Source organism: Panicum virgatum, chromosome 8K, assembly GCF_016808335.1.
Source record: "Panicum virgatum strain AP13 chromosome 8K, P.virgatum_v5, whole genome shotgun sequence".
Taxonomy (NCBI): Eukaryota; Viridiplantae; Streptophyta; class Magnoliopsida; order Poales; family Poaceae; genus Panicum; species Panicum virgatum.
In genome coordinates this window covers 41,882,852-41,947,710 of record NC_053143.1, presented here as the reverse complement: position 1 = coordinate 41,947,710, position 64,859 = coordinate 41,882,852, and the positions used below count along the sequence as shown (strand labels likewise).

At 46.9% G+C, this 64,859-nt stretch overlaps 2 protein-coding genes and 1 pseudogene across 3 annotated transcripts; all 3 read left to right on the top strand.

Annotated features, from left to right (window-relative positions):
• The first annotated feature begins 15,126 nt into the window (after positions 1–15,126).
• LOC120645761 lies at positions 15,127–18,969 on the top strand (annotated as a pseudogene).
• A 647-nt stretch (positions 18,970–19,616) lies between these two features.
• On the top strand, positions 19,617–21,903 carry LOC120645760 (calvin cycle protein CP12-3, chloroplastic-like). Its single transcript, XM_039922505.1, has 2 exons — positions 19,617–19,724; positions 21,526–21,903. Exons 1-2 carry the CDS (start codon positions 19,617–19,619, stop codon positions 21,901–21,903), a joined length of 486 nt encoding a protein of 161 aa, XP_039778439.1.
• A 36,870-nt stretch (positions 21,904–58,773) lies between these two features.
• On the top strand, positions 58,774–62,536 carry LOC120644726 (putative disease resistance protein At1g50180). Of its 2 annotated transcripts, XM_039921415.1 has the most exons (3): positions 58,775–60,559; positions 60,671–61,674; positions 62,134–62,536. In XM_039921415.1, the coding sequence occupies exons 1-3, from the start codon at positions 58,996–58,998 to the stop codon at positions 62,149–62,151; spliced, it is 2,586 nt and encodes an 861-aa protein (XP_039777349.1). In that variant the 5' UTR covers positions 58,775–58,995; the 3' UTR covers positions 62,152–62,536. The 2 variants fall into 2 exon arrangements, with proteins under 2 accessions (XP_039777348.1, XP_039777349.1); XM_039921414.1 differs by lacking the exon at positions 62,134–62,536 and having other exon boundaries at positions 58,774–60,559; positions 60,671–62,122.
• The last annotated feature ends 2,323 nt before the right edge of the window (positions 62,537–64,859 follow it).

Genomic DNA, 64,859 nt, shown 5'->3' with positions numbered 1-64,859 from the left:
CTTCGCGCTTTTGCTGTATACGATTATGTTTGTTTGAACCAACTCATTCAGTTGTTTTCTTGCTTGAGATCAACTTATATTCACTCCGTGTGCGAAGTAATTTAAACATGCAAAAGAACAAGGATCTCTATCTTCTGTCACTGTAGGGCGAGCGACGGCAAGACACTATAACGGCCGGCCCACTGCAAGGCTGCAATGTCATGTTTCACGCTGCGTGTTCGCCTTCCGTGCCATGATTTTTGCCGCCATTTTTTTAGTGTTTTCTTTTCTTTTCTTTTTTCCCTTCCAATCTTTATGATTAAATAAATGTATTCGTAGTCTTGTGCATCTCAACATTTTAGAATACTAGGTTCAACGTTTTACGCGTAAACCCATAACAGCTTAACATTTGTAAGCACTTGCTCAATAAATGGCTAAACTCAATTCAACTTTTTACATATGCTAGCTCAATAGTTTTATATATTGTCGAGATAGTATATTATAAATGTTGCTCAAGTACATATGAAATATTTTTTCTAATAATAAAAATATTTGAATTAGATCTTATTTGACCGTATTAATTATAAGAAGCACAATGGTTCAAACAAATTCGAAGACGAAGTTACGACTCTAGAGAAAATTGCAGGTGTGAAACTCTTAAGGATTTCAGATGTATATGTGACTTATCAAAAATCTCAAATCTCCTAGGTTTGTAGGGTTTTTTTTGCGATTTTTTGTCTTTTTATGTTAAAAAATAAAAAATGGTTTTGGCAAGATGTTAACGATCTAGGCGTGAGCTTGCCCAGCCTGGTTATTACGACCTGATTTCTTGGTTAGAAGCAGCAATAGCCTTAAACCCTTCAGCAATTTGATACATGAGGAAAAAGCCTAACACTTATCCAACCAAATCCTAACATAAGAACCATCAAATTTTGGGCAGCCAATTGCGACGGGACTGATTATTGTGGGATCAGGATGAGCGACTAGAGGGGGGTGAATGAGAGCCGATAAAAATCTCTTTGAAAAGCTAACTCCAATTCATTGCCCAAAACACCTCTCTTCTAATCGCCAAGATGACACAAGTCAACTGGTGACATGCTCATTCTAGGAACGATTAGAAAAAGCTCGATGCAAAGCAGAAACAAAGATTAAGCAACACCGAGAGGTCGACTCAAAGCGGAATCCAAAGTACAACAATCTATTTGTGCAAAGCTACCAACAAATCCACTTAACAAAGCATGCGATGATTTAACAATGATTAGCAAAGCTCAAAATCAAGCGGAACCAATGTCCAAAAGTCGATCAAGAGTCTCGCCAAAAAGATTAGAACTACTCACCATAAAAGAGTCCTCTTAGCTAAGCATGTAAAAAGTAACAATTAAAACTAATTAACACAAAGTAACTAAGCAACCAACTGACCCTGATTAGCAAAAGCAAATGCTAATTAACTAAATTAACTAAGACTATCAAGCACAAGTATTAACTAGTGTAAACAGTGAAGCAATGATTTTAAATCTTAAGAGCAGGAAATAAACAAGTAAAAAACTCAGCTTGGTTGGGCCACGTGCAAGCTCCTCACACGCTGCTGCCTCAAGGGCCACGAGCACCAAAGGCCTGGTGGCCTGCAGGCGCTGGGCCCTGGTCGTGCCCCTGCTGGGCTACGGTGGCTGTCCTGCTAGCAGCCGCTGGCTTTGCCTTGCGTGCTGGACCAGCTGCGTCCACGCGTTCGCTCTTGGGCCACGTGCCCTGTGCTGGCCTGCAGTCCCGAGCCGGGTCTTGGGCTTCGGAACCAGCCTGCAGGCCGTGCGTGCCGCACGCGCACGTGGGCCGCTGCCGACGTGATCCGCTCCCCCGGCTGCGAGCCGTGGATCCTATATATCTTTCAGAAGATTTTTTCTTCGTCACCTTCCACTGTTTGAGATTCGGACAAACAACCACTGCCCTTGGATCCATGTCAAACTCTAAATTCCTCTCTCTCTTTCCTAACCTTCTCTGTTCCCCACCCGCCGCCGTCTGCCCGCGCGCTGCCCTCTCCTCGCGCTGTGCCGCCGCCGCCGCGCCCCGTGCTCGGTGCTCGGTCCACCGCGAAGTCGTCGCACGCACCCCTGCGCCATGCCTCGCGGCCGCACGCGCCCCAGCTCCCGCTCCGCCGCGGAGCCACCGCACGCGGCCGCACGTGCCCCCGCGCAGTGCCTCGCGGCCTCTGTGTGGTGCGTCGTTGCCGTGCCATGCCTCGCTGCCGTGCGCCGCTGCTTGCACGTTGCTGCGCGCTGGCCTGCTCTGCGCCGCCCGCGCCGGCGCCGGAGAAGAAGGCGCCCAAATCGCCGGAGAAGAAGACGCTCTATTCAACTTTCAATTTTAATATTTTCAACATTCCGTAACTCCAATTTCAACATTCCGTATTTACAGTTTCAACAATTCGAAGTTAAATGTTGAACATGTTTATAAAAATGTTGAAGTGATTCTGTTGAAATGTTGAACTTGTTTGCAGCAAGTAATTGGGACAAATGGGCTTTAAAGATGAAAGATTTATCTAACTTACACATAATGTATAGGAGTCCCCCGCTGCGAGATGCTGCTCCTCCATGCGCTACCAGCAGTGCTGGCTGCTGCTGGCTGCCGCCCCGACGGCCGTTCGTGCGCCGTCGCTCGCTGTCGGCGCAGTGCACGCGTGCCGCGCGCCGCGTAGTTCGCAGGCTCGCGCGCGCACCATCCTTTTCACTGCCCATTCCCAGATTGAAAATTCCTGCAAGCAAACCGAAGCTAGAAAGGGAGAAGCCAGAACAAAACCGAGATTTCAAACGCAAATTACCCTCTCAAAACTTCTGGATCTGCACAAAATTTGAACCGTAGATTAATGGCTACGAAGTCTAACAGATCCAAAAAGAAGTTTGCGAAAAGATCGAGTAAATCTAGTGAATCGAAAATCACTCGAAGATCCACCCGAAAAATGCAGAAAAAGAAATACATACGGGATTGATAAAATAATACGAATTTGATCGATCGATTACTCCACGAGGTCCAGTTACAAGTCACGAAAAGATCAAATTAAAGATCCACTCTCTCTCAAACCCTAGCTTTCACAGACAAATGAGAGGACCTCCAAATAAGAGATGCAAAAGAGGTGGGCTGCCCACACAGCCCCTCCACATATATATAGGCACTTATCGAATGACCAAAATGCCCTTAAATGAAGCACACAACCCAAATACCCTCTAGGGGTAAAATCGTCCAACTTTTTATCGGACCACCGGACAGACACGCCGTCTTCACGACTCTGCTTCGCATCGACACAAGCTTCGCGATGCTGCCACGTGCCCTCCACAAACGCCATCCGGCCGCACCGGACCCTCAGGTTTTGAGGCCCAAACCGACAAACCTGCCTTTTCCGATGTCAACGCGTGTTCGACCTCCCACCAAGTGCCACGATGCCTTCAAGATCTTTCGCGCTCCCGCCACATGGGCAGCCTACTTGAACTCGCCATCGCCTTCCTCTCTGACTTGGCCGCCGCCGTCTTCATCACCATATCACTCTTCATGTACTCTTGCTCTGATCGCGCACCATGTGGACCGCCCATGACTCCACCCGGACTCCTCGGGTCCCTCGGCGCCAAACCTCCACTTGTTCTTCACCACCGCATGATGCATCGGCGCCAAGCCTCTTGCTTGCCCGTCATCACCGCATGGTACATCGCACCCAAGCTGGAGCTCGCCCTTCACCGCAATGCTGTCGACCCGCGAGACTCAAAATCTCGTGCTAAAGAGCATGGAGGGCCGTCACGTCACGTCCTACACCTGCACATCACGAGCCAAGAGATACATCAAATCCACACGATGTTATCAATCACTCATCATTCAAGGGTGACCACCATTGGTCCTCAATTATCCTTAACAGGAATAGCAGGCCAAGCAGATGAACTGTCACCAAAATTTTGGGGGTGGGAACGTCACCTAAGCTAAGGCACCTGCGGCACAGGGCCCGTATGAAGCATCACTGAGGTAGTCAAAGGTCGAGATCCCATCACCCACGGCTGGAATCGTCAACGATGGCGTCGACGTGCTTTTCAGAGCCTTCACAACGTGCAACTGCTCTTGCTGAACCGTACTTAGTGAGGTCATGGATAGATCGACCTTCATCTGCACTTGATCCAGCCTCTTCACCTAATCTACAAACTTGTGGTCCAATTGGTCCAGTCGCTCGTTCACATCATCAACCCCACCGCCCTTGAGCTCAATCCGCTCCAAGCGCTGGATCGATGTCTTCTTGAACTCCTCCATCGCTCCTATCGCTTGCCGAACTTGGTGTCCTACCTTTCTCAAAGATGTACTGACTGCCGCTCCAAATTAAATCCACCGAACCCTAGGTAACAGATTTACAGCTTGTCGCCGAAGTAACTCGCAACCTTCCCTCATGGGATTTACATGAGGAAAATTGAGATTATGCTGCAAAATCAGGACCGACGGGCAAGGCTCTAATACCATTTGTCATGTCCTGACGCCGATGAGCGGTCGTCAGAACCGACGGTAAAGGTAGGTGATGAAATTCGGTGAGAGAAATTGGGAGGAGACAGACGAGGAAGAAGACTTGGGGGGAGAGTTCATTCCATTTCATCGATGGTCTGCGAGTACACGGCACTTGCCTTCTATAATGAACGCCCTCCGGACCACACACGGGTCCCACCAGTCATAAAGTAAGCTAGGGGCCCACACGACGACTGAGACACACATCTATTTATTTCCCGCCTTTGGCGGCATGCTCCTCATATGCTTCTTCCTTTGAAGAAGACGTTTCCGGCATGTCCGCCAACGCTGTTGGTGTGGCATCAACCCACTGGACCCCACACGGAGCAGTGACCATACGATCTCTCACGCGATAATACCCTAGCCTTCCACACCGCCTGCGCCGCCTACCTCCAGCTCGCCGCACCCCAGTCTCACCGTCGCCGAGCAAGGAGTTGGAGAGGCAAAGCAAAGCGAGGTAAGCGAGCTGCTTGTTCCTCCCTTGCCCTACTCGGCCCCTGCTTCCCCAAATTTCCCGCTACTCGATTCAGCTCTGACTTGCACGGGGACCTACTCGGTTCATCCTCGATTTGATGTTCGATTCGAGGAAGGGGTTGGTTTGATTTGGAGGCGAAGAGGGAGGATGACTAGAGCTCGATAGATTTGGTGGCTAGGCACTCGATTTGGAGGCGATGTGCTCGATTTAGCGAGTGAGGCAGGATCGGAGAGGGACTAGGGGAAATGGGAAGTCCACGGATTGGCCTCGAGCGGACGGGCCCGCGCCCACTCGGAGGAAACACCGGTCACTCACCAGCTACCTGCTACCGAGTCCGTTTTTTAGGTGAGGTGGTTCAAGCACTGAAGCGGAGCTGTTGGATTCACCCAATTGTCAGCCCCACTTGCCACTTGCCTATCTCGTAGCAGAGCTTGATGGCCGGCCTGTTGAGCCAAGAGAGAGAAAGAGGGAGGGAACAGCCACGCTGGACAGGCACACACCACATGTCGTGCCGATTTCCACTACTACAAAAATGATTTGTAGCAACGCCTTGATTTTTTTAGGGACGGACCAATTTTGCACCCGTGGCTAGAAATGGAGCTGGTGCACTGTAGCAACTGAGCCGCCCCAAAAATCCATTTGTAGGGGCGGCTCAACCCCCCCGCCACCCGCCCCTACAAATGTTCTTCCAATTTATTTTGGAAAATGGTTTAATTCAAAATAAATAGCAAGCAATCTTGAAAAATTGTGAAATTTATACAATAAGACTATTCTGACCTACGAAACTAGAAAAAATGACAAATGTATTTTATTGTATCTAATAATTAAATGTTTGAAAAACATAGAGTTAGCCTTAACTTGTATGAGATAAGTTATTGTGGGAGCTATTCATTGTGGTTTCCACACCTTGAACTAATATGAATACTCAAATTAGATTTTGATATTTTTTTTCTAAATTATACATATCATAATAAGCTTCTGATAAAAATTTTACATTTTTAAAGTGTTTTGCTATTTTTTAATAAATTAAATGATTTTTCAAGATTTTTAGCGGACCGTCCGGTCACCTAAGGCAGACCGTCGACCGTTCAAAAAGTTCGGACATCCGAACGCCTGCACGTCTAAACTTTTTGAAATGCGGACGGTCCGCCCGCGTATGGCGGATGGTTCGCCCGTGTTTAATTCAAAAAAATAGCAAATAATCTTGAAAAATTGTGAAATTTTTACAATAAGTGTTGACGCAAAAATCAACACACTGGAATCTGAGGGCAAGTATTCGCCAAGCTTCGGAAAGTAGGGCAAGTGTTGATTGACAAGGAGACAGAGTAAACATTAAATTCGAGGGTGTATCGGCTGGAGTTTCCGAATATCCCTCACAGGCCGTATCGGCGGGCGATTGCCGATACAGAAAATGACAAAATCGGCTCGGTCAGCCGATTTGAAATAGACAATCGGCTAGGTCAGCCGATGTGTGCAGGGAGCAGTATAAAGGTTACGAATGTGTAACCTAAACAACGCTATCAGACAATCACTTGGAATAGATCTAATCGGCTATATGATGTTTTGAATAAGATAACATAATAAGCGACCGATCAAACGTTTTCCAAGCTGGATAGATATCGATAAAAGCTAAAACAACAGGTAAAACCTATAGAACTAGCAAATATCGATAAATTGTGAAATAATCTAGACGAGACGACAGCGATACGCCCGGAAGTCAAAGCCTAAATTTAATTCGATAACTTTTGAATAGATCTGAACAAAGCCACAGCGATGTGCCCGGAAGCTAAAGCTCAGATTTACTCGGTAAACGAAAACTTACCAGCAGATGGAGTCGCTCGAATGTGAGACTTTCTTGATCAACTCGAAAGAACTCGTCGAAAAGAAAAGAAAAGTGGCGAAGTCGCTGAAAAGTAAATTATAGGTAAAAAGTAAGATTTGTTGATTGATCGTGTGATAATCCTTCCATAATGGATAGGAGTATATATTTATAGCTTAGACAACCTAGCCGGTCACGGCACACCAGACTTGCTAACAAAGAAATATCTTAACACACTAATATTAATATACATGGACTCTATTTTTCTTTATGCGGAGTCCTCCTCAATTAAACTTCTCCCTGTCCATCCGTGCCAATGCCAATCCGCATGCATAATCATTCCTAATTGTTTCATCGTGACGCACGCAAGAATGATACCCATGCCGTATTTCCTTTCTTTATTAAATCACCTTTTGTTTGCACGTGGATGCCTTTCCTTTGATCTTGCCTCTTTCCTCTTTCATGTACGTCCTCTGCTTTGATTTGCATGCTAATCACCGTGATTATTCGGCCAGATTAAGCCGAATAATTCCTATGTTGCTATCTGCATGCAAGTTCTTGTTAGCCCTTTGTTTCAATTGTCTTTACGTGTGAAGTCCCTACTAGCTGTTTTCCTACTTCTTCGGCAACAGCGGTTGAAGAGTCGATTGCTTCATAATTCAGACTATATCAAATTTACCAAAATTCGGTGTCAACACAGGCCCCCCAGTTTCGGAGTATGAAGGTTTCATGCTTCGAAACTTTGTAAACCCATTGTCTGAATCTGCTTAATTAATCGCTTTGTGGATTCGACACTTCGGCTTTCCTGATACTGTTTTTTTATAGCCGATGCCTTTTTCCACATTCCTTACCAGAATCCAGCTGATGCCTCCAGTATTGTTGAGACTTCAATAACTGACAAATGAATCTAGACGAAATGACAGCGATGCGCCCGGAAGTTAAAGTCTAGAACACCTGACAAATGAAGATCATAGCGAACTGGAGATTGTGATGAACTTTTTTTTTGGTAATCCTTTTTCGTAGCCGATGACTCTCCCAAGCTTTTTATCACAATTTTTCAAAGCCAACGCGAAGAATCAATTCAACCATACTCTTCCTGCTAAATAACTTGGGTCCTTAAAAGACTTTTAAAATCAAAATAAAACTTTGATCCTCAAATGACTCTCTCATATCACTCAATTTGTATGATTCCTCACCAAGACGTTGGATTGTCTCTTTCCCCTCTATTTCTAATAAGGCCTTTTGTGGAGCTCAGGGTAGGGAGCGAAAAGAAACATACATGTTTCACATATATTGCAAAGTCAAAAACCGGACCTAATAGATAAAACAGGTCATACAATCAGATCAAGATGTGCATGTGTGTGGAATTTTTCTGGATAGAACTCGCACCCCTTTCTGCATGACTCTTATCTTTTATTTTAAGATACGGGCTATCTTTCTCTTTCTTTTTTCTTTTTTTTATGCTTCTGGGCACGGATATTTTTTCCCTCTGCTTTTCTTTCGCATAGCCCATATTCTTCTTGCAATATGAAGAGTCATGTCAAAGTGATGGAGTATTTTTGCGTGGATGGAAGGCATATTTTTGCATAACTTCCAGTGTAAAAGTCAGCATATGAGTGGCTAGGTAGGTGAATCTAGAATACCCAGCAATGGAAATATATGTGGAGTGTACGTGATCTTGATCTTGACAACGCTCAATGCAAGAACAAGTAGCATATGTATGAGGTTTTCAAAGATATATCAACATATGGCTCTGGTAGGAATTTCACGTCATTGAGGAGCTAAGCTATTTCTATTTTTTCACAAAATAAAAAACCCAAGTATTTTTGCAGTAAGAAGTAAGGTTTCTTTGATCACACCAGCATTGGCGGTGGGCGGCAGCATCACAGTCTTGTGATCATCAATTATTGCCCAACAATTCGGCTGACCATGTGATCCTGGTATCCCCATGATCTCACACACGTGCTCTAGCAGCTTGATATACATGATGCATATTTCATCCCTTGCGGCACTGTCTAGATGTTCCTCACATATGTGTCTTCATGGCTTCATCACGTTGGAGAGGGAGTCACTGTTAGACAATTCTTTGTATGATCGGCCCCTCAAAAAATCTGAACTGGCTAATTCCTGTCACCGGCTCCAGAACAATTAAATTGGATTTTTGTCTGTTACTCTGCTGTTGATTCCATCGATCATCTTCGACGAAATACTCTGAATCCATCGATGATCCGCCGTTGTCGAGACTGTGCTGATGTAGTTACAATATAGAACATTTATTGGCTTTCGATTCTTCATAGTAATAAAGATTCCATATAGCCAATATCTCTTGCTAGCCTCCTGTCATCTCCAGGTAGCCAACATGTACATATATGATACGTGCATGGCCTTGTGCGCTTCCTTGTTTGCATGCTGGATTATTAGCTGCGTACGAGCGCCTATAGCCTCACATGCGTAGGATGTAGATGCCGGCACCAACGCAACTACATCGTGACGCCTCAGGCCAATGGCTTCATCATCTCTGTGACTATGCTAGCCGTGTCCGCGCCGTCGTCGAAAGGAAAGCATATATTGTGTACCATCCGTCAAGAACGAAGCAGTCGTGAGGACCTGTGATAAATGCTGGTGCCCAATGCCTCGTTCGTGCCTTCCCATCGGCTCAACTTAGTGGCCGATGTATTATCTGCGTCCTCACATCGGCTCAACCCAGTATTAGTAGCCAATAAGGCATCTCCACTCGTAGACCACAGACTTAGGTAGACCAATATTGGCTTCTATACAGCTTGACGTTCATGCGATGTGCCATGGAACTGATAAAAGCCGATAGACAGTATTGATATAGTTATTCGGCCACATGCTTATCTCGTTCATGATTCTCGTCCCTCTGATCAACTAGGACACATGCTTATGGGACTTGTATTTGCTTCTCCCTCCTAGTATTCCCATCCTCTTATTCGCGCAGCAGCAAAGAAGTTGGACCGGTTTCCTCGCTCTCTCTTAGGCCAATCACCAGCCGATTAAGAATGTATTGGCTCTCCTTATTGCCGACGAAGAATCACATGCCTCTGAATTTTCTTAAAACTTCATTAGCCGACGTTTTTCCATATTGTGCGAGCTATCGGCTGGCATATTTAATTTCATCGGCCGACCGGCCCTTGCATCGGGTGGAAAGAACCAAATGGTGCTGATAAGCCCGTGTTGGCTTGCTGCTAACCGAAAGGATCCACTCGGCCTCTGCTGATCAACGATCTCCATTGCATAGATAAGAGGGTCCACGCTTGCCGATTGGTCGCAGATGAACGGCGCGCCGATATGCCGCCTTGTCGATGATGCGTGGTTTTGCCGATGCCGATCTGCGCCACGCATTTGTGCACCGTGTCAATCCCATCGTGATGATGCTGAAGAGCTGACGCGTGGTGTCATGGTCCGGCGGCTAATTAATATCCCATCAATCAATTACTTCAAAATTGATTTCCGATACCCCCCAGATACATGTTCAGAATTGACTGTCCGGAGGCAATAAGCATAGTCATCGCCTTCTTAATTCCGTGCTATCGGCCATCAGTCCATTTATAATTGATGCCCTATTTTCTCCCCTTGCTGTGGTATTATTTCAAGGAAGCTATCTCCAATGATCCGGCTTCATGGCCAATGATCTCCCAAAAATAATCGGCCAAGTCAAGGAGGTAGCTGTTTTCACGTAACCATAATGGTCGCATCGGCCTTTCGAGTAATACTGCCGATTTTTTCCAAAAGTAGAACCTTTCAAGTTTAAGCTGCTAGTTGTTTCATCCGTCGCGGCCGATGCATCCAGCCGACTTGTTGATCAACTCCGATGTAATAAAATATTTCATATAGCCGATTATACTTTCAACAGCCGATGCAAATACCACATAGCCTCCATCGGCTAATACATGCACCTGTTAGTTCCTCTTCATCGGCTGCATGCATGTACAGGATGGAAGCAAGTGCCCTTACCGATGTACACCAATGACTAGTTTCTTCAATTATCCTGCCAGCCGGGAGGAACCTTTGCTTCTTGCCATCGGCTGTGACCATTAGAGCCGACACACTTTGATCTTAAAGACTGCACGCCGGATCGTCGATCGTCGACCCGTGATGCCATTGTTGACGCCGTTACCATCACCATTTGTGTCTATGCCCAGTCACGTTCATGCCGACGGTGAAGGGGAGGAAGACGTTCCAAATAGTTAGCCGATAGCTATTTCATCAGCTAAATAAACTAATATTGCTAGCCAATGTTAGTTCATCAGCCAATGTGCCAATTTAACAGTCCCATAGCCGATACATTCATGGCCAATGAACCCCATGATCAGCGTTTTTCTGGACGTCGGTTGTAGCTTTGATGTCATTCAGGTGCTCCACGGCCTCCTCGGTGTCCTAACAGTCATGAGCCTGAGCAGAATGGTCAGTGTGTCACCAATGCCAAACATGTGAAGCGTGCGCCAGCCGAGATGGAGCGTGCTTAGGTAGGATCAACTCTATCATCAACTGTCCTCCACATCATCGGCTATCAAGTTTACAGTTGCCTTCGTTGCCGAGGAGCAGGTTTGACATTGGCTCCGACTTCCAAGGCCTTTGTCGGCTAATATATCTGAGATTTAACTTTTCAGCCTCCACTCCTTGAACAATCATCGGCTATAGATGCCAACAATTTGAAGCGCATGTAGCCGATTTGTTTAACAAATGAATTTGCACGGATGCTTTGGTTGTTGAGTCCTCCGATGTGATTGATGCAAGCTCCGGAAGAGTCAACTCATCGGCTCCTGATATCATGCAATTCCCCTGGTGACCATGACAGCTGATTCTTCTCCTCTTGGCACCGGATATATCAGCAGAGATCATTGTTCAACGCATATAGCCAATGATAGATTAGCTTCTTACTATTCTGTCGGAGGTCCTAATAACAAGCACCATCAGCCGATGTATACACTGTACATTCTCATCAACTGATCATGCATCCGAAGCTGGTATTCAGATTAATATTTCTGTCATCGGATGTTCATTACTTAAATATTTTCCAGTCTCCGTTGACGTGTGAAAATCCAATGCATTCTGACTGTCTTCCTCTTACTAATGAATGAGAATATATCAGACGTGCCATCAGATGCCATCGGCCACATTGTATTTCATCAAACTTAGGTATAACCTCATCTTTGGAATATTTTTTTAAACCAATGCATGAATCGTCAGCTTTGTAATAGCCGATGGAACCATATCAGCAATCCAAGGACAAAAGTCAATAAGCATACGTAACAAGCCGATAGTCAATAGACTAAAAGAAAAACAAAGTCATCGGCCCATGGTTACTGCTACACTCATAGCTCTGTCCACCTGGATCCCATAAATTTAAGCAGAACCCCCGATTATACTCAGTGAATATGACAGCCAATACTCTTGTAAGGATCACTATATTGGCCTTCCCAGTCCAAATAATATATTTATTCAAGTTTTCTCTAACAATGGATTCAGACTTCTCTGCCCTTTGAAAGACCAATATCGTAGAGTTAAATTTCCCATCATGGCCATTGACATTGGTCATGTCTGTCGGAAATAAGTGTTCACCAATTTGCACTGGTTTCTTGATATTCCCAACTCTAAACAATTTTTGTTTAACGGCCAATTCTTCTGCAGAAGACCTTTCAAAATCCAGCCTTTCTTCATGCCGGTCTTGTCTTCCTAGTTCCTTAGCCAACAATTGCACCCCAGAATTGATAGATTTCAACTCTTCAGATTTTTCAGAGATTAGTAATTCAGAGGTAGCCTCCTCATCTTCAATATTGGCTGAGATTTTATCTTCAATATTGTCATCCTCTAATTTTCTGGACATTCCAGAAGCCAATACCTTAGATTCAAATTCCCTGTCTTGGCTGGATTATTGGCTCCGATTGTTGCATAATCGGCTGACAACTATCTGGTCGAAGTTGTTGCACGATTGGATGTTGTACAACCGGTGACTCTGCAATCAGCTGTTGCACACTTAATTGTTGAAGCTGACAAGTCATATGACAAATCGACGTCTGTGGCAGATAATAATTTGATTGTTGCGGAATAGCCATCGATGGTTGATAACTCATCGGCTGATAAGCCGATGCCTGTGGTTGGTAACCGCCTGACTGTTGTGGTTGATAACTCATCAGTGAAAGGATAAACGTCTGTAGCTGATAGCTTGCTGGCAGTTGAAACTGATAAATGATTCTTCGCGGTTGTTGAACCATAGGCTGTGTCTGTTGAACTGTTAACCATGGTTGCTGAAAAGACATCGGTTGCGGAGCCGATGCATAATATTGATAACCGCCTGTCTGAGCCTATGTTTGATGCAGGCTGTTAGTCCAGTCGATCATTGCTTGTTTCATAGCTTGCTCGAACATCTCCATTGGAAAATTCATGATGATATCGTCGGGTCCCACTGGGCGTGTCAAAAGATGTGTTGACGCAAAAATCAACACACTGGAATCCGAGGGCAAGTGTTCGCCAAGCTTCGGAAAGTAGACCAAGTGTGCCGGTCAATCTGACCTGTTGATTGACAAGGAGACAGAGTAAACGTTAAATTCAAGGGTGTGTCGGCTGGAGTTTCCGAATATCCCTCACAGGCCTTATCGGCAGGCGATTGCAGATACAGAAGATGATAAAATCGGCTCGATTAGCCGATTTGAAATAAACAATAGGCTAGGTCAGCCGATGTGCACAGAGAGCAGTGTAAATGTTACGAATGTGTAACCTAAACAACGCTAGACAATCACCTGGAATAGATCTAATCGGCTATATAATTATGAATAAGATAACACAATAATCAGTCGATCAAACGTATTCCAAGCTGGATAGATATCGATAAAAGCTAAAACAACAGGTAAAACCTATAGAACTAGCAAATATCGATAAATTGTGAATTAATCTAGATGAGACGACAGCGATACACCTGGAAGTCAAATCCTAAATTTAATTCAATAACTTTTGAATAGATCTGAACGAAGTCACAGCGATGCGCCCGGAAGCTAGAGCTCAGATTTACTCAGTAAACGAAAACTTACCAGCAGATCGAGTCGCTCGAATGTTAGGCGTCCTTGATCAACTCGAAAGAACTCGTCGAAAAGAAAAGAAAAGTGGCGAAGTCGCCGAAAAGTAAATTGCAAGTAAAAAATAGAGTTTGTTGATTGATCGTGTGATAATCCTTCCACAATGGATGGGAGTACATATTTATAGCCTAGACAACCTAGCCGGTCACGGCACACCAGACTTGCTAATAAAGAAATATCTAAACACACTAATATTAAAATACATGGACTCTATTTTTCTTTATGCGGAGTCCTCCTCAATTAAGCTTCTCCCTGTCCATCCGTGCCAATGCCAATCCGCATGCATAATCATTCCTAATTGTTTCATCGTGACGCACGCAAGAATGATACCCATGCCGTATTTCCTTTCTTTATTAAATCACCTTTTGTTTGCACGTGGATGCCTTTCCTTTGATCTTGCCTCTTTCCTCTTTCATGTACGAAGCTTCCTATGCTTTGATTTGCATGTTAATCATCGTGATTATCCGGCCAGATTAAGCCGAATAATTCCTATGTTGCTATATGCATGCAAGTTCTTGTTAGCCCTTTGTTTCAATCGCCTTTACGCGTGAAGTCCCTGCTAGCTGTTTTCCTGCTTCTTCGGCAACAGGCGTTGACTATCGGCTTCCCTATTGACACAAAGAGCCGATTGCTTCATAATTCAGGCTATATCGAATTTACCAAAATTCAGTGTTAACAATAAGACTATTCTAACCTACAAAACTAGGAAAAAATGTGACAAATGTATTTCATTGTATCTAATAATTAAATGTTTGAAAAATATAAGTTAGTGTGGGAGCTATTCTTTGTGGTTTTCACACCTTGAACTAATATGGGCACTCAAATTAGATTTTGGTATTTTTTTTCTTCTAAATTATACATGTTGCATTAAGCTTCTGGTAAAAATATTATATTTTTTTGAAGTGTTTTGCTATTTTTAATGAATTAAACGATTTTTCATGATTTTTAGCGAACCGTCCGCCGTTAAAAAAGTTTGGACATCTGAACACCTGCACGTCCTCTTGAACCGCGACGGTCCGCCCGTGTATAGCGGATGGTCCGCTAGCAGTTCTTTTCATGGTCCGCATCATCGATCCGCCCCCAATCTGGTGGCAGCGCCATCATCGATCAGAGCCCTCTCGATCTCTGCCAATAGCGTACCCCCGCGGCCTCTAGGAGACCGGCATGCTTCCTTCTCCTTCCCTGTTCTTTCTCTTTCCCTCTGATCCCCTCCTCTCCTCCCTCGATCCCTGGCCGGCATGCGGGCCGAGTCCCTGCACGAGTGGCAGCGGCGGCCGGCCATTCAAGAAGCAGGCCACTGGACCACTGGACCTGCAGGTCTGCTTGCCCAGCCTGCAGATCCGCTGAGAGGGCGCCTGGATCGAGCACAGGGTGGTGGTCAACGCAAGCCAGCCGCGGCCGCCGAGCGGGGCGCACATGAAGCGGCTCCATGGACGGGGCGCACATGACCTCTCTTGCCTGTCAATCCTGTGGCTTGCGTGCGTGGCCATCTCTCTTGCCTGTGAGATCTTACCTGTCAATCCTGTGCCGTTCATGCGTGCATGTCGATGCTGACCTCTCTTGCTTGTTGATCCTGCAGCGTGCGTGCGTGCGTGTGTGAAGATTAGGCGCAGCCCCTGGACGACGCGGCAGCGGCGAGGCCATCGGCGGGGACCGTGGCGTGTGAGCCATGGCGGCGGCGCTCCGACCGACGCAATGGCCCGAGGCCAGCTCTTGCAAGCAAGTGGCTCTTCCTGGACACGGCGGAGCACGACGTGTGGGACTGCGACCAGAGCTGCAGGGACGCCGACCACAGTGCGCCGGCGCCTTGTTTTTATTTTCAATTTTTAAATCGGTTCTAGGGGCGGCAAATCGATTTTTAGGGGCGGGTGGGGGATGACCCGTCCCTACAAATGCATTATCAGGGACGGGTGAGGAGGTGACCCGTATCTGGAAATAAATTTTTAGAAGCGATCATGTTACCAATTGTTATAAATACTATTTTTAGCTGCGTAAAACAGGGGTGGATGCGATACCCGTCTATAAAAATCACTTTTTGCCCGCTCCTAGAAACCTTTATTGTAGTAGTGTTCACATATGTAGAGGAGGTGGTAGAATAGTCCGCCGCCGCCAACATTGACTTTTGACATGAGAATGACTAGACCGTCTGGCCCTGATTATCCGACCCGCGTCCGATGCATGAAAACTTTGCGTTGGCCTGGTGCTACGTGGAGGAAAATGAGCCTGATGATTTGTATTGCTATCGGTGTGTTAGTATCTGTACCACAGAATACTGCAGTTGATATTTGACATACCCGACGGTGGCCGCTGTCAGCAGGTCCGGTCTAGTGTATATGGTGGATCCGGGCGGCGTAGAAAGGTTCTTAATTTATATGGTTGATGTTTGCTTCGGGTGGATGCTTAGCCACCTTTGTTAGGTCGTTGACCTTTGCCTCTGGACGTTGTTGTTTCTGCTAGCAGGTTCAGTTGTAGGGTTGTGGCTAGTGGTGTGGGTTGTGCTTTTTGTCTACTCCGTGTTGCTTTGCTGCTGTTTGTGTTGTCGCTGTATTTTCTTGTTTATGTGTGTGTTTTTTTAGTGTTTCTCTATTTTTAGTCCTTTGTGCTCTTGTGTTGGTCAAGCTCTGTTTGTCCATATCAAGATTGTGTTTGTAGCTGCTTTCTTCTTAATAAAAAACGTGCTCAGGCACGGTCGCGAAAAAAAAATTTGGTTTAATTGTTATGGATGGTAATGGAACTCTTTTTGGCACACTGAGTGGCAATACTTGCAATGTGCTTCACAAGTTCACTGTTGATCTTGTAAGGAACATGGCCCCATTAGACCTTTGTTTGTGATTTTGGTGATTGTGTGACAACATAATCAATGGAACAAATAAAGTTGTTAGCTCAAGTTTGTAGAATTTCTAGGTCCCATGGATGTAATCCAATGTTTCCAATTCGCTGTCAAGATGTCCAAATTATAGTGAAAAAGCAGAGATAGAATATATTTGAAGCATCCAAATGACAGTTGCGATGAGTTGGACAAAGCGAGCATGAATGCATGCACCGGTTAAACTGACACCATGGAGTTACAACAGGTCGGTGCATTGGTCTAAGCAATGGTTGCTCAGGTGATGCTGAAAAAGGAGCACCGGTTAAAATGGAAAAAGAACGCGTCGGTGCATTGGACTATGCAAGTGAAGGCCAAGTAAAGAAGACCTAGTGCGATCAGTTAAACCGACGCTGGTAATCAGAGGCATCAGTGCAATGGTCTCACTATTGTCCAGAGAGCATGTCAAGCAGCAAGGAACAAAGTGTTCAGGACTGGTTAAACCGACATAGTGTCGGTACAACCATCGGTGCATCAATGGCAGCATTCAGAGCCTGTCAGAAGTCCAATGGCTAGGAGAAAGGTTCAGTGTGACCAGTTAAACAGACGCGTGTGACCGGTTTAACCAACGCTTTGTGCACTGTTAGCCCAACGGTTTGCAACGGCTCTATGGAGTGGATGGGCTATATAAGGGCCTCACCCCGGGCATTTTAAGGTAGCTGGAGTTCGTGAGAAGCTACACCCATACCAGAGAAGTGCTCCAAGCCATCTAAGAGACTATTGATCAAATCCTTAGGTTTAGCACAAGCTTTGTGAGTGAGAGTGCTAGGCTAGCTCAAGTTTGAGTGAGAGAGCAAGGTGTTGTACCTTGTGTGCTGTGATTGAGAGCTGCTCAAGCTTGTATCTTGGTGCGCCGGCCTCCTTGGAGCTTTGATGGCTCGCCCGCAAGTCTATGACCCTCCTGCTTAGTGTGGAACAGCGTCGACGGCTTTGTGCAGGGGACATGGTGACATCATGCTTCGTGGAGATGCTCCTTAGTGGAAAGCGGGATCAAGGTGACCGGGAACTTAGCATGAGCCTTTGTGGCCTAGCCTTCGTGGCAAGTCAAGGTGTCCTCGAAAAGACTTGATTGCCGAGAAGCGATACTCTTGATTGAGTGCTTCAACAACGTGGACTAGAGGTGGCTTAGTGCCTACCGATACCACGGGATATATCTTTGTGTCAAGAGTTCGCTTCCTCTCATTCCCTCTTTACGTTTTCGCATTTTATACTTGCAACTTGTGTGTCTTTACATTCTTAGTGTAGATCAAGCTAGGATTGGCTATAGGTTGCAAAATTCTTTTGGGATGAGGATTTCATACTAGAAGAACCGTAGCTGCACATCTAGCTAGCATGCAATAGTTTAATTTTATGTGCAAACTAGTTGGAGCCTTAGGTTTATATTTTAGATTGCCTAATTCACCCCCTCCTGCTCTTAGGCTATGAGCACCCGATTCCTTTCAGATCTCCCTAAGAAGCATGGAAGAGGGCAATCTGCTCTGCATTTTGCTCGGCTTCGGATGGAAAAACGTCATAATTATGTCCGGAAAACAGCTGAACTTGCCACACAGTTCTTCATCAACCCAGCTACTAGTCAGCCTAATGTTGCTGGACTAATTTTGGCTGGTTCTGCTGATTTTAAAACTGAGCTTAGCCAATCAGCGCCTCCAGGCTAAAATACTTAATGTTGTTGATGTTTCATATGGTGGGGAGAATGATTTCAACCAAGCCATTGAGTTATCCGCTCAAATTCTTGCCAACGTGAAGTTCATACAGGAGAAAAAGTTGATTGGGAAGTATTTTGAAGAAATCAGTCAAGATACAGGGAAGTATGTTTTTGGTGTTGATGACACACTAAAGGCTCTTGAAATGGGTGCTGTGGAGACGTTGGTATTGTGGGAAAACCTTGATATTAACAGATATGTGCTTAAGCACAGTGCAACTGGAGAAATTACCATAAAACATCTCAACAAGGAGCAAGAAGTAGACCAGAGCAATTTCCGTGATCCATCTACCAATGCTGAGTTGGAAGTTCAGGAGAAAACCTCGCTTTTGGAATGGTTTGCCATCGAGTATAGAAAGTTTGGTTGCACACTTGAGTTTGTTACCAACAAATCACAGGAGGGATCACAGTTCTGTAGAGGATTTGGTGGCATTGGTGGCATCTTGCGCTATCAACTGGCGTTCTTTTGATGAGATTTCTGATGATGAGGGCGTCTATGAAGACTCTGATTAAGCAATCCATCAGTTACATGCCTGCACTGGACATGGGATGATGCAAGCTACAAGTTCTAAAGTTTGCTCGAATACAAGTTTTCAGTAGAGTACTTAAAAATATTATATTTTGTTTCCTCAGCAGCAGCAGCGTACGGTTGAAACCGTCCATAACATCATAGCAATTGGTTGATACCTGCTGTTCTTTTGTCTGTAGACTATATTTGAGGTTTCATCTCCTGCAAATGGTCGGATGGTCGCTTGAATGCGTGTTATTGTAAGCTATTCTCCTACTTATTATCCAGCACGCAGCAACAGGCTGCTTGGGTGCCTGTTATGGCAAGTGGTTATGGTTTGCCTAGCTACTCGTTGATAGTTTCCTTCAAAGGATGCAATTTTGCTTGGATATGTGCTTTTGCGTTTGGATTCCGACAATATGCATGCGTCTAAAGAATCATAGGTTCCCAGGCAGAAGCCCCTCTGGTTGATTCAGAATCATCTATGTGGTGTACCAACACGTGTGCTGGATGTGGTGTAGCAATATGTGCTCTCCTTGCCGATGACCCTGCTGATATTCCTGCCGACGCAGCTCGACCATGAATATCGGCAGCGGCAAGGTCGCCGGCCATCTCGTACAGCTTCTCCACGCCGCCGTCCTTGCGGAACCTGATGGTGCAGCAGCCGAGGTGCTCGGCGTCGGCGCACAAGAGGTTGTCGTACGTGTCCCGGGTTGAGGAACACCCGGACGCCGTGCGCCCAGCACTGGTTGGCGCCGTGGTATGTAGGAGCAGAGCACCTCGAACGAACACGTCGTCGCAGCTGGCGACGGCGGCTGTGACGGAGGAACTTAGGGTGGCGGTCGGTGACCCCAGCTTAGGTGAGTGATGTAACAGGCCACGATTACGAGGTGGGGGGGTGCCGGCGGGCAGCCGGACGCCATCGCCCAGGACGCGGGCGTGTCGGAGCTGGTGAGCCGGCCGCTTCCTGGGTGGCGCCGGGCGCCGGTGCCGAGCCGGCCGTGTCGCGGCTCGCGGCAGCTGGGCGCTCCTCCGACCGAGGTCAACAAGCACCCTTGCATTGCATGCATGAGCTGTGCCTCTGCAAGATCTAAGCGTGGATTCGAGAAGCTTTCTGGCGCGCTGGTAGCAATTGGTACTGGTTCTTCTTTATGATGGAATTAGTAGTTGTAGCTGTTGTTTTTGATATAGAGAAACAAAAAACAGAACTTTGTTGCTCTGTTTTCTTCTCTAGTTGGTGATGTCTGATCCTTAGTGTTGCCATGTGTTTGACGTGATTTTGTTCAAAATCCTTCAAGTGTGATATCATATATCTGTTCTGTTCAAACGAGCTGGTATAGATAATCGTACGAGCTATTAAAGAGGAAAGAAGGAGAAAAAAAAAGCTAGCAAATGCAAGGGCTTCACGTACATGCACGCATGGCATGACAAGCTAATTGCACAAGAGTGCATGCATGCTTGTGTGTATTCTAATTCTTAAGATCAGTTATAGGTGGCCAAACGGGCGGCCCGGCCCGGCCCGGCACGGGCCCGTCTAAGCACGGCCCGTTTAGGCATGACCCGCTTAAGAATGAAAATATTTACGGGCCGTGCCGTGCCTGCCCATGGGCTGAAGTGCCGGCCCAGGCACAGCCCGAAATTGATTTAATCAGGCCGGGCCGGCCCGTTTGGCCCGGCAGCCCGAAAATGTTTAAATAGGATTTGATAATGGATAACATAGTATTTAAACGGGCCTATCGTGCTACCCATTGGGCCGATCGGGCCGCCCTTTTTCGGGCCGTGCCTGGACGCGTCCATGGGCTGACAGTGAGGCCCAGGCACGGCCCGGCTATCGTGCCCGTGCCGGCCCGAGCCCAATAATATTCGGGCCCGTGCCGTGCTCGGGTCGGGCTAATATGGGCCGGGCTTCGGGCCCCCATGGGTATCGGGTCAAATGGCCATCTATAAGATCAGTTAGCGTTGATCATTGCTCTACATGACAGCCATTGTGCATGGCGTACGTCCTGCACGTGTACAAAATCAAGGCGCAGGACGTTTCCTAGTGTATGAACGGGCCGGGAGACGGATTGGTGGTCTTGGCCCACCAGGCACACGTTTGGGATTATTGCTCGACGGAGCAACATCCTCATGCAACGAATATGGAACGCCCACGGCACCTTACACGGAGCAGCCCAACAGAATTCCGGCGGCGCTCAACACGTGGAGCCGTAGCCTGCTCTTATCTGATGCCCTAGTCTTTGCCTATACTCTTAACTCATATACGCCGTGGGGTAGGAAGCCTGGGAGCACCCGGCTGTTCACAGAGCGACACACGTTTGATTTGGAGAGAGCGAGGACCGCCTTGGAGAGAAACGCTCGACGCGGGGTGTGGAATCGTCGCGCCCACATGCCGCATCCGCACTGCCTCGGCTGCGCGGTGAGCCCGCCGGGTCCCCCATTTTCTATGCGTGTCCTCGATTAGTCAGTCCTCCCACTGCCCTCCAATGGCGGCATCGTCCATCGCCGCCCTCTTCTTCGCCGCCATGGCTCTCCCCGCCGGCGTTGGCGCGCGCCAGCAGTAGCGGCAGCCGAGGCGGCTCGTGGTGGTGGCGGCGGCGAAGCGCCGGTACAAGGGGACGGCGAGGAGGGAGGCAGCGCTGGCGGGGCGGCTGGTGGTGGTGGCGGCGGCGAAGTGCCGGTACAAGGGGACGCCGAGGAGGGAGGCGGCGCTGGCGGAGCTTGTGGAGCGGACAGTGGCGGAGGCGATGGAGGCGTGCGCGGGGCACGAGGCGGAGGCCGGTTGCCGCGTGGCGTGGGACGAGGTGGAGGAGGTGAGCCAGGCCAGGGCCGACCTCCGCCCCTGCATCGCCGAGGCCCCTGGCGACCCGCTCGAGCCCTTCTGCGTGCACAACCCCGATGCTGACGACTGCGCCATTGTCTACGTCGACGTCGACGACTGACTGCGCCATGCGTCCGCCGTGTCTCGCTTTCTTTAATCTGGCTCTGAATCATCATGGGCGTGGTGCTTTGTTTACTGCCAGCAGATCGATCGAGGCTCCAGAAAGAGAACATGTTTCAGCTTTCTGTTGTGGTTTATTACTAATAGCAATGGTATGATTAGGCACCATTAGCGTTGCTTCTTCAATCAGAGAGCAAGAATTTATTTCAGTTTCATGGCGGTTTCAGCTGCCCCCTGTACTCTGAATCTGAATGCGACGAGCATTTCTGGTCGTAGTGACTGCCTATGCCTGGTGAGGGCAACTCAAGATTGATAGCATCCACTTATGTGTTTTATAAGATTGGTTGCAATTCAAAACCTCGTGCAAAAAAAATTCATACCAAGTACACGAATATTGAGTGTTTTGTTGTCACACCATCTGAACCGTGTACAAATTTACTTTTATTGTACACACAACATATTTATCAGCCGTGGAAGGAGCAAGCTAGGAGTGCTTGGTTCACCTGGACAGCCCGACACGGGCCCTGCATTTCGGCCCACCGCAGCCAACCACCTTCGCCAGCCCAGCCCACAAGCACCGTGACAGCCCACAACAATGCTCCAGTCCAAACAAAAAAAAAAGAACCTTCAGCCCACTGCCATGCCATCCAGGTGGGCGCGGCGTAGCGCGCTTTTGACCTAGTATATATAAAGGCTCGTGCGTCTCCGGTGCAAGGGGTCTTCTTTTTCCAGCAGGGCCAGCCCAGGCCGCCGGTGGCCCTTCGGCCAGGGTTCCTCCATCAAGCGCACGGGCGAAGGAGCCGTCGTACGGCCGGCATCCGTAATCACCTTCGCGCCAGGACGGCGGCACCCTTCTGCTCGTCATCGACGTTCACCTCGGCTCGGCCGCTGAGCGGAACAGTGGCGCATCTTCTCGTAGAGCGAGCAAGGAAGGAGAAAGATGGTCTGCACTACATCCGTGGGTGAGGACTGAGCACCGCTAATGATCCTCTCTTTGTTTCTCTCAGCAGCATGCATGGGTGGATGGGTGCTGGGAACCTGCCCCTGGAGATGCGTCTTCCCGACTTCGAAGACAGACTTCTAGATCGTCATGTTCAAGACCCGTGACACGGCCAGCGCGGCGGCCGTTCATAGAGGCGCCGCTGGACCACAACCAAGCTCCACTAGCGTCGCTCACCGTCACCACACAACAGGACCTCATCTTGATCGAGGCTCACCATCCGAGCCGCGTCTATCAAGGAGCCCATGACCAAGCAGATGGCGTCTACGATCCAACAACACCACCACCACGGCCGGGCTCACGGACGGAGAAGCCAAGAGACGTCTTCATCCTTTGCGTCCATCGTCGCTCACACCGCCGGCGCTCTTCACCTTCGCCACCGTCGAGCCGGCCATCAGGATGTGACGGAACCGACAAATTAAAACTCCAAATTAAGCGTAATGACCGTCATTTGAATACATCGGGCGCATTAGCTTAATGGCTTAATTTGGCGATCTTTTCTCAACCCACGGCCCGATCGAAATAACACCGGTAGTCCCACGCGAAGGCGGGCGCAGATGGTACAAGCACAACAAATATTTGAAAATATACAAGAGCGACATACGATATTAACAAAGAGTTTTACAAACCGAGTTCAAATACACCAATAGTTTACACAATCTACATATACTGAATAGTTTACAAACTATACAATAGGGTAGCCAAATTCAAATAGAAAAGAACCTACAACTACGCTAGTGTTCTGCCTCTTCTCAACCGGTCAGACCGGTCTGCATGGGAACCCTGCGCGAACACCGGTCAGACCAGTACACAGACCGGTCAGACCGGTCTAGCAAAAACAGAAGGCTGCACACTTAGCCCTCAAGTGTGCAACCCGCCGACTCCCTAACCTAACGATCTCGCTCCACGACCTGCCACCCCTCTGCATCCCGGCGGATGAACTTGACACAACATGGGCAGAAGTCGACGTCCTGAGGTTCTGAAATGATTGTGGCAACAAACCCTGAGTATACTAATACTCAGCAAGGCTTACCCGACCAGTGGGTATAACTTAGCTCACATACCTAGACATGCACGGCTTTTGGCTGGTGGTTATTTTGCAGAAAAGCGACTAAAGTAATTCCTTACTTTCATTATTTTAGCTCCAGATTCTATACAAATTAACTCTAATCTAATGTTGGCATGAATCAACTATAGCAACATGTTGGTGCAATCAAATAATAGTTCCATGTGTTCATTGTCATATTTATACATATCCTCCTCATTCTATCATGAGACTACGATGCAGCAAAGAGATCAAGGCCCTCATAACTGCGAGACACGGCGAATCGATTCGATTTAACCTTACAAGGTGGACCTAACTAACACGGCGCGCAAAAGCCCCGTCGGACCCTACGCACCAACCTTTCCCCTCCCCGCCTCGAACTACAGGAACCAGCCCAACGACATATGGTCAGCCGAGCTCAATGTGAGACCACCAAAAGTAAACATATGCATCCCCAATTCTCCGTGACTACTCGACTCGCCCCAGGAGTTGAGTGCGGGTTCCTGTACTTTCGAAGCAAAGCAGTACTCGGTTTACCGGTTTCGATTACCTCTACTCCCGGCATGAGGTTAGTACAGCTCAATCCCCGATCAGCACTGCCGACAACGACCGGTCCTTAACCGACTCAGACGGGGCTAAGGCACCCAGGAACCCTGTCCTGCTGCCATACCTATACGTCATCATCACTCCCCGTCCGGTCTCACATTTCCATATCACTTTCAATAATTCAGGGACTGTAATATAGACACATATAACTTATATCTCACGAGTAATCGCAAATTACCCGACTTCTAAATATCCTATATCTTGCGAGTGACAACAAGTCACTCGACTTCTATCGAGAACTTATTAAGCATAGCATTTCTATCTTCCTATACATGCTAGTATAACTCAAAGAACCTAAGGATCATGCAACTAGGGTTCCAATCAACTCCTGAAACGTAATGCACAAGTAATAGAAACGTATATAGATGTCATAATTTAAAATAATAGGACATGCACCGGGGCTTGCCTTGCGTCTGCTGCTCAGTGCTGGGGTGAGTTAGGCCTTGGGCCGACTCCCCACGATCCTCCTGCTGCAGGGCTTGCCTCTGTGGCTCCTATGGCTCCGCAACCACCTCGTACACAATGTTCTCCGCCGCAGCTGCTACACGTATGCATATGCATATGACATGAGAGAATACATGCATGATTTATAAAAATTATAAGTAACCAATAACCAAATCAATTTCTATCTATTTTCACTAACAAACCCTGATTTAACCCTCTCAGCCCTGCTAGCACCGGTCAGACCGATATACCAAATCGGTCAGACCGGTCTAGCCTGAGTGCGACTCGAAACCAAAAATCCGGAGTATCCGGACACCTACTCGGAGTATCCGGACTCCCAAGTCCGGAGTTTCCGGACCTAAACCCGGAATGTCCAGACTACCATAAACCCGGAGTATCCGAACACATGGCCGGACTGTCCTGACCCCTACCGGTCAGACCGGTCCCTCCAACCAGTCAGACCGGTCCTACTTAACTTAACCACGACACCAGTCAGACCGGTCTCTCCGACCAGTCAGACCGGTCCAACCCAGACCAAAAGCTGGAATCCTTGGCGCGGCGAAAATCGCCCACTAATTCCAATATCCTTCTAGGAACTAGTTCCGGGGTGCCATTGGAGGTGTTTGACCAGAGGAAATCACCTAAGATCATCTAGGAAAGGAGATCGAACCAACCCTAGCTTGTTTACCTTGAAAGGGGCCTCTCCTCCACGAGAACTGGAGATTCCACGTCACCCCGGGGAGGAGGACATGGAGAGGATGATCCTTGACTCCGATTTGAAACTCCCCAAGCCTTGGAATGGATTTGGGGTGAGGGATTTGGGAGTGAGGGTTTGGGGGGGAGCTGGCGCGGTGTGGAGTGAACTGAGTTGGTGAGAATGAGAGTGTGATTTCAATATTGTGGGCCCAAAATGGTAGACCCAGATCCGACCGGTTAGACCGGTTGCCCCGACCGGTCAGACCGGTCTGGCCCAGCTAACTTGAACAAATTTCGGTTAGTGATTTGTCGCGTGATTTCTGGAACTAATGACCGTGATTAATTTAATCATGTGGTGTTACAATCCTACCCCCTAAAAGAAATCTCATCCCGAGATTTAACGGAGGTGTTAAATTGCAAAGAAACATGGAAATACGTGGAAGGTTAGGTACCTTGGTGAGTTTGGAGCAAATCCGGACATTTTGACCGAACAAACTCCTCCGTTTCCCAAGTAGCTTCCCGCTCGGAGTGATTACTCTATTGCACCTTATAGAATTTGCTAGTTTGATTTCGAGTAACTTAGGTCTTAAAATCGACAATTTTCACCGGGTGCTCAGGATACATAAGATCGGGCTCCAATTGTAGCTCCTCTATATCCACGATCTTGGTGGGAACACGGAGGCACTTTCTGAGCCGAGAGACATGGAATATATTATGAACCGCGGATAAGTGGGCAGGAAGCTCTAGGCGATATGCCACTGGCCCACATTGCTGAACAATAAGAAAAGGCCCAACATAGCGAGGTGCGAGCTTTCCCTTCACACCGAAGCGTTGAACCCCTTTCATCGGAGATACCCGCAGATAGACATGATCCCCCACTTGAAACATGATCGATTGACGTTTCTTATCCGCGTAACTCTTTTGTCGGGATTTTGCAATCTTTAAATTTTCCTGAATAACCCGAACATGCTCTTCTGCTTCATTTACCATGTCGGGCCCAAAGAAAGTTCTCTCCCCAGCTTCTGACCAATTCAATGGCGTTCTGCATTTCCGTCCATATAAGGCTTCGAAAGGAGCCATTCTGATGCTCTCTTGTTAACTATTGTTATGTGCAAACTCGGCCAACGGTAGACATTCATCCCATTTCTGGCTATATGTGAGCACACATGCTTGAAGCATGTCTTCTAATATTTGATTTATCCTTTCTGTCTGGCCGTCAGTCTGGGGATGATAAGCCGAACTGCGGAGAAGCTGAGTGCCGAGGGCGGCGTGAAAGTGCTCCCAGAATCGGGCAATGAACTGAGTACCCCGGTCCGAAATGATTGTTTTGGGAATCCTATGAAGACTCACAATACGGTCCATATATAGCTAAGCGTATTGCTTCGCCGTATGTGTGGTCTTTACTGGTAGAAAATGGGCCGACTTGGTAAGACGATCCACAATAACCCATATCGAGTCATACCCCTTGGAAGTTTTGGGTAGACCGACAATGAAATCCATACTGATGTCCTCCCACTTCTAGGATGGAATACTCAAGGGCTGCAAAGGGCCGGCTGATCTCAAGTGGCTCGCCTTAACCCTTCTGCAGGTGTCACATTCGGACACATATTTGGCAACTTCCCGTTTCATTCTCGTCCACCAGAAACGCTGCCTCAGGTCTTGGTACATTTTATTACTCCCCGGGTGGATCGAGTACCTAGAGAGATGAGCTTCATCAAGAATTTGTTTTCAAAGTTCCCAATTCTTAGGTACTACCAACCGGTTCTTAAACCATAAAACACCCTCGCTATCCAGCTGGAAGCATGCCACACGAGGGTCACTTTCCCTGAGCCTTTGGCTAATCTTTTCCATGCCAATATTATCTCTCTGAGCAGCAATAATTTGATCCCACAGTGTTGGAGTGAGGGTAATGTTGGCAAGTGTACCCTCAGCTACCATAACCAGATTCAACTTCTCCATCTCTTGGCATAAGGTTGAATGCATAGGTGTTGCTGATATGCAGTTGCAACTTGCTTTTCTACTCAATGCATCTGCAACAACATTGGCTTTGTCCGGATGATAATGAATTTCCAGATCATAATCTTTAATCAGCTCCAACCACCGTCTCTGGTGCAAATTCAACTCACTCTGGGTAAAAATATACTTGAGACTCTTGTGATCTGAGTATATGTGAACAGGATTGCCCAGAAGATAATGGCGCCAGATTTTCAATGCATGTACCACTGCTGCTAGCTCCAAATCATGAGTGGCATAATTCTCTTCGTGTCGCCTGAGGGCTCTGTAAGCATAAGCAATCACTCGCTGATCCTGCATAAGGACGCAGCCTAGGCCCGTACCTGATGCATCACAACAGGTATTAATGGCCGAATAATATCCGGTGAAGACAACAATGATGAGAATGTAGCCAAGACCAGTACCTGATGCATCACAATACACATCAAAAGGCCGGGTAATATTTGGCTGAGCGAGGATAGGGGCAAACGTCAATAACTTTCTCAAAGTCTGGAAAGCTTGATCACATTTGTCGTCCCAAACAAATTTCACCCCTTTCTTAAGCAATTCTGTCATGGGCCTAGCAATTTTGGAGAAGTCCGGTACAAACCGGCAATAATATCCTGCTAGCACAAGAAAACTTCGAATTTCCGGAACTGTCTCAGGGGTCTTCCAATCTAGCACATCTCGGATTTTGCTGGAGTCTCAGTGGTGTATATATGTTTGGTTTGGTGATTTGACATACCCAGAAACCAAGTTTAAAATATATGGCGATAGAAGTAGTTGGTACTGCATCAACAAATGAGATCTAGTTAGTACTGGATGTTCTTGTGTATAGCTTTTTGTGACTTGAAATCAAAAGTTTATCAGAGTAGGTTCAATATTGTGCCACATCTTCTCAATAGAATTCACAAGAAATATTGCTGTTGGCATCAAAAGCTGCAACAGGAATGTGGCTCGTATTCTAATTTGCATTGAGTCTCTGGTGCTTGGCAGTTGGCATGCGAGTCCAAATTAATGTACCTGAAGAGAGCATCATGATGATACTACTTTCAAGCTGATGGGAAAACCATTTTTTACCTTTATTAATGGTAAAATGGAGCTTCATTTCTTCACCGGATCCGAAAGAAGCCAAGCTTCTACACATTTTCCTACCTTTCATATATACTGACGAGCATGTGAACACGGAGAAAAGAACTATCCTTTCTCCTTAATCGAAATGTGAACTTGAAGAAAACAAATTGCCCTTGCTCATGTCCTGTCAAGTTCCAATCTAAGTATGAACGCAAGGAAATTTTACAGGAAGGACACTTGGGCAAGCAGTCTTGTTGCTTTGTCAGATGTGTACGTTTGGTACCAGTCCTTTCATCTAGGTGAATAAGCAAATTCAATGTAAAATGGTAGAATAGGGTCAGTTAAACTTACCAAACTTTAAAAGCCGCAATTCAGGTTTCTCCGAACATGCTAAAGTACCAGTAGAAATGTAGAATCCTTTTTTCTCTCTCCAACTGCATACAGTAAAAAGGAAGTGGTAGATCAATTTTGGGTGCATACATTACGGAACCGTAAGTTTGAGTTAAATCAAATTAATCTTGTATCATACTGGAGAAAATATTTGCCAAAATGGAATAGTAAAATTGGTCACAAAGTATTTTTAAAATATATGTCATACTGAATCCAATGGCTGGTAAAGGCACGAAGAGAATAAGAAAGTATGTTAGAAGCTCAATTTTTACTCTCATTGAGCTGAGAGGATGACAGTGAACTTGGGACAATTTTCTGGGGTTTTTTCTCATTCACAAACACACAGCCATGCTCTCCACGGGAGAGGAGGTTACATACTTATAGGCAGCCAGGGCAGCCAGCCAAAGATGCTTTACACTCGTCTAAGATGCTAGTCTAAAAGGTAGTCTAAGATGTTGTCCTCTAGAGATGCTAGAGTCCTAGAGATGCCTACTGTCCTAGATGCTGAAAAACAAAGATCCACATGCTGCAGCTGGACCATGCAAGGACCATGTGCTGCTCCCAACCACAAAGACCAGCGTACAAGGCTTATTCCCAGCATTCTCCCCCTAAGTCTTGTGCGTCGTCTTGTGGGAGGGTTGGACCATCCCGGTCCTGGAGCAAAGCTCAAGGAACTTGATCCTCCCAAGGGGCATGGTGAGCAGATCCGCAAGCTGGTCCTTGGTGTTGATGTAGCTCGCCTTGATACTCCCTTCCTCCAAGCAGCCTCGGATGAAGTGGTATCTCACCCGGATGTGCTTGCTCCATTCATGGAAAACGGGGTTCTTCGCCAGGGCTAGAGCGGACTTGCTGTCCACCCTGAGCTCCACCGCTACAGTGTCTCTACCGAGGTGATCACCAAGCAGTCGAGCGAGCCAGAGCACCTGAGTCGAAGCAGTGGAGGCCGCTATGTACTCAGCCTCGCAGCTGGACAGAGCCACCACCTACTGCTTGACCGATTGCTAGCTAACGAGGCACTTGCCGAGGAAGAAGAGGATCCCGCTCGTGCTCTTGCTGGTGTCGATGTCGCCGGCGTGGTCGCTGTCGCTGTACCTGACGAAGTGTGCCACCCCAAGGCACCTCGGGTAGTGGAGACCGTGGTCAAGAGTCCCCCAACATAGCGGATGATCCTCTTCACGGCCAGCTGGTGCTCCGTCATCGGTTGCTGCATGAACCGACTAACATAGCCGACAGAGAACGCCATGTCCGGCCGTGTGTGGGCGAGGTAGCGAAGGTTCCCAACAAGGCGCTGGTACTGGGCAGCGTCCACCTCCTCCGTCGTGCTGTCACGGCTCAGCTTCAGCATCTCCTCCATTGGAGTGAGAGCTGGGTTGCAATCGGTGAGCCCAGCTAGCTCAATGACGCGCTTGGCGTAGGCTGTCTGTCGAAGTGTGATCCCGGAGTCGTCCTGATGCACCTCGATCCCTAGGTAGAAGGAGAGAGGCCCCAGGTCGCTCATCTGGAAGGTGGCCTTCGTCTCTTCCTTAAACGCAGCCACCTCCGCATCCTTGGTACCGGTGATCACCAAGTCGTTGACGTAGACACCCACCAGCAGGGCATTTGCTCCATTGCCCCGCCGGTAGATGGCCGCCTCGTGCGGGCTTTGCTCGAAGCCCATCCCCTTAAGCGTGGAATCCAACTTGGCATTCCATGCCCGTGGTGCCTGCTGCAAGCCATAGAGGACCTTGCGCAGGTGTAGCACCTTGCCCTCCTTGCCGGGGATCGCGAATCCCGGTGGCTAGTGCACGTAGACCTCCTCCTTCAAGTCCAGCCCTCCTAGGCAGCCAGCACAAGGAGGAGTCGCACGGACTCCATCCGTTCCACAGGAGCGAAGGCATCATCGAAGTCGACTGCCTCCTGCTGCACGAAACCTCATGCCACCAGGCGAGCCTTGTGCTTGACGACGGTGCCAGCTTCATCCCTCTTCAGCTTGAACACCCACTTAAGGGTGATCGCGCGGTGACCACGAGGGAGATCAGCAAGCTCCCAAGTGCGGTTCTTCTCAACCGCGTCCATCTTCGACTGCATTGCGGCACGCCATGCCACGTGTCCCTCGGCCTCTGCGAAAGACCGAGGCTCGCCGCCATCGCGTGCGAGGTGCAACTGCGCCTCCAGGTCGTGAGGCACCAGTCCCGGCACCGGCTGATTGTCGAGAAGGTCCTCCATCGTACGGTACCGCAATGGCTCACCGTCGTGGTATGCGTCGACGCACTCCTCATCATGATAGAGCGGAGTAGCAAACTCCAGCGGGCTGTGCTCGGCACGAGCAGGTGTCGAAGTAGATGTGCCCGGATGAGTGGCTGTCGGTACTGGAGTGCGTGGCATTGCCGGCTGTGGTGGTGCAGGCGAGGAACTCGTCGCCAAGGAGCGTGGTGCTGCCAGTGTAGCGGGCACCGAAGTCGGTGGAGGCTCGGGGACTGGGGTAGGCACGCTCGGCGAAGAGGAGCTGCCTACTCCCCAGCTCCCTCGAAGTGGACGTACTCGACGGTGAAGTCGTCGCACGTCGGAGCCGAGCCATCGTCCACCGCCTTGTCCCACGCCCATCCTCGCCCTTCGTCGAGGATGCGGTAGGCCTTCGAGCCCTCCACGTAGCCGATGAACACTCCCGGAGTGCTCATGTCGTCAAGCTTGCCGCTGTGGTCAAGCTCCTTGGTGAACGCGAGGCAGCCGAAGACCCTCAGGTGGGAGACAGCCGGCTTGCGCCCGTGCCAAGCCTCATATGGCTTCATGCCGTCGAGCGACTTGGTGGGCGAGCGGTTGAGGATGTAGACGGCCGTCACCACCGCCTCTCCCTAGTACAAAGCCGGCACCCCCCTCTGCTTGAGGAGGGCCCGAGCCATCCCCACAACTGTCTGGTTGCACCACTCGACGATGTCGTTCTGCTGTGGGCTATACGGTGCGGAGTAGTGGCGCTAGATGCCCTCATCCGCGCAGTACACCGCTAACTCAGCCGCCGTGAACTCACCGCCATTGTCGGTGCGCAGTATACGCAACTTGCGGCCGCTCTCTGCCTTGGCAGCAGCCTAAGCATGCCTGATGGCGTCCGTAGCCTCTCCCTTGCTGCCGAGGATCATCACCCACATGTAGCGGGAGAGATCATCGACAAGCAGAAGGAAGTAGCGCCGTCCTCCTGGTGTGACTGGTGTCACCAGGCCACACAAGTCCCCGTGTATGAGCTCGAGCCACTCCCTGGCTCGGAAGCTCTCCTGCTGGTGGAAGGAGTGCCGCCTCTGCTTCGTCAGCACGCAAACGTCGAAGAGCTGCTCCACGTGGTCGAGGCTCGGGAGGCCTCACACCATCTCCTTGGCGCTGAGCCGCTTCAGGGCCTCAAAGTGGTGGTGCCCAAAGCGCTCGTGCCACTGCCATGCCTCGTCGTCCCTTCGAGCTGCAAGACAAAGAGGCTGGGCCACCCCGACGTGGAGGATGTAGAGGTGGTTCTTTCGTCGAACCACCTTGGCGAGAAGCTGGCGACGGTAGTCCCAGATGCGGAGGACCCCGCTGTCGATCACCACGCGTGAGCCGCTCTCATCGAGCTGCCCAAGGTTGATGATGGAGTTCCGCAGCACCGGGATGTAGTAGACTCCGGTGAGCATCCAGTGCTCTCCGGACTTGGCAGTGAAGATCACGGAGCCCACGCCCTTGATCTCCACGGCGGAAGAGTCCCCAAACCTGACGGAGCCACCTACATCGGCGTCCAGGTCGGAGAAGAACTCCCGCCGCCCGGTCATGTGGTGTGTGGCGCCGGAGTCGAGGTACCAGCCGTCGACCCTGTCGTCATCGGAGCCATTGCCGAGGAGGACTTGGGTGCACGGCTCATCGCTGTGGTAGGCGGTGCCACCGAATGTAGCTCTGTGTCCCCATGGAGTAGGAACAGAACCGGCTCGTCATCCGGCTGGGCCTCTGCGACATAGGCTTGGCCCCCACGCCTCCACTACGGGCAGTCCCTGGCCTAGTGGCCGGGCCTGCCACAGTTGTGGCAGGCGTCGTCTCGTGCAGCCTTGGGCCTATCGGCGGCGCCGCCCTGTACATCTTCGCGGGCGCCATCCTCGGCGCGCCCTCGTGCCCCGGCTTGGGCACCTCCGCGGCCCTTTCACGGCTTGCCGCGCTTGTGGCCACCATTCGAGGAAGAGGGCTCCCCCCTCTTCCTGTCACCGCGCCGGACCTCGCACTGCTCCTGAGTGAGGTGGAGCTTCCCACCGATGGAGATGCCTCCTGAGGGAGGCTGTGGCTCGTCGCTGTCGATGACCTTGAGGCGACCTATCGCCTCCTCGATCGTCATGGTGGAGAGGTCCAGCAGAGACTCGATCGAGCAAGCGGTCTGCTTGTACCTCTCGGGGACGCAGTGTAAGAGCTTCTCGACAGCTCTCTCCTCGTCGTAGGTGTCGTCGCCGAACTGCACCATCTTCTGCAGCAGAGTGTTGAGATGGAGGGCGAAATCATCAACATCCTCACCTGGCTTGAAGGCCAGGTTCTCCCACTCCTTGCGAAGTGCCTGCAGAGTGGTCTTGCGGGCGCGATCGTGCGTGCCGCATCAATGGAGTCCCAGGCCTCCTTGGCAGTTTGCTTCTTGGAAAGCATGAACTACATCTCAGGCGGGGCTGCTGCAATGAGAGCATCCAGCACCCGTCGGTCCTCATCGTAGTCGACGTCGCCATACCGGACTGCCTCCCACATGTGCCGCACCTGGAGCTTCACCTCCATGACCGCGGCCCCCTCGACGTAGTTGGTCTTGGTGAGGGTGGTCCACCCACCGCCGGGACCGACGTCCCTGACCACCGCCTGGAGGCCATGGTAGCCGGGGGAGCCACCGCGCGCGCCCTAGCCAGGAGCGCCACCGCCGCCCTGCGTGCCACCGCCAGCCTACGCGCCGCCGCCGTCGCCGGGCGTGCCGACCTCCAGGCCACCGCCGTGGGGGTGGGCTGCTACCCACCACACGGCCCGCTCCCGCGCCCTCTTCCTCGCCAACTCCTCCAGGTCCCTATCGGTGGTGGTGTCGCTGGCGATGGAGCCGCTGAGGCTGCCGCGCAAGGTCTCAACTTCAACTTCCTCCGCACGCGCTGCATCTTCCGCCTCCTCTGCTTCCACCTCCGCCCTGGCCACCACTAGCTCCGCTGCAGCCAACCTGGCTGACCTCGCCGCTGCTGCAGCGGCTTGAACCGTTGCTCGTCTGCGCGCCTCCGCCGCGGCGAGCTCGGCGTCTTGCTGACGCCGTGCACTCGAGGTGACCGAGCACTGAGACGGTGCGTCGGACATGGAGCGCCTCCGAGGGGCTGCTGCGTGGAGAAGACGTAGCCTCAGACGAGCTGCTGCTCGTCTGCTCGGGTGAGGAAGGAGGAACAGAGGGTGCAGCAGGTGCTGCTGCGCTAGTTGCTGATGCTGGTGGCTGAGCTACTGCTTGGGAGGGAGAAGAGCAGGAGATGTCTAACCTACAGGAAAGTACGGCCCTGATACCAGATGTTAGAAGCTCAATTTTTACTCTCATTGAGCTGAGAGGATGATAGTGAACTTGGGGTAATTTTCTGGAGTTTTTCTCATTCACAAACACACAGCCATGCTCTCCACCGGAGAGGAGGTTACACACTTATAGGCAGCCAGGGCAGGCAACCAAAGATGCTGTACACTAGTGTAAGATGCTAGTCTAAAAGGTGGTCTAAGATGCTGTCCTCTAGAGATGCTACTGTCCTAGATGCTGAAAAACAAAGACCCACATGCTGCAGCTGGACCATGCAAGGACCATGTGCTGCTGCCAACCACAAAGACCAGCGTACAAGGCTTATTCCCAGCTAAGTACAACCTGATGACAATAGGAAGCTCTTCTGATCTAGCAGTTCATTGCATGAATATTCTCTGTGTGTGGCTGAACATATGAAAAAAATATGAAACTATACCTATTAGTTTGATCTGAATCAATATTCATATGTTCAGCCAAAATGATTAGCTGTAATCTTATCGAGACATTCCAGGTGGTAAACATGTCCCAAAATGATGTACCTGCATCCAGAAACAAAGTAGTACCAAACTTCAAACTAAACAACGATGGTATTAATCTAATCTTCCTTTGATTGTAGTCAATGTAGGAGCAGCAACGGCAATCAATGGGGAACAGAGGAAGTGTTCGGCAGGTTAGGCACAAGGATAGACAATCTTGAAAGGAATAGTATAAGCACCAATGCAATATTAGCAGTAGAAAATTGTAAGAGTACATGCCCCCCTATTATAGTCCTAGATAAAGCAAAGTTCTTTTGGGAGCACATACCAGGTAAATAGAAATCTCACAAATAATAAATGAATAAAAACTCACTGCCGATATAATTTGCTGTGAAAGTTCTGCAGCTAGCACATAGTTGCATTGCTACTTCAGCTTCCAAGTTGGCCTCCATCCTCCTAGACGCAGTGCCCCAGCATACCATTCCTGTGTGGTGGATTTGTCTAAACACCAAAATATTCTTTAAATTATTTTATAATCTTTTTTATTCCATAAGAGATTCAAATGAGGTCAAATACAATGTGGGCAGGCATGAACTACAAATTTAACACAAGCAGTGACAAGAATGTGAACAGTAGAGGGTCTGTACATCTGAAAGGAAATGGGCCCAATAGCTATTAAACTCCTGTAGAAACAATGTGATGTGGCAGCTCTGAATTAGATTTCAGTATATTCATCTGGAAAAGTACATGTGGTGTGGAAACAAATTAGTCAAAGTTGAAATAGAAGGCCACGGGAAAAAAACTACAGGTATCTCCACTACTACAGAATAGGCCTTTGTTCCATGTCATTTGTCCCGGCAGCCTTTGGGCCCGGGACAATAGGTGGCTTTTGCCCCGGGTCCAACGGCTAGCCGGGTTAGGGGGGGCCAAGGTCTTTTGTCCCGGTTGGAGACACCAACCGGGACAAAATGGGGCCTTTTGTCCCGGTTGGTGTCTCCAACCGGGACAAAAGGGTACGCGGGCCTTTTGTCCCGGTTGGATCCACCAACCGGGACAAAAGGCCCCCATTTTGTCCCGGTTGGTGTCTCCAACCGGGACAAAAGGCCTTGGCCCCCCTAACCCGGCTAGCTGTTGGACCCGGGGCAAAAGCCACCTATTGTCCCGGGCCCAAAGGCTGCCGGGACAAATGGTCTGGAACAAAGGCCTATTCTGCAGTAGTGGAGATACCTGTAGTTTTTTTTCCCGTGGCCTTCTATTTCAACTTTGACTAATTTGTTTCCACACCACATGTACTTTTCCAGATGAATATACTGAAATCTAATTCAGAGCTGCCACATCACATTGTTTCTACAGGAGTTTAATAGCTATTGGGCCCATTTCCTTTCAGATGTACAGACCCTCTACTGTTCACATTCTTGTCACTGCTTGTGTTAAATTTGTAGTTCATGCCTGCCCACATTGTATTTGACCTCATTTGAATCTCTTATGGAATAAAAAAGATTATAAAATAATTTAAAGAATATTTTGGTGTTTAGACAAATCCACCACACAGGAATGGTATGCTGGGGCACTGCGTCTAGGAGGATGGAGGCCAACTTGGAAGCTGAAGTAGCAATGCAACTATGTGCTAGCTGCAGAACTTTCACAGCAAATTATATCGGCAGTGAGTTTTTATTCATTTATTATTTGTGAGATTTCTATTTACCTGGTATGTGCTCCCAAAAGAACTTTGCTTTATCTAGGACTATAATAGGGGGGCATGTACTCTTACAATTTTCTACTGCTAATATTGCATTGGTGCTTATACTATTCCTTTCAAGATTGTCTATCCTTGTGCCTAACCTGCCGAACACTTCCTCTGTTCCCCATTGATTGCCGTTGCTGCTCCTACAAAAGGGTACGCGGGCCTTTTGTCCCGGTTTGATCCACCAACCGGGACAAAAGGCCCCCATTTTGTCCCGGTTGGTGTCTCCAACCGGGACAAAAGGCCTTGGCCCCCCCTTATCCCCTTCCCTCTCCCCCCGCCCGAGCCATTCAGCTCATTTGTTTCTTGCTGTTCTCGGCTCGGGAGGGAGGAGTTCTTGCTCATTTCTTCACCACATTTGTGAAGATCTTTGATTCCCCGTCCATCCATCGGCGCTAAAGGTTTGGGGCTTGTTTTTCTCTTCTTCCTTGGCTTGTATAGCTCATTTCATGCTTTAGAAATAGAGAAAATGTGTAGCTAGCTCATTTCTTGGACATTTAGCTAGATTGCATATGTAGGTGTGATTTTCTTTTAGATTTAGATGAGTATGTGGATAGTAGAAATTTTTAGAATGAGTGTAGACACTTCATGAATGAATTAATGAAATGAGTATATTAGATTTTTTTGTAATATGATTTCATTGTTATTTGCAAGAGTTATTAATCTAATCATTGTAATTGTAATAGTAAATAATTTTTGCATTGTAATTGTAAGAATTTATAATTTTGTGGAAAATGAAGCTATTTTTTAGTAAAATATGGCTTCAGCAGCTGGAGAGAGTGGCGCCGGTGGGGGTGATCGTTGTCCTTCTAGAGAGAAGGGCACAACTCGAGTATAGGTCGTCGGTCCAAAAAACCTAGTGCTTTTCGTAGGGCAGCGCTCCGTTATTTGGAAAAAGAATATAGAGAATGCATGGCAAGGGGCGAGGAACCTCCGTTTGATCTTGAGGATTTATTGCGGCGTTACGGTTCGTCACCACCAAACTCGGAGGTTTCAGCTCCGCCATCTTATTCTGCGCCAGCAAGAAATCCGTTAGAGCATTCTGCGTTCCAACGCAAGGACGGTTGAAAACCTATGTGTTGTTAACCGAATTTTTAAATTTCATGTATAGTATTCCTTTGTTAAGTTCTGTAATGGATTAAGTACTCCTTTTAATTAATCAAGATGTATGACGGATATTGCATATCTTTTAATTATTCATGTTATGTTACATTTAGTTTAATTTAGGTTTGATATATTTTATTTATTCGATACGTGTAAAGAATTCAAATCGATTTATTTAAAATGCAGATGGACCGGCAATGGATGTACAATGCTGACCGACGTTCGAAAGAATTCATTGATGGCCTGCATTATTTTTTATCTGTGGCTGAGGCAAATAAGCAGAATGGTTTGATGTGCTGCCCGTGTGTTCATTGCAACAATAACAAGGATTACTCATATTCAAGAATTCTACACAGCCACATTTTCGCAAACTTGGCACCACCTTGGAGTTGCTGCAATGGAAGGCGACAAATGGTGTATCGACAAGGGATTTGGTGAATTACTCAAACTTGTTAAAAAAATGCTTCCTAAGGACAATAAATTGCCTGTCACAACGTATGAAGCCAAACAACTTGTTTGCCCTTTAGGACTGGAAGTGCAAAAGATACATGCATGCCCCAACGACTGCATCCTCTATCGAGGCGAGTACGAGAATTTGGATGCATGTCCCATATGCAGTGCATTGCGTTACAGGATTAGAAAAGATGATCCTGGAGATGTCGAGGGGGAGCCTCCCCGGAAGAGAGTTCCTGCGAAGGTCATGTGGTATTCGCCTATAATACCACGTTTGAAGCGTCTGTTTAGAAATAAAGATAGTGCTAAGTTGATGCGATGGCACAAAGAGGAACGCAAGAAAGACTCGATGTTGAGACACCCCGCTGATGGGTCGCAGTGGAGAAAAATAGATAGAACGTACCCTGAATTTGATTTGGATGCGAGAAACATAAGGTTCGGTTTGAGTACGGATGGCATGAATCCTTTTGGTGAGATGAGCAGTGGTCATAGCACTTGGCCTGTGACTCTTTGTCTGTACAATCTTCCACCATGGCTCTGCAAGAAACGAAAGTTCATCATGATGCCAGTGCTTATCCCGGGTCCAAAGCAGCCCGGAAATGACATTGATGTGTACCTAAGACCATTGGTCGAAGAACTCTTATTGCTCTGGGGTGATGAAGGTGTATGGATGTGGGATGAATACAAACAGGAAAACTTCAACCTATGAGCATTGCTGTTCGTAACGATCAATGACTGGCCTGCTCTTAGTAACTTGTCAGGACATTCGAACAAGGGATACAAAGCATGCACACACTGTTTAGATGATACCGATAATATATGGTTGACTCACTGTAAGAAGGTTGTATACATGGGTCATCGTCGGTTTCTTCCCATCAGGCATGCGGTACGAAAGAAGGGCAAGCATTTCAAAGGCCATGCGGACCACCGAACAAAACCGATGCACCGTAGTGGTAAAGACGTCTTCAACATGGTAAAAGATCTAGAAGTTATTTTTGGAAAGGGATCTGGTAGCCAACCTATTCCGAACGAAAACGGAATGGCGCCCATGTGGAAGAAGAAATCTATATTTTGGGAGCTACCATATTGGGAAGTCTTAGATGTTCGTCATGCAATTGATGTGATGCACCTCACGAAGAATTTTTGCATCAACCTGATAGCATTCTTGGGAGTGTACGGAAAGACAAAAGATACAGTAGAAGCACGTCAAGAATTCCAACGTATGGAAGAACGAGATGCCTTACATCCACAACAGCGAGATAATGGACGACAATACTTAAGTCTTGCCAGCTATACTCTTAGCAAGGAAGAGAAAGAAACCATGTTTGACTGCTTGAGCAGTATAAAGGTTCCATCTGGATACTCATCCAATATAAAAGGAATCTTAAATTTGGCAGAGAAGAAATTTACAAATCTCAAGTCCCATGACTGCCATGTGCTTATGACCGAACTTCTTCCGGTTGTGCTGCGGGGGATTCTGCCTAATAACGTCCGGTTAACCATCGTTAAGATATGTGCCTTCCTCAACGCAGTTTCTCAGAAGATAATTGACCCGGAGAATTTGATAAAGCTGCAAAACGATGTGGTGCAATGTCTTGTTGGCTTTGAGCTGATATTTCCACCATCTTTCTTCAACATCATGACACATCTTCTAGTGCACCTTGTCAAAGAGATTGATATCCTCGGACCAGTATTTCTACACAACATGTTCCCATTCGAAAGGTTCATGGGGGTACTCAAGAAATGTGTTCGTAATAGAGCTCGTCCAGAAGGAAGCATCGCCAGTGCCTACGGAACTGAGGAGGTCATTGACTTTTGTGTTGACTTTATTGATGACCTTAAACCGATTGGAGTCCCTGAATCGCGATATGAGGGGAGACTAACTGGAAAGGGAACATTAGGAAAGAAATCTTATGTCTGCAAAGATGATTTCTCATTCAAGAAAGCGCATTATACAGTTCTTCAACAATCATCCTTGGTTGACCCATATATCGAGGAACACAAGAAAATTCTGCTCTCCAATTTCCCAAAAAAGTCTGAGGCATGGATTACACGTGAGCACATGAACACTTTCTGTAGCTGGTTGCGGAAGCATCTAATGCATAACATGGATATAAGTGAACAACTGTTCTTATTGGCTAGGGGGCCATCTTGGAATATCTTAACATACCAAGGGTACGAGATAAATGGAAACACATTTTATACGATAGCCCAAGATAAAAAGAGTACAAACCAAAACAGCGGTGTTCGTATGGATGCCACGGACAATAATGGAAAAAAAGACACATATTACGGCTACATTGAAGAGATATGGGAGCTGGATTACGGTCCCAATTTCAAGGTGCCTCTATTTCGTTGCCAATGGGTTAAGCTATCTGGAGGAGGGGTAACAAAAGATGAGTATGGGATGACAATAGTTGATCTCAACAATCTTGGGTATAGAGACGAGTCATTTGTCCTAGCCCAGGATGTCGCTCAGGTTTTCTACATTAAGGACATGTCCAGCAAGCCAAAGAAGGGGATAAACAAACAAAAGGATGAGCCTAAGCGACACATAGTTCTATCAGGAAAGAGAAACATCGTTGGAGTGGAGGACAAGACAGACTTGTCAGAAGAATATAATAATTTTGTTGCCATTCCACCTTTCGAAGTAAATGCTGATCCATGCATCCTGCTAGCCAATGATGATGCTCCATACTTGCGCCGTGATCATAATCAAGGGACATTTGTGAAGAGAAAGTCTGTTACCGCTAATCCTTCATGTACTTGAATCATTTTATATTATTGTATAAAAACATAATCGCAATTCGAATACTTTTATTATATATGTACTGTACAATTATACTTTATGTGTTATATATATATTATTTTATATATTTTTCACTTAATTACCAGACTCAATTATAATTTTCATTCAATAATGGATTACTCAACTAATTTTATTTATTTCATGAAATTACATTCACATTAACACACTATACTCTCTCACTAACACACACAATCTCACTAACACACACTATCTCTCAAACTCACATGTACACTACTTATTAATATCATGAAATTGCTTAATTTTATCTAAAATTCACTTTTTAAACGTTAATATCATGATAGAATCCACTTTCTGTCGAAAAGCAACAGTTTGAAAAAAAATTCACCTAATATATTTTTGCATGGTCAAAATAACAAATATGATTTCAAAAAAGTTAGATATTTCATTGACCCAATCACTTGAATGAAAATTAATTATTTTTGTTGCGTGTATCAAGTTTATATAGAGATAAGAAATTTTGTTCCAATAATTTTTGGAATCATAATTTTATTAAATGAATTAACAAATGAAAGCCGATTTTAAAAGAGAAGTAAAAAGAAACAAAAACAAACATAATATTAGGCGGGAACGAGGGAAAACTGGCCCCTTTTGTCCCGGGTGGTAGATCCACCCGGGACTAAAGGTGGGCCGCGGGCTGGGAATTTTCCCGGCCCGCCCAAAAACACCTTTTGTCCCGGGTGAAGCCACCACCCGGGACAAAAGGACCTTTTGTCCCGGGCGGTGGCTTCACCCGGGACAAAAGGCCCCCCCATATATTTCCTTCCTCCCTTCCCACAAACACTTGTTTCTTTTGGTGCCGCCGCCGTCCCCTGCTCCCCCACCGCGCGAGCCCACGTCCCCGAGCACCGTCGACGTCGCCGCCCAGAGCCCCGCCGCGCGAGCCCAACGCCACCGAGCGCCGTCGTCCCTGCGAGCTCCGCCGCCGTTGACGTCCGCCATCCCGGCCCCGGCCCCGTGCCACCTCGGCTTCGCCGCCCCGGCCTCCACTCCGCGCGCACGCCCTCGTCTTCGCCGCCCCCGGCGGCCTCCACTGCACGCCGCCACCCTCTCCGCTGCGCGCCACCGCGCCGCCAGCTCACCGCATCGTCGTCCAGGGCCGTGCCAAGCCCCTAGGTTTCCCCGACCCGCCGCCCTGTGTGAGTAGTGTGGCCGGCCGCATTTTCATTTTTCTTTTCAAATTTTATGTTTATGTAGCATTCAATTATTAGAATTCAATTATCATGTATGAGTAGTGTTAATTTAATTTATTATATATTAAGTAGAATTCAATTATTAGAATTAGGTGAAAATTTTGTGCAAATGTTATTAGAATTCAATTTTGGATATATTATTAGAATTCAATTATAGATATATTAGTAGAATTCAATTATGGAAATATTATTAGAATTCAGTTTTGGAAATATTATTAGAATTTAATTAAGGAAATATTATTAGAATTCAATTTTGGATATATTATTAGAATTCAATTTTGGATATATTATTAGCAACAAATTATGGATATATTATTAGAGAGAATTTCGAGAGAAATAGAGAAGGAAATATAGAATTAGAGAGAATTTCTATTATGATGTATTCATTATTTAATTATGTCATTCAAAGACTTTAATTCATCATGTATTTATTATTTGTTATGTCATTCAAAGAGTTCAATTTATCATGTATTTATTCTTTAATTATGTCTCGAGCTCGTAAACTCGCGCTAACACACAAACATTTCCGATAGTTTTCGATAGTTTCCGATCGTTACCGATCCCGACCGAATCGTTTCCGATAGTTTCCGATCTTTACCGATACCGACCGAATCGTTTCCGATCGTTACCGATACCGATCGAATCGTTTCCGATAGTTTCCGACCGTTACCGATCTAAATATGTGGATTATTTAGATAATATTTTTAAGGGTTTTATTTGTATTCATATTTTAGTTACGATGGACCCGCGACACACAGACGCGGAAGACGAACAGTTCCTATTGAATATGATTGGCGAAGGTCAAGGAGATGTCACTGAACAAGCTGATGATGGCAGCAATACCGACATATATTTGAATATGTCCGGTGATGGAATTGAGGCACCATCTATTTAGGATGACGATGCTGCTGAACAAAGTGCTAATGTACATATCACAACTATACTTATTTGTAGTGACAATTATATTTTCATCTGAATCTATATGAATACTATGAATGTTTTTTTATAGCCGTCTGGATCATCGTCGCAGCAGAAAAAGACGAAGCGAGGCCCAACAAAAAAACTGGAAGGGTGGTTCATTATAACAGAAGTTGGTCCAGATGGCGAACCGATCGCTCTAGAAGCTGCCGCCAAAAAATTCATAAGACAATCCGGATGTATTGTCAGGGACCACATCCCGATCAGCTTCAGGCTCTGGAAAGCTTCCAATCCAAGCGAGGAACGGGATGCGGTACCCGAAAGAGAAAAAGAATGGTGCTAGCGGGAGCTTAAGAAAAACTTCACGGTTCCAGCTGAATCCGAAGAGATATGCAAGCGCTGGACCCTGAGTAAGATGGCCGAACAGCTGCGATCATTCAAGAAAATTTTGACGAAGAAATATATGAAGACCGGGACCACACCCGTATTTACCGGCGAGCTCGAAAAGCTTAGGGGTCACTGGGATGCATTTGTGGAATACAAGTCTTCAGAGCTTGGTCTTCAGAAGGTGCAGAAGGCCGAAGACAACGCCTCGAAGAAAGTGTACCATCACACTCTAGGCCAAGGAGGCTACAAGCTTGCAGTACCCAAATGGGAGAAGATGGAGCAGGATCTGCTTGACAGAGGCATCCAACCTGCGACCATGAACTGGCCTGAAAGGTCAAGGACCTGGTTTTATGGTCACGGGGGAAGCTTAGACCCATTGACTGGTGACTGCATCTATGGGCCAAACATCCAACGAGCAGCCCAGAGACTACAGGAGGCCATACAAGCAGCGGCCGAGGGAACATTCCAGCCGGATAGAGAGAGGGACGAGCTGACTTACGACCTTGGGAATCCATAGCATCCGGGCCGCACAAGAGGCAAAGGCGTGGTTCCGTGGAAGTATGGGTTCAGGGATTACATTGATTCGTATAGAAGCCGGCAAAGAAGAAAGAATGATGAGCGGGAGCACTTGCGAAGGCTAGAGGAACGTCTCATGGCACACGATCAAAGACTGGAGGAAGAGGTTCAATGCCAAGTGGCCGTAGCAATGAGCCAGCAACAGCAAGCGCAAACGGTGCCTCCAGAGCCTAGTGTCGCAGCCGATCACCTGTCTCAGCGGAAAAGCAGCTGCGCTTCCACAGACGTCGCCGTCACCGAGCCAACGGGGATCCAGGCCGCAGTTGAAGCGTCGGCCCCGCAGCGATTTCCAGTGGATGAGATCACCCACCGGACACCTTGTGACCTGCAGACTGCCGTTAAGAACTTAATGTTCACTGTTGCGTACGGTACCGCCATGCCAACCGAACCAGGCTATGTGTACCACGGGCAGCAAATTCCGCCTAGATACACAAGAGTTGGCGTGGAGCAGGTGTGCCGGGGTTGGGAGACGCTCGAGCTTGATATTCCTAGAGGCGATGGGGAGAGGACACTAGCAGAAGCCATTCATGGCTACATCCTATGGGATAAGTGCTACATTGTCCTAAAGTCGGATGATCAAACACCAAGACCGCCATCTCAGCATGCCTCTCCAAGACCGGCATCTCCGCAAAACTCCCCAAGGGCAGCACTATCTTGGCAAGGTTCACCGGCACATTCTCCATCACCATCATCTCATGCGCCGATGAACACTCAAGCGTCACCGTCGCCTCCATGGTCACCCCCTCCGCCGCCGGCAAAGAAGCAGAAACGGCCGCCGGCAAAGAAGGTAGCTGCACCGGCTAAGGAGCCTCCAAAGAAGAAGGAAAAGGAGAAGAAAACCAAGGAGGCTCCTATTAAACCCTGGGACATGAGCCTTGAAGAATGCGATCGGATAACTCAAGAAAGAGTTAAAGAGCACTTCAAGCCGAAGCCGAAGCCGGTGCCCGAGAAAGTGATAAATCCGATAGATTTGAAATTTTTTAAGGGAATGTGCGAAGAAAATAAGAGAAAATTCATTCCGAGAGACCCCCCTTCAGACTACGAACGCACAATTATCAAAACTACTGAGAAAAAGAAGAGACAATCAAAGTCGTCGTCGTCCGACGTTCCACAGTTCGGAGCCCAAAAGAAACAATCAATAGAGCCTCTCGTAGTGGGACAGACGACGCAAGAACAAGACTTTGTTACATTTTTGAAAGAATCAAACCTGATGGCCGCTCAAATTGCAGGGGGGAGAAGATATTCCAAAGGCCGATGTGGTCGTCAAATGGACGTTTGAGATCGGCAAAACTCTTGTACCCCCCGAAGTAGTGTCTGTGCTTCCAACGCAAATGTATAAGCTGCACCAGCACTACATGCGTGTGATGGCCGATTGCATCTTCATGCAGGGCGCAAAGATTAAAGATGACGATTTCTTAGGGGAGAGGCCATTATATGGATAAACTGGTAAGAAATTTACCAACTATTCCATCAGGAGGCCCTCGACATCTCTATGGTCGGCTTGTGGGTTCTGTAAGTATTTTACTCTCCTTACGTATTGTTTTGCATGATCTCAACATACTGATCTCTTGATTTATTCGGTATCATGTAGAATGGAGATACATACTTGCAGAAGAAAGGGATACTCTCACCTCGGCTTCATCGACCCAATTACTTGTAATTGGAGGCTTCTACGTGACAATACCGATGAGATATTCCAAAACTTGTTCAAGTACATAAGCGTTCATCACAACAAGCAAATGATATTGTTTCCTTACAACTTTGCGTGAGTGATTCCTTCCGTCTAACTCTTTCTATTCTGTAATCGAATTGTTTAAACATTAACTACCAAGAACTGCCTCCGTATAATCTTGCAGTGAACACTTTGTCCTAATTGTCATAATTCCCGAGAAGAGCCTACTCGTGGTTATGGACTCATTGAGGAGACCTCCAGAACAATACGAAAATCTTCTTAACATGATGAAAAAGTAATTCTACCACTACTCCGTCGATGACCGATAATTTGAATCACTTTGTTACTTGACTATAATTGTTCTAATCATGCACAGGGTTTGGAAAGAATTCGCTAAAAATCATCCAGGCAAATTTGACAAGGAATTAAAGATCAAGACAGATTTTCCGGTACGCACTTGGATGATTCGTTGCACGATTCATTAGTTTTATTATATATTCATGTAAATACCTGATAATTTCTTCTCTCTTAAAGTGTATGAGGCAGAAACCAGGCACTGTATTGTGCGCATACTATGTATGCGAGAACATCCATGGTCTGGTAGGTCCTCCAAAGGGCTGGACAGATTGGGAGGAGGAAGTAAGTAAAAAACTTGTTAATATTTGAACTCGTATTTTAATTAGTCGAAATTAATTATCCCCTTTTTCCATAGGTCTGGGAGATGCGCGATAAACTCATACCGGAGGAAAAGATTATGGCGATTCAAGAACAATTCTCCGGATTTATTGTTGAGCAAGTCCTCGATCCAAAAGGCGAATTCTACTATGATAGAATATCTAATATTGTCAATCACAGCAAATATGACAATATACACGTATATATGTAATTAAGAACGAATATACCTATGTAAATATATATGTGTGTCTATGTATTAAATTTCTATTTATGAGTATGTATGTATATATTAAATTTCCAAAAGGCGAATTCTACTATGTAATTAAGAACGAATATACCTATGCAAATATGATGGAGTATGTATGTATTATATATATAAGCACTCCAATAATATATATGTGTATATATATATTTATATAATATTGGTCCTAGACATTTTCATATGTAAAGGAATTCACATGTATAGATATGTGTATACATATATATATAAGTGAATTAATTTATATATGAAAACTATCTAGGACAAATATTATATAAGTAACTATATATATATATATATATATATATATATATATATATATATATATATATATATTAGTGGAGATCATACACACTGAATTTCAATACATAAGTTTAATTGAAATGCAAAAGTATAATTGAAATAGAAAAAGAATTGAGAAAAGAAAAACATGAAAAAAAAAGAGACCTTTTGTCCCGGTTGGTAACACCAACCGGGACAAAAGGGTGTGCTAGCCACGTGGGCGCTGGCTGCACCTTTTGTCCCGGTTGGTGTTACCAACCGGGACAAAAGGTCCTCTTTTGTCCCGGTTGCCAGACCCGGGACAAAAGGGCACCCCCTTTTGTCCCGGACTGGCGTTCCCGGTTGGGAAACCGGGACAACAGTGGTTTCCCAACCGGGACAAATCAACGTTTTTGTAGTAGTGCTCTGACCCACTTGTCAAGCTGGCCTGTCAAGCTGGTGGAAGGGTCGGGCATAAAATTATGCTTAATCAAGCGGGTCACAATTAGGCATCATATGTGAAATAAGCAATGGCAAATGGTAAAAGCAAATATTAGACATAATTAGTTTGTGAATATATTGTTGCACCCTTCTTTCTTCTGTTTTGAAAATTTCAATGCATCTGCAAACTATGATGGGCAATCTAGTACCATAGGAAAATGATTTTACAGGCAAATGTAGTTTTTACCTTAGTACCTGCTTGGATAAGTGAAGCTGCATTCTCTGAAATTCCTGCATGGTGTAGGCAGATCAATGAGGACAAAGGTTCAGTCAAATTTGTCCACTAAAATAAGAAATGCCGAAATGCCTCACCATCTTGGAGCTCTTTAACATCCCTTATGTCCATGATGGAATCCCTAGGTTCATTTTTCTTTTTGCTTTTCCTTCTCAAGGAATGCCCAAATTTATTCCCCGCAATAATTGCTTTGTTCTTGAAAGAGACAATTTATTCTTTGCTCTCTTTCCTTTCTTCATTATTGTTACGATTGGAGAAGAAGAGGAGTGAACTGTATGTATTGCGATAGTCCCAAAGGGGTATATATACATGAGAGCACCCAAACCCTAGACACTAGGAGATTACAATACTACCCTTGACTATTATACCCTTAACACCCCCTCTCAAATGCAACGTGAATGCAATGACGTTGCATTTGGAGAGTTGATACTAAGCACTAGACTCAACAAAAAGAAAATGATACATCCAAAGTCCGAAATCAAAGATGTCGTCAAAGCATGCAACTCTTGAACATGTCGCTGTAGATAATCTCCTCCACAAGAGGGTATTGCCTTCACAACCGTACTTCAGCGAATAGCCGGAGTCTTCACAAACCAGTACATCAACTCCTCAAACACGAGCCTTGCTTTGGAGACTTGAACTTGACAATAACTTGAGATGTGTCAAACCAGCCAAACGGAGAGGAGAATGAGAGATCACTGCTGCAAGACGGCAAGCAGGAGGATGACAAGGTGATGACGACAAATAAACGGCCATTGATCATGATGTGGAGCAAAACGGCTCCGAAAGGGACCAAGAGGGCATTGCCGCACCAACAATAAAGATGTGATTAGCTAAATCGACGGGATTCAACTAACCATAAAATAAAAAGATATTGGCTGATTTGACAAGGAAATGGTGGACACGCACGGCATTGACGAACTGGAGATGTATAACTGGACTTGGATTGAACACACTGGAGAATTATATGTGTGACAAAATATGAATAAGACAGCAGCAGACCAATAGCAAGATGCTAATAGCAGGGTTAAGATACTAAGCAAGCAGCAGATAGATAGCAGCAGGCATAAGCAAAAGCTGAGCTGAGCAGCACAACCGCACACACCTCCCCTGTCCGCACTGCAGAAGCTGCGACGGGAGGCTAGGAAGAAGACCCTGGCGGCCAGCTGTGCAGAGAATGAATCCAATACCAGAGGCGTGAAATCCGCAAGGCACGAATGCAGGACGGACAGTAGGCGAGGGAGCAGACAGAGACGTGCAGCACAGAGCCGCATACACACCCCCTGTCCGCACTGCAAAAGCCCCAACGGGAGGCAAGGTAGAAATCCCAGGCGGGCAGCAGCAGCAAGCAAGAGACAGGCGGGCAGCTGCGACGGGCGGACGAAGCAGAGGACGTGCTGCTGCCACAGCAAAACGGGCGGACGGTCCGCAAGCAGATGGACGCGCGGCGCACGCGCAGACGGCGTGGACAGGGGCGCGACGGCGAATCAGCGGACGGGCGGGCGGAGATGGACTTGCAGATGCCGGCGCTGCTCCTCCCCCATGGGCATCAATAATGAGCCGCAACGGGCGACTGGATGGCCGCGACGGCGCAGGAGGAGGCGGATGGCGGCCAGGCATGGACAGAGGGGACGGGCTCCGCGCGACAGACGCACGGGTGGCCGCGGATGGAGGCACGCAGACGCGCGCGGGCGGAGCGGATGGTGGCCGCGCGACGGGCGCGGCGACGGATCGGCGACTGGCGGATCTGAGGCGGCCGCGACGACGGCGGCCGGCGGACGGACGACGACGGGGGGCGCGACGAAGCCGACAACGGCAGGGCGACTGGATCCGCGATGGCGGAGATGATGCTCGGTGGAAGAAGCCACGACGGCGACCGGTGGACGGAGGAGGACCACGGCCAGGACGGGGGCGCCAGAAGGGGGGAAAAATAGGTACTGCTGCTCTTCTGCTGCTGCGACTCGATCTACGGGTTTGGGGCTACTGGAGATCTCGTCCCCGGGAGGGAAGATCGATCCTCCCGGGGACGGTGCAGCGGAGATGAATGAGGGTGGCGAACCGGATCGAAACCTAAAGCTCATGTTACGATTGGAGAAGAAGAGGAGTGAACTGTATGTATTGCGATAGTCCCAAAGGGGTATGTATACATGAGAGCACCCAAACCCTAGACACTAGAAGATTACTTTACTACCCTTGACTATTATACCCTTAACAATTATATGTACAAGCCCTTCAAAACCTGCACATGTTATCTCAATTTCAAATCCAAATAAAAGCAAAGAAAGCTATTTTTTTCAAAACAACAGTAACCGATAGGTCGGTTTGATTAGACAAGCAAATGGTGCTTTACAGGTAACTGGAACTATAACCTGTCTGTTACGTCGATGCTAATCCGGAAAAAGGGCAAGGGGTTAATACATGTATTAACTTATTGGTTTGCACATGTTACGTCGATTTTCAGAATTTAATGATTCGGGTTCAAGTTTGTGGTTATCCTTGATGATAAGAAATTGAGAACCAGCTTCGAGCCTCAGCTATAAGGCCCTCTAATGAGACCAGATAAAATTTAGGCAATTGGGAAATAACATACTATATTGATTTCTTCCCCTTGTTACATAAGTACGTTGGGGTTTCTAGCCTCACAACCAATAAATCTGCAACCTTGTATAAGCAATTATTCTTATGCCCTCCGGCAATAGCATCTGCTTATATATCAATTCTTGATCTTTCAAAGAAACAAGGAAGAAAGTCGACAGTAAGTGCAAATTCTTTGGGAATCGATTCGAAATAAGTGCTTCATACTCACATGGCCTAGTAAATCGATCGAGGGGGGCCTGGCATCCCCTCCACCAGCTCAAAAATCGGTCCTCCGAGCAAGCCCCAAGCTCAAAATCACCTGCAATCGGCAATTTGAGCGGTAAGCACTATGATTGATGATCTGTGCGGCAAATGACGAAAATCCAAACTATTTTCAAATGAACATGTTTGATAAATTGGTGCATGGACATGGATATGCTGAGAGGATTTCGTGGGGTTCTTACCTGTTTTAGTTTTGGATTTACGGAGCAGATTTTGTCCAAGAGGAGACCAACCTCTTCCATTTCGCACTTTAATGGTTGGAAGACTCAAGAGGAAGAAGGGTCGGGCCGGCGGAGGCGAGAGGCAAGGTAGGCAAGCGGGGGCAGGGCCAACACAACCACATGAGGAAGGCGGTGGGACGATGAGGCTTACCAACGGCTTGGACGGTGGGGAGCGGCAGGGTACAGGCGGGCCGACAGAGGACAGCCTCGGTCGCATACATTAAATTGAATCACAAGCTTATAAGTAATGGTAAAAATATAAGCAAGAAAATATATAATTCTTAACTGTATTTGCAACTTTGGAATAGATGGTTTCTATTTCTTACCTGGAAATATAGCGCTAGTTGTTGCAGACACCGTGAACCACAATAATCTTAGCAAACAAATTTTAATGTACGACTAAACAAAACAGACGAGGTTCCTGAAACCAAATCATAGAAATCTCAATTCCATCCACACCAGAGGAAAAAATTCATCAGCTATTCAGATTGGGGAGTGGGGGATCAACAAATAATATCATCTGTTTTGCAGAGGGTACAAATCCAATGGTGGGAAACATCAGGTAAGAGGATAAATCTTTGGGTAAGACGCAACAGATCAGCAATGGGGGCAGCGGATCAGGGGGGGGGGGGGTCCAGACCTGGGCAGGGGTGGCGCCAGGGGTATGCCCCTGTATGCCTAGACATACCCAATATTTAGGGAAAATATCAATATGTACTCATAGATGTATATACTTCCTCTATTGCACAAAGAGTGTAGTTTTAGAAAATTTCAAACACATTACTTATTCAAAAAAATGACTTTGTTACCCATAATTACTTCTACCGATTGTGATTGAAAACTGTATTATTTATTTGGTTTTCTGGATCCTTAATGGATGCATACACATTGAAACTAAAAAAGTAATATCTACTGAACATTTGATTCGCTCTATACGTTCTTCTATGCAATGCTTTCGTGGTATACTTGATATTACTTTAATTAGATGGATTTCATTACAAGCTAAAACTAAATTTTCTGGGGCACAACATTTGAATGCCAAAAACTATACTTATTTTGGCTTGAAGGGAGTATCATATACAACTTATGGATCCAATTCAACAAAGTCTAGCAAGGAAGTCCCAAATGCAAAAGAATCATTCTCTCCATCTTTGCTCGCGGATCGCCCTGAGCCCCCGTCCCCCCAACTCCGCATTCGCCCCAGTGCGCCTCCGGCCCTCGGCTCTGAGCCCTCTGCCTTCGGCCCTCGGCTCTTCGCCTGTCCCCTGGATCGGCGTCTGGCAGCACTCCGACAACCGGCATCCGGCTCTCTCATCCTGATCACCTCCCCAACTCCGCAACGACAACTCCGGCAGGGGTAGGCCGCAAGCCCCTCGCCGTCTCAGTGCCAGCCCCCAGCATTAGTACGAAGGAGGCCACCACCGGTTGTTATTGGCACAATTCAACTGCACTATTGCTGCACGCTCGGCTGCAGTTACCGCATGTTGCGGCAGCGCAAAATGGCGGTGGCAGCTGCAACAGCAGCCGAACGGTGTGATTATGAATCTGCTATGCAACTTATCGTCAACTATACTGTGTATTAGCTTTGATTTTTTTTTATGTTTGGCATACCAACCCACAAATTTCTGGCTCCGCCACTGGACCTGGGGCTTGGGGGTGCTCGAGGAGGATCTCCTTGGTGGAGACCATGGTGAGCCTGGAGCCGGCGTCCTCCTTGACGGCGTCGCCAAACTTGGGCCACTGGCGGCGCTCGATGGTGCTGCGGGATAAGCGGGGGGCGTCCAGACCTGGGGCCCGGGGGCGCTCAAGGAGGATCTTCTTGGTGGAGACCATGGTGAGCCTGGAGCCGGCGTCTTCCTTGACGGCGTTGCCGAACTTGAGCCACTGGCGGCGCTCAATGGCGCTGCGGGAGAGGCGGGCCTTGGTGAGCTTGCGGACAGGGGTGGTGGTAATGACCTTGACCTTGTTGCCGTCGTCATCGAAGCGGTACTCGATGACCTTCTTGAGGCCGAGCCCGACGACGCGCGGCGGGAGGAGGAAGTCGAGGTCGCCGCCGCCGTCCTCCTCGAGCTCGCCCCACCGGATCTTCTGCTGCGGCGGCGGCGGCGGCGCCGCCGCCGCCACCACCATGGTGCCTGCGCTAGGGTTTGGGGGTGCGCGCGGCGATGAGGTGGTGGTGGGTATGCTGGGTCAGTTGGGTATGCTGCGCCACAGCTTGGTCAGAGGAAATGGGGTGGGAGACCGCACATTCGGAATTAATTCCGCATCTTCACCTAGCGCTAGGAGGAGGGGAGGAGAGGCTAGCAGGTCCGCCACAACCGGCGTTGTTTGGTTCTGTTAGTACACACAGGCCGAGAAAGAAATCTCGTATGCATGGAGTGCTAAATGAAGTTTATTTACAAAAAATTTTTAGGAATGGATATAACTTTTGGTGACGAATCTAATGACGGTAATTAATTAGTTATTGACTACAATGATGCTATAGTAACCATTCACTAATCACGTGGTCAAAAGTCTCGTTAAATTCTTTAGGATTTCTAACGAAGCGATTCTAAAGTTGGTTTTGTAAACTAATTTTATTTAACACCATAATTAGGGATCAAAATTTCTTAGCACTCACTAGCACAAAGTACCAAACAGAGTCCAGCTTAGGCCCTCTCCAATGGTTAAAGCCGACGTAGCTCGTGGATGCAGTAAAAAGATCTTCGCAGTACTATGTTGGAACCCGTGCTGAGAGAGGGAGCGCGCGAGCAGCTAGCGCGCCGCAGAGCGCCGGTCACTTCAACTTAGCACTGTTCTGCACTGTTTATTGATTAAAATATTTTATAACTAGGCTAAGGCCAATCCCAATGAGTGGTTCCATTTTGTTGTTTTCAAGAGTGCCACATCACCAAAATACAAATAAAATCATAGATGAAACTCATCCCCACAATGCATTGTTTCATGTTTGCTATTTCATAAGCTCTCATTCTATTTAATTCTAAGCCTCATCAAACGTTGGTAACCGTGCATATATGATTTCATCTAGATAAAACTCATTTCATCTCTCTCCTCATTAAATAGTGTTACATCATCTAAAATAGTAACATGAAGAAACCAAATAGTGCCGGGGTGGACGAAGCAACAAGACGAGGTCCGAGAACATGGCGGAGTTTGAGACGTCAGAGGAACTCTCGGGAAGGAGATGCTGTGTTTGGTTAACAGTCACATCAAAATTACACAAAAAGACAAATATCTGCATGGAGTACTAAATGAAATTTATTTATAAATTTTTTTAAGGATGGGTGTAGTTTTTTGAGACGAATCTAATGACGATAATTAATTGATGATTTGCTACAGTGATGCTACAGCAACCATTCTCTAATTGCGCGGTCAAAGGCCTCAATAGATTCGTCTCGTGAATTATCCAAGAGTCTTAGAGATGATTTTGTAATTAAACTTTATTTAATACTTTAAATTATTGATCAAAGGTGTAAAAAGTTTTCGCGAAATTTTTTACACCCCAAACCAAACACTGCCAGTCAAGGCGAGGGAGGAACTTCTTGGAAGATGTGCTTGACCTGCACTGCAGCGTATGAACAGAAGAAATCTTGCGCAGGCCGGATGAGGAGGCATCGAGACCCCCGGAGCGAGATCACACGACAAAAAAAATTTGAGCCGACGTGCCCACGCTGGGAGCGCACGGAGTCCAGCCGGAATGGGCCGTTTAGTTACCAAAAATTTTCAACTCGAAATTTGTGCTTCCTCTTTTGAACACATACATGGAGTATTAAATATAGTTAAATAACAAAAATAATTTCACAATTTAAATGTACACGACGAGACGAATCTTTTGAGTCTAATTAGTACATAATTAGCCATAAATGCTACAGTACCCCCACATGTATTAATGATGCGGTCAAAGGCCTCACAAGATTCGTCTCGCGGTTTCCAGGTGAGTTCTGAAATTTGTTTTTTAATTAGTGTCCGAAAAATCCTCCCGACATCTGGTCAAACGGTCGATTTAACATCCAAAATTTTTCATTTTGAGAAAATGTTTGGGTTTTGATACTGTAGCACTTTCATTGTTATTTGGCAATTAATATTCAATTATGGACTGATTAGGCTTAAAAGATTCATCTCGTGCTAATCTGTTAGATTGTGTCATTAGTTATTTTTTAACTACATTTAGTGCTCCATGTATGTGTTCAAAAATTCGATGTGACAGAAACTGTTGAAATTTTTTTGAACTAAACAGAGCCTACGGCCTTCGCACGATTCCCTCACGCTCTCTCATCTTATCTCTTTCCTACTGCTCTTGAGAAGTGTGCGGTGGCTCCATCGAGGCGGTCAGGGCGGAGGTGCGGAGCGCTGTCGCGGCGTCCAGGAGGGAGCTGTGGAGGCTGGCCGTTAGGGACGGCAGCGCTTGCTCCGAATGAGCGCAACTGCAGGTTCTTCTTGCGTGTTCTTGCATTGGTTTCTTGGTCCACCCGCATTCATGCATCTATCTAGCTAACATGATGAGGATAACGTTTTGGCTCTTGTGTGGGTGCAGTCAACGGGATCCTTCTTCCTGGACGGAGCACGATGCTGGGACGCTGGGCGTGTCGGCGTTCGGCGGAGCGCAGCAACAACGACACCGGCGAGGGCGCCGGCGCCCGGCGGCTAGCGAGGAGGGAGCGGGAGGGACGCGGGGGCCGACTTCCTCTGCGACGACATCGGCGCCTTAAGGCGGAAGGCCGCGGCGGCGGCGTCCGTGGTGGCCACCGCGCTGTTCAAGGATGGCCGAGCGTGGAGCTGTGGCGCCTGGTGCAGAGCAGCGGCGTGGCGAGGCGCGGGACCGGCTACGGCGGCACTGGGCTGGAGCAGCGGCGCCCGTCGCGGAGCAGCCGCGATGTGGGGCCACGGCCGCGTGGGGCCGCGGTACGGAGCAGCGGCTGCTCGGAGCCTCGGAGCAGCGCAACGTGGACCGCAGCGCGGTTAGCGGCCGTCGATTTCTTCATTTTTTATTCAATATAAATGTTATTTTTCACTGCGAAAAACAGCAACGGGCCTAGCATCTGTTCTTAAAATCTCATTTTGACCGTCCCTACAAATGTTTGGTGTAGTAGTGATATTTAATTATCATATATTATATTCAACAGGATGCAAACAATAGATGCTATTATTTTAAATAAAAAGGTTCAGTATCTGGACCCAGTAGCGATTTGCGAGTCTAGGCACGCCACGCCAAAATGGATGAAGGACGATGATAACTATCTAAATCTCTTTAAAACAAAGAAGGAAAATAAAAGAAATGAAAATTTTCACCAAGAGACCGTGAAGAGGCCTGATTGCGGCCTACATATCGCTTATGATGACACGATGAAAAGACATGGATGTCATATATGCGCCAGCCACATCATGTAAGTCTAATATCAATCATTTTTATATAATAAATCATTGCTACGATTTATGCCTACAAATTGTATATAATATTATCTGCAGGAATCATTGGGTTGCTTTCCACTTACAGCCAAAGGAAGAAAGATTCTTCGTATTTGACTTATTGGATTGCAAAGAGTAGATACTAAGAATTCACTTACATCATAAGATTATGAGTGAATTTCTTATCTTCCCTACGTACAACATGGTAATTTCTCCAATGAAGTATACTTATACAAATTAACTTCCTATTTCTTTCATTTTAAACAGGGTTTAAAGGTTCTATATTCATAAAGAAGGAGCTCATCCCGTCGACAGAACAAAGGAAATGACTATGCGCACAAGGTTCCCGTACCACAAGCAACCTTTCGGTTCCGTGTACTGTGGGTACCACCTGTGCGAAGGCACAAGGGAGATATACTACTGATCTCCGAACATATAAGGGGTTACTATTTATTAAAGATAGATGCATGCATATATGTACATTGTTTTTTACTGTAAATAACACTTGTTTAAAATTTCCATGTATTAAATAATTGCAAGACCATCCTCAAACGGGCCGGCTCCATGAGAAAAACTCCTAAATATAGTTGATGATTTGTGCTGTTTCATTCTACATAAAGTGATCAGCGTGAACGACAAATTTTTTGACAAAACACAAGAATTAGCAATGAACGATAAATACATTTCACTTCTTGAGTGGCACAATCAAGGGCACAATGCCCCCTAATGTAATCCTAGAAAATAGGGGGAAAACATGTATTCAATGTGCACTGTAAAGATGTACTCTAATGATTTTTATCTAATATATTCGACATTTCGATCACGGACAAGCTTGATGGGTTAAAATTGGCGGGAATCCAAATTTAAAAAATAGCAGAAAACAGAACTGAAAATTTCAAATTCGAATCGATGATTATTTTGGCGGGCCTGGAACCCATTTCCAGAGGCGGGCCACTCCCACCTGACCCTACAAATGGATTTCAGAGGTGGGTGAGGGGTCATCTGCCCCTGGAAATAGAATTTTAGACTGAAAAATACATTTTTAGCTACGAAAATTAGCAACAGGTGCTCAACCCGCCCCTAAAAACCCTTTTCGTAGTAGTAGTGAATGGCGGTTGCGTTCTGCCGCCACGAACACGGCCTGCGTCGGTGACACTGCTCGCGGTGAACATACGTTGCTGCCATCTTGGACATGCATGCAGGAGCAGGAGGATGATCGATGCAGCTACCGCTGTTGCTCCTCCGCGTACCAACGCCATCCGGGGACGAGCCTGCTTCTTGGCTGCAGTTGATGCCCACCAGTGGCGGAGCCAGCAAAAATTCCAAAGGGAGGCCGGAAGATCAAGGGAAGGCGAGCCAATAGCCATGGCCGCAACGGCGACTGCGATGGCGCGGGCGCGTGGTGGCGTCCCTGCCTCCGCACGCGGCACGTCTGGAATCACCCTCCGCGACCTCCAGCTCCCCGTCCGCGGGGCCTTCTGCAATCTGCGGTTCCTACTAAAATAGCTCTGACTGTAGTTTTTTAATTTAAAAAAATGTTTGGTAAAAATGGCTTCAATCGCTTAGGATCACGGTACCCGTAGAAGCTACATTTTTTGCTTCAATCGTGTAGGCAAAGCCATTTAACAGCTTATTCACGGCCCCGTAATAAAACTATTTTGAAAATGGCATTTTGACAGTGGTGAAGATGGCGGAAGCTATGCCAAACATGCTCTCGAAACGTTATTTTTTGTTTGCTTGTAGCTGTTGCCTCTTAAGCTATCTGCTGGGCTTTAATTGAAGGTGCAACATGAGCTACTGGATATTATACTGTACTAGTTATTTAATTATTTGCTGCAAAGGATAAGGTGTTGAAATTTTTTTCCACCGTTGGGGGGGGGGGTGGCCCCTGCTAGCCCCCCATGGCTCTGCCTTTGATGCCCACATATATTTCTCCACGACAGTCGACAGACCACAAGGAACCCCGCCCGGAGCGAGAAATTAAACCAGGTTTCTCAGTTCCTCTATATTTCGATCAGGACAATTTGATAGGCTTACCTCAAAATTCCACCGATGATGCCTTCAGAATAGCTCTAAGTTTGATATATAGCTTCAACACAATGAGCAAGTGTTCGCTGCGTTGTTCATTGAAGTGACTGGAGTGTGTAACAGCTGGGATGGATTGGAATATATCCCCAACAAGTTTAACACTTCAACAAAGTAGTACCCGCAAAAAAAAAACAAAGTAGTGATCACCATTCCACCCTTGTTACGCAGCACGCCAACAAAAAGAATAAGCACGGTCGTGGGACTTGATCACACCGCCGGAAGCTTTGCCTACATTCCAGTGGAATGAAGGCTTTCAAGCTTTTCCTTTAGCATCTCTCAAGCTTTTCCTTTAGCATCTTCTTGCCGTGATGGAGGTGCAATTCCTTTTCTCTTTCCAGCATATGTCTTGTGCTTTTCTCTACCATCAAGCAAAGAAGGCCAAACTCCAAAGCAGTCCTTGCATTACAAAACAAAAACATAGCCCTGTCACACACACAGTTGCATTCTAACAACCACCTTCTGACCAAGCATTCAGATTCTGAGAGCTGGGAGAAGGTGCAATGGTTGAGCCTGCTATTTCTGCCACTGTTGGCAGAATCAGCGAGCTCGCTGTTCAGGAGACAACATTCTTGTGCGGAGTTACTTCAGAAGCGGGATTCTTGAAAGATGAGCTGAAGCGGCTGCAGTGCTTCCTCCAAGATGCTGGCACCAAGAGGAAATCAGGGAGTGCAACTGCTAAACTTTGGGTTAGCCAAATCAGGGACGCTACATATGAAGCTGAGAATGTCCTAGAGGTGGTTGACTACATGGAGAAGAGAAACAGGCTCAAGAAGGGCTTCATGGGCGCCATTTCAAGGTATGCTCGCCTCCCAAGTGACTTGGTTACCCTTCATAAAGTTGGTAATGAAATTCAACGTATCAGAAGGAAGGTTAATGAGATATATGAAAGTGCAAACCGTTTGAATCTTATTGGTAGTGCTGCTGCAGAGGAGAGTCTTGTTGAGGATGACTCTTTGCAACATAGCGGTCTTGTCTATCCAAATTCTGAAGATGTTACTGTTGTTGGTTTTGAGGATGAGCAAAATGAGATAGAAACAAAATTACTTGCTTCAGATAACAACCTTAGTGTGGTCTCAATAGTTGCCATGGGTGGAGCAGGGAAAACTACACTAGCTCGAAAAATCTACAATTCAAATAAAATCAAGGAACACTTTCACACAATTGCATGGGTGACTGTATCCCAAAAGTTTAAGGGTGCTGATTTATTGAAAGATATTATGAAACAAATATTTGGGGGTAAATATGAGGGCAGAGAAATTGATCAGATGCAAGAGTATGAAGTGGGAAAGAAGATCCATGATTTTCTACTAGATAAAAGATACTTAGTTGTGCTTGATGATGTGTGGACAACAGATACATGGAATCAGATAAACAGAACCATCAAAGTATTTCCAGATGTAGATAATGGCAGTAGAGTAATGTTAACCACCCGAAAGATTGATGTTGCAAATCACATTGAAATACCAAGAAAAGTTCACAACCTGAAACTCTTGGATGCTGAGAAAAGCTGGGACCTTTTCATTAGCAAGGCCTTGCCATCATATAACAGGTCCTCGATACATAACATTGGTGAGTTTGAAGAACTAGGGAGACAGATTGCAAGTAAATGTAATGGATTACCACTTGCACTTTCTGTTTTGGGGGGTTTTCTATCAAAGAATTTAACTATTGAAGCATGGAAAGATACACTATCAGGTTGGACAATGATTGAAAATGGGCGCATGATGGGAGAAATACTGGCCCGAAGTTACAATGACTTGCCAAATCATATAAAATGTTGTTTTCTCTATCTTGCTGTTTTCCCTGAGGATCACCTCATACTTGTATCAGATCTTATCAATTCATGGATAGCAGAAAGCTTCGTTCCCGGTTCAATAAAGCATAAGGAACAAATGGCACGGAAGTATGTAACTGAGTTGGCTCAAAGAAGCTTGGTTCAGGTTACTGATACAAGTAAAGCGCACGGGTGGATTGAAAGTATACGACTTCATGATATTTTACATGATTGGTGCGTTGGAGAAGCAAGAGATGCTGGTTTCTGTGATGTCATCGACAAAACTACGGGTCAGGTTTCGTCTCCTCTCTTCGAATATATAGTTCCTTAGCTTTGCAAACAGAGTTCTCCCTAATTATTTACTCCTTCCTGACCTGTCATGTATCCCCCAAAAATTGCAGGGCATGCTGTGCTATCATACCGCTCTTCTCTTCAGAACTACTATGAAGATAACATGTTCGAGGCAGCACCTAATCTCCGAACTCTTATTGGCTTTGATCTTCCATCATTCTCCCTACCTAAGCTGAGATACCTAAGGGTTCTTCACGTAGAGAATTCAACAGTAATGAATCTCTCTCGAGCAATCAGTGGGTGCATTCACCTTAGGTGCCTTAGGTTAATAAGGTGTGGCAGGGCCACGCTTCCTTCTGCACTTGGGCAATTACTTTACTTGCAAACTATAGATCTGAGGTATACAGATTTGGAATCAGAAGTGCCAAAATCCATATGGGCTATCCCTTCTCTAAGGCATGTTTACCTCGCTCCAGTTTGGAGAATGGGATCTTCTCCACCAAGGAATGGTCCACCGAAAGAGCTCCAGTTCTTACACATATATGCGGGGGGTACTGATTGTTTCCAGGGTGGCATGGTGGCATTTTGGGGTCAAATGACCCAGTTGACCACTCTTCACTTAGATGCTTCCAACATGCCCGCACCAATGATTCATATTCTGGCAAACATGACTTATTTGGTTGAGGCTTCCCTTGGGATTTTCGAGAGGCTCAATAAGTTGCCTGAGAGCCAACTCTTCCCACAAGGCCTACGACGGCTTCATCTTTGGGCTGTGGCCATTGAAGAAGACCCGATGCCCATCCTGGAGAAGCTTCCCTGCCTTGTGGTGCTCTCATTAATGGGGTATTCAGGAAGCATCATGGTCTGCTCTGTGCAAGGGTTCCCTCGGCTGCAAGAATTGAAACTTGAATCTTTTGATTGTGATCAGTGGAGAATAGAGATTGGGGCAATGCGAAGTCTCTCACGACTGCAACTTGCTTGGTGGCCGAATATGACCAAGCTCCCGGAGGGACTTCTGTATTTGCCGTCCCTCAAGGAGCTTTCTCTGGCAAATATGCCCAAGATTTCTGAAGATGATGTTACTTGGAAAAATCTTCATGGGAAAGGCTGTAAGGTCAGTCGCAATTTTCCCCCCTCCCATTTCGACCTTAATTTTCTACTATATTTCGAGGAGTAGCAAACAAGGGTTCGTTTATAGATGTAAACTGTTAATTAATCGTCATGGAGGAATGTGGTCGATAGATATTTTTTTTTAGATAAAGGAAGTATAACTTCCGTCCTCTACACCAACCAACAGGGATGTATTCAGCCATTAAACTCCACAAATATCTAAATATGTGCACATCAGGATTTGAACCCTGTTGGAGGAATGTGCTCGATAGATATTGTGTACCTAATCTACGCCTCCCTCCTCTCTAGTACCTTGTTTAAGTGTTTGGAATAATCGTTGCAGAGTCAGCTGATAGGGTATGCTATTGCCTCTTAACATAATCATTGTGTTCCGAATATATACTAGACAACTACTCTATGTAATTAATAGACGAGTAATTTAACTCGCAACAATATTTTGCAGGTACAGCGGCCATTTTAGCGGTTGTGTCCAAATGACGACATCCAGGGACCAAGCGGTGCTCATGATCAAGACTTAGACTAACGGGAGGCAATTACAAATCTTTTAAGAATATAAATATAAAACAATGCTACAGCTTACGGCAGGTGCTCTCGAGTGTAAACTTGCATGCGATCTGTTTGACAGTCTTATCCTTGCTCTTGTCTGCCTTAGTTTAGGTATTTCCGGTGTGTTTTTAAGTACTAATACACATGTATTATTATGTACTCTGTTCTCGTGGATGTAAGTTCACCTTACATTTGGATTTGGTTGAAGAAGCAAAACCCAATGATTGTATCGCTACTTGATGCGTGGACAGTGGCTTGGTTTGTACATTATTCATGGAGCGAAAACCCCAGGAACATAATATCTTGTGCGTGCTACTGATGTGTTGTTCTTTTCATGGTGAGAGCTGACAGTGCGCTTTTGTCGTTACTAGTGAATACCTTATCGAGTATCAAAATGTTGTGTGTTGAAATAGCCGGAGGTGAACCGCAAAACTTTGCACTTTTGCCGTATACGATTATGTTTGTTTGAACCAACTCATTCAGTTGTTTTCTTGCTTGAGGTGAACTTATATTCACTCCGTGTGCGAAGAAAATTAAACATGCAAAAGAACAAGGATCTCTATCTTCTGTCACTGTAGGGCGAGCGACGGCAAGACACTATAACGGCCTGGCCCACTGCAAGGCTGCAATATTCTATTTCACACCGAGCGTTCGCCTTCCGTGCCATGATTTTTGCCGCCATTTTTCAGTGTTTTCTTTTCTTTTTCCCCTTCTAATCTTTATGATTAATTAAACGTATTGGTAGTCTTGTGCATCTCAACATTTTAGAATACTAGGTTCAACATTTTATGCGTAAACCCGTAACAGCTCAACATTTGTAAGCACTTGCTCAATAAATGGCTAAATTCAATTCAACATTTTACATATGCTAGCTCAATAGTTTTTATATATTGTCGAGATAGTATATTGTAAATGTTAAAACGGTATACTGTAAATGCTGACGTACATATGAAATATTTTTTCTAATAATAAAAATATTTGAATTAGGTCTTATTTGACTGTATTATTAATTATAAGAAACACAATGGTTCAAACAAATTTGAAGATGAAGTTACGACTCTAGAGAAAATTGCAGGTGTGAAACTCTAAGGATTTCAGATGTATATGTGACTTATCAAAAATCTCAAATCTCTCTGGTCTGTAGGGTTTTTTTTTTTGCTATTTTCTGTCTTTTAACGTTAAAAAAATAAAAAATGGTTTTGGCAAGATGTTAAATATCTAGGTGTGAGCTTGCCCAGCCTGGTTATTACGACCTGATTTCTTGGTTAGAAGCACCAATAACCTTAAACCCTTCAGGAATTTGATACATGAGGAAAAAGCCTTACACTTATCCAACCAAATCCTAACATCAAAACCATCAAATTTTGGGAAATCTATTTTGGGCACCCAATTGCGACGGGACTGATTATCCTTAACAGGAACAGCAGGCCAAGAAGATGAACTGCCACCAACATTTTTTTTTGGGGCGGGGGGATGGGGGTGGGAACGTCACCTAAGCTAAGGCACCTGCGGCACAGGGCCCATATGAAGCAGCACTGAGGTAGTCGAAGGTCGAGATCCCATCACCAACGGCTAGAATCGTCAGCGACGGTGTCGCCGTGCTTTTCAGAGCCTTCACAACGTGCAACTGCTCTTTCTGAACCGCACTTAGTGAGGTCATGGATAGATCGACCTGATCTGCACTTGATCCAGTCTCTTCACCAGATCTGCAAACTTCTGGTCCAATCGGTCGAGTCGCTAGCTCGTTCACATCATCAACCCCACCGCCCTTGAGCTTAATCCACTCCAAGCACTGGATCGATGTCTTCTTGAACTCCTCCATCGCTCCTACCACTCCAAATTAAATCCACCGAACCCTAGGTAACAGATTTACAGCTCGTCACCAAAGTAACTCGCAGCCTTCCCTCATGGGGCTAACAGTAGGAAAATCGAGATCATGCAGCAAAATCAGGACCGATGAGCAAGGCTCTAATACTATTTGTCATGTCCCGATGCCGACGAGCGGTTGTCGGAGCCGACGGCAAAGGTAGGTGATGAAATTCGGTGAGAGGAATTGGGAGGAGACAGACGAGCGAGGTAGAAGACTTGGGGAGAGAGTTCATTCCATTTCTTCGATGGTCCACGAGTACACGGCCCTTGCCTTCTAATAAACGCCCTCCGGACCACACACGGGTCCCACCAGTCATACAGTAAGCTAGGGGCCCTCACGATGACTGACGCACACATCTATCTATTTCCCGCCTTTGGCAGCATACTCCTCATATGCGTCTTCCTTTGTAGAAGACGCCTCCGGCATGTCCGCCAACGCTGCGGGCGTGGCATCAACCCACTGGACCCCACGCGGAGTAGCAACCGTACGATCTCTCGCGCGATAATACCCTACCCTTCCACACAGCCTGCACGAGGACTCATACTACTAGTGCGCGCGAGGAGCCATGCTACCATCGTAGAAGGGCCCGCCGTGCTCCACCCCGCCCCTGCTTCCCCGCGTCCCCCGCCTCCCCCAGCTCCGGCAGTGCCTCCGCCGCTTCCGCCACCACCCTGCACCGCCGCCACGCTAACCGAGCCCACCGCCACCGCGCCGCCTTCTCTTCGCCCCCGCCATCGGCACCGCCTACTGGT

Coding starts and splice junctions, on each gene's coding strand:
- LOC120645760 (XM_039922505.1), top strand. CDS start 19,617: ATGGTGCAGCAGCCGAGGTGCTCGGCGTCGGCGCACAAGAGGTTGTCG. Junction 19,725..21,525: donor CAGCACTGGTTGGCGCCGTG/GTATGTAGGAGC, acceptor CGCCAGCAGTAG/CGGCAGCCGAGGCGGCTCGT.
- LOC120644726 (XM_039921414.1), top strand. CDS start 58,996: ATGGTTGAGCCTGCTATTTCTGCCACTGTTGGCAGAATCAGCGAGCTC. Junction 60,560..60,670: donor TGTCATCGACAAAACTACGG/GTCAGGTTTCGT, acceptor CAAAAATTGCAG/GGCATGCTGTGCTATCATAC.